General features: G+C 36.6%; 2 protein-coding genes and 1 long non-coding RNA gene across 3 annotated transcripts; 2 read left to right on the top strand and 1 right to left on the bottom strand.

Moving 5' to 3' along the window:
* The first annotated feature begins 28,959 nt into the window (after positions 1-28,959).
* LOC104115638 (uncharacterized) lies at positions 28,960-41,120 on the top strand. Its single transcript, XM_009626316.4, has 16 exons — positions 28,960-29,251; positions 30,030-30,451; positions 30,548-30,633; positions 32,390-32,544; positions 32,799-32,863; positions 33,012-33,206; positions 33,350-33,404; positions 35,046-35,261; positions 35,532-35,644; positions 35,908-36,097; positions 36,264-36,323; positions 36,405-36,659; positions 37,371-37,629; positions 37,705-37,910; positions 38,355-38,405; positions 40,309-41,120. Exons 2-16 carry the CDS (start codon positions 30,189-30,191, stop codon positions 40,597-40,599), a joined length of 2,460 nt encoding a protein of 819 aa, XP_009624611.1. The 5' UTR covers positions 28,960-29,251; positions 30,030-30,188; the 3' UTR covers positions 40,600-41,120.
* Positions 39,392-39,624, bottom strand: LOC108948370 (uncharacterized). The gene is made up of 2 exons (XR_001973088.3): positions 39,507-39,624; positions 39,392-39,474 (listed from the first exon to the last, which is right to left on the bottom strand). It is a non-coding gene; the product is annotated as an uncharacterized lncRNA (long non-coding RNA).
* Positions 41,121-41,532: 412 nt separating the features above from the next.
* Positions 41,533-47,478, top strand: LOC104115650 (pentatricopeptide repeat-containing protein At1g74850, chloroplastic). The gene is made up of 4 exons (XM_009626325.4): positions 41,533-43,641; positions 44,343-44,657; positions 44,836-44,943; positions 46,724-47,478. The coding sequence occupies exons 1-4, from the start codon at positions 41,822-41,824 to the stop codon at positions 47,058-47,060; spliced, it is 2,580 nt and encodes an 859-aa protein (XP_009624620.1). The 5' UTR covers positions 41,533-41,821; the 3' UTR covers positions 47,061-47,478.
* The last annotated feature ends 24,611 nt before the right edge of the window (positions 47,479-72,089 follow it).

Below are 72,089 nucleotides of genomic sequence, written 5' to 3'. Positions count from 1 at the left end.
TCCAAAGTAGGATTCCCCTACTATATTAAGAGTGGTTAACATATGTAAAAAGGGACATTGATTCATTCACACGTTCATATCTATTGAGATTTACATAAAGCAAATATTATCCTTTTTGGGCTTTGATATTAATTTATCTTGTTCTCTTATCAATCACTCTTTACTCAATTTGGGTTTGTATTCATTCTTTTTACAGTTAATATTCGATATAACTTTACTTATTTTTTCAATTTGTACCAAGTTATACCACATATCCTTAGAACTACGTATAAATTCTAACTCTATTCATTTTTCAGGTAAATAACTATAATCTAACAACTTCATTTTCATAAACTGATTTTAGTTTTCAGTTGTGAAAAAATAGTCAAGAACTACTCTGCAAGATTGTGACTTGTTTGCAATTTCAGTGAATAGGTCCTTTCAACAATTAACTAACATTTGTACTTAAAGAAATTGATAACACAAACTGACAAACATATTGTTTGTTGACAATTGGTTGGTTTGACCATTAATAACACGGCTTGGATAAATGTATTGACCTGCTATTGGAACTTGTTGAACTTTCTCCATATATCTCGCCAAACCCAAAAAGAGGTTATAGTCCTCGGCGAATTGAGGATAGACTCTGAAATGTTAGTCAATAAAATGATGATTTAAGCAACATATATGAGCAGAACTAAATAAAAACATAGCAGTGATTAACTTAAAAGAGAATACTCACAGAGAATTTTGCTTTTCCAAAAATAATGACGGCACCAGCAATTTAAATGTTGACATGTACAAGAGAAGTTCTTAAAAAAGGATCTCAACGGCTCGAGCTTACATCGACCTTGTGAGCTCATCCGAGCACATGAGATACATGTGCGCATAAGCTATGTATAAATAAAAAGAGTCTAATTTAACTTTCGTGTTATAAATATAATTATATTTAAGTTGAATGTTTATATTTTTAAAAAAATTTAGGATTAAATACTTTGTGGCTAAGTCATTTTTTCCCAATAAATAGAGAGTTCTATTTCATTATTATTTTATAACACGTTATCAACACGAAACTCAAGCCAATTAAGTAGAGGTGGTTGTTTTAATTTGTAGATATACTATTAATTAGTTGTCTAATGTTTGAGAAATTAAATCACCCGTGAAGAGAAGATATAGGAATTTGCATTAGGCTCTTCGGTGAATACATTGATATTCCTATACTAGGCATCTGCTTTGGTTGTCGGGTTTTGGGATATGTGCATGGTGTTCAACTTGTACGTAATATTGAGCATAATGATTGTCGATTGATCCATGAACTTCCTTCAGGAATAAATTCTAGATCTAAGGTAAGTATTTTACCTTATTTTTCTCGTTCAAATTTTTTCTATAATTTAATTTTAAATACAAGCAAAGACAATAAATTTTGATTATAACTCTAATGGGGTTTGTAAGAAATTATAACCACCCGAAGTGGTAAAATTTCTATGTCTTGCCGTGATCAAATTTATGTATGATTATGAGTACGAGAAGTAGAAAACCGTCCCATTAAATTTGATTCATTCTCGTTCCTTTAAGAGAATGTGGTAGCAATACGTAATAAGTCCAAAAGAAGACAAAATAATTACCGTAAAGAACAATAAGGATTTACAAAATAATCCTTCACTATGTGAAAGTAATATTTATCTTCGATTTAATACGAGATTTTGTAAAGCACATATAGATGATTATGGTCCATTCATAATGTGAATGTGACAACATGTCATTTATGAATAAATATTCATTCTTGAAAGAATATAAATATGCTAGTGGTAGTGAATATATCACACTGAACTTTAGAAGGAGGTTTGAGAGGAAATAAGAAAATAATGTCATTATTATCGCATGAATGATCATTGGTCACGTACCTATTGTACGCTAAAATATTCTAGCAATGTGATTATTAAAGGACAATAGTAATGCAAGAAACAAATCTTGCATATAATTTTGACGATGACCCTAATGGTATAACTTTCTCTTTGAAAGAGATATTCATCATATGGATGTTGATGAATATGTAGTAGTACAAAATTAATTAAGAGCTCTGGAAGAGCCAATTATTACTATTTTGAATAAATAAAATTGACTATCAATAAGATATTGTATTGTAGTAAGTCTCAAAAAAATTATTTAGTTTCTAAAGTATTCGAAAAAGCGGTTGGTTATATTGAGAGTATAAGTAAAGGAAAGATTTAATATTTTCTATTACTACACAAATAAAAGAATCCTACAATAAAGTATAAGTTTATTGATATAAAAAACCATATCATAATGAACTTGGAGTCTATTGATAATTGCACACATCATGTTGTAAACTTGAAGTTTATCAATATTAATAATTTATCTAGTTGGCATAAATTGGCTTAGCCATTTTACTTTAAGTATGATGTGCTAAAATAAAAGATAATTCACATGGGTAAATATTAAAGAACTAGAAAGTTCTTTACGAATTCTCTTATGTTGTTTGTTCTCATTAATTAATAGACCAACTTAAAATGAAATTGAATAACATGAATGCTGAAAATATCAAATGTGGATATGAGGTCATTCACCTGCCATGTATACCACATTAGATGCTTCTATGATATGGTTACATGTGCGATTATTATTAACCCGCAACATGGTATTTGCTAGATAACTTACTCAATAATTTAATTTAGAGCATATTCCAGGTGTTTTATTCAAGATAGTTCATCTTAATAAGTTAATTTATATCACTGTTAGTTGTTACACCCCATGTTTTCGTACGTGAAAGTGCGCCATAAATAAATCAATGGAAGCTCGAAAATGAGATATTATATCCCGCATTTTCATACGATAAAATTTCGTCGTAAGTTAATCGACGTAAGTTCGGGAATGAGATTATTGTAAGATTATAAGTATTATGTTATTTCAAACAAGTGATAAGTAAATTATTGAAGGTGAGAATATAAGCAAATCGAAGAAAACGAATTTCGTCGAAATTTGACATTTTGGGGTAAAATATGGTCTAAGCTATAATACATCGTATTTATGGACTAGTGTCATACAAGTTACCACATGGCCATGATAGTAAAGTGTATAAAGTGTATTAAAAGTGAGTAGCATTTTATGATAATTCTTAATTATGTGGATAATTGATTAATTATTGGACTAGTGGGGATTAATAAATTAATTAAAGAATTAAGTGGATGACTTTTGGATTAGTCTTATAACCACTTGTGTGGCAGCCATATAAGAGCCACTAGGTGACTCTTAATTAAATGTGCAAGATAGCAAAAATTTAAAGAGTTAGGCACTTCATCTCAATTGGTTAAAGAAAGTTATCAAGAAATGCCAAGAGATGCTACGGCCTAATCATTCCTTGCTTGAAGTAAGCAAATATTCCATTTCAATTTCACAATATTATGATCAAATTCAAAGGAAAGATTCAGCAACTTATTCAAAATATTGGCAATGTGATTTTGCTACAAAAATCATACGAGACTACGTAATATTATAGCAACGGGATTTCGCGATTCTAAGGGAGTACAGTGCAATATTTCTCAAGAATATTATATGGCTTTTCCCCTACTTCGATCCGATGTTACGTGAGTTGTCGCAAAAGACGTGTGTTGTAAGGATTGTCAAGAGAATCGGCTCAGGTATTAAGGCTATCCCTTCTTTCTTTTGGCATGATCTATACGACACGAACGAAATGAGCAAATGCAAAACTTCCATAAATGACTCTATTCATAGAAATATTAGGGGTGTCTATATTCTTGATTCCCCGCGTGAATTATTATTGTATATTCTGTTCATAGGTCTCAGAAAAATATGTATTTGATAAAATTTATCCGACAGGCATATTATTTTTATGACATTCTGAGAAAATCTTATTAACGTATTTCTTATGTATTTCATGCATTTATACATATACATTGACCCATGACCAGATGGATATATATATATATATATATATATATATATATATATATATATATATATATATATATGAGATATGGGAAAAGGTTACGATGTTATATACGCACCACCACCTAATCAGTTGGTATACATTGATGATTTGCCTACAGTGGCCGAAATGATCTGATGGGATGCCCTCAGAGGCTTGATGATGTTATGAACGCATATACCTATGCATGGTATGACATTTACACGCATATGCATCGCATTATAAAAAATGAAATGATTCATAGAGCTATACAGATGTACATGTCGAGTCTTTTACTCAATGTTTCTCTCATGTCTATTATTTACTGATTTTCATTCCTTACATACTCGGTACATTATTTGTATTGACGTCCCTTTTGCCTGGGGATGCTGCATTTCATGCCCGTAGGTCTCGATAGATAGGTCGAGAGTCCTCCAAGTAGGCTATCAGCTCAGCGGAAGGTGTTGGTATGCTCCATTTGTTCCGGAGTTGCTTGTTTGTTCAGTATGAATTAGACGTGTATTGTTTAGTATGGCGGGGCTCTGTCCCGACCTTTATGATAATTATGTATTCTTAGAGGCTTGTAGACAGATGTTATGTACGTAAAAGATTGTATGGCCTTGTCGGCCTATGTTCAGTGTATTAGTGGTTATTTTGGTCTTATAGAACTGTATGTCTTATGTATATGTTGGTATTACATGTTGTATTCTACTTATCTCACGACAGCCTTTCTGGCTCAATTATCTATAATAGTATGATATGAAAAGATACGTTATGTTGGTACTCGGTTGAGTAAGGTATCGAGGCCCGTCGCGGCCCATCAATTTGGGTCGTGACAAAAGTGGTATCAAAGCAGTTCTGTCATAGGGAGTCTACAAGCCGTGTCTAGTAGAGTCTTTGTGATGACCCAAAATATCGTCTTTAAATTTAATAAGTAATTTTGTGTTCTAAGACCTCGAAAAGCACCATTTATTATTTCTCGACTTGCGTGCGCAGTCCGTAAAATTTTTCGGAAAGTTTTCATGTGAAAAATGGATTAATATGCGAAATAGAATTTTAAAACTCAACTGAGTTGACTTTGGTCAAAAATTTTAGCAAATAGATCCGGATCAGTATTTTGATAGTTTCAGTAGCTCCGTATCGTGATTTGGGACTTGGGCGTATGCCCAGAATTTAATTTGGAGGTCTCTAACTCAAGTTATGACCATTTAACGGAACTAGTAATATAAAGGCTAAAGATTTCAAGTCTGACTAGGGGGTTGACTTTTTGATATCGGAACTGGAATCCGATTCTGAAAATTTGAACAGCTCCGTTATGTCATTTATGACTTGTGTGCCAAATTTAGAGTCATTCCGGATTCATTTAATATGTTTTGGCATAAGATTTGCAAATGAAAAAGTTTAAAACTCAAAGTTCGAATCGGGGTGTGAATTGTGATTTTGATGTTGTTTGACATGAAGTGAAATCCCAAGTAAGTCCGTATTATATTTATGGACATGTTGGAATATTCGGACGAGGTCCCGAGTGGCTCGGATGAGTTTCGGACGAGCCACGGAACAATTGGAACCTACTGCCCAATACTGGTTCTGGTGTGTCGCACCTGCGACATTTTGTGCGCAGGTGCGTGGTCACTCCTGCGGAATTCCAGTCACTTCTGCAACTTTGGTCAGCCTTGCCGAGCTCCGCTTCTGCAGAGAAATGAGCGCAGGTGCGAGACCGCATCCGCGATGGACAAGCCACTCCTGCGAGGACGACCACTTCTGCGGTCACTTGTGCGCTTCTGCGATGTCACAAGTGCGACATTTTTGGGTGCAGATGCGGCCACTGGACAAGCTGCCATGTTCCACAAATGCGAGCTTTGTCTCGCAAATGCGAGGCCGCATGTGCGAAAATATAGCCCGCAGATGCGAAAATGCTCGGCAGAATACATAAAATCGGGTCTTAGCCATTTTTACTCATTTTTTAGTTTCAAGTCTCGGATTTGGGCGATTTCAAGGGGGATTTTTACGACTTTGAATTGGGTAAGTATCGTGGTTAATCTTGACTTGAGGGAATAGAACCCTTAAATTATTTGCTATGTGAAACGCATGTGAACGACGTATAGGCGAGGTGACGAGTGTCTATACGTCGTCAACTTAATTGTTTGCGTATTTACTTGAAAAATAATAAATTGTTTTAAATTATGAATTAATTGTGATAATAATTATTTCTCTCCTATTCTTTGCCAAATATTAATTTTTGAATTTCTGCATTAATTATTACATGTTATTTGAATTATGTGCCTTAATTGTTATTTGACATTTAGCATATTAAATATTAAACTGCATATTTTCTCTATGATTTCTATAATAATTTGCAATTTGTATTTGTTTGTTTTGTAATTAAATCATAATTATTGTATGCTTGTTGTCTTATAATTTTTATTAATTGTTGCATTTATTGGGAAAATTCTTCTATAAGAATTGGTAAATGAATATGTTGGAGGATCGGGTTGCACGCCGCAACAGGATTGATTATAATAAAAATATTGGAGGATCGGGTTGTATGCCGCAATAAAATTAATTATAATGAATATTTTGGAGGATCGGGTTGCACGCCGCAACAGACTTATTAAAAGTCCATATTGGAGTATCGGATTGCACGCCGCAATAGATTTATTAAAAGTCCATATTGGAGGATCGAGTTGCACGCCGCAACAGACTTGTTAAAAGTCCATATTGGAGGATCGGTTGCACGCCGCAACAGACTTATTTAAAAGTCGACATTATATATATAATATATATATATATATATATATATATCTGCAATAGACTTATTAAAAGTCCATATTGGAGGATCGGGTTGCACGCCGCAACAGACTTGATTAAAATGAATATATTGTGAGAGCGGGTTGCACGCTGCAACAGAATTGAATGTGAATATATTGTGAGAGCGGGTTGCACGTTGCAACAGAATTGAATGTGAATATTTTGTGAGAGCGGGTTGCACGCTGCAACATAATTGATGGAAATGATAATTGGTTATGACTGCTGAGTTGGCTTCAATTATTATAAATGAGTTACCCGATTTATTTCTATTATTGTTGTTGTTACTAATATTGCATACAGGAAATGTAAGTGACCCACCTTAGCCTCGTCACTAATTCGTCGAGGTTAGGCTCAGCACTTACCAGTACATGGGGTCGATTGTACTAATACTACACTCTGCACTTCTTGTACAGATTTCGGAGTTGGTCCCAGCGGCGTGCCATAGACTTGCTCGGATTTCAGCTACTCGGAGGAGACTTAAGGTATAACTGCATGGCGTCTGCAGTTCTGAAGTCCCTGTCTATTTTACTTTAGTTGTGTGTTTATTTTCAGACAGCTTTATTTTATTCAGACCTTTATTTGTATTATTCTAGAAGCTCGTGCACTTGTGACACCAATTTTGGGATGGTATTTAGACACCGTTGTTTTTATGGATTATTTCACTATATTTCAGACTTTACTTCCGCATTTGTTCTTTGATTATTAATAAATTTAAAAATTATTTTAAAAATAAATAATATTATTCTAACGTTGGCTTGCCTAGCAAGTGAAATATTAGGCGCCATCACGGTCCGAAGGTGGAAATTTCGGGTCGTGACTATTGGTATCAGAGCACTAGGTTACATAGGGCTCACGAGTCATGAGCAAGCTTAGTAGAGTCTGAAGGATCGGTACGGAGATGCCTGTACTTATATCTCAGAGGCTATGGAGTTTAGGAACAATTTCATTTCTTTCATTCCTTATCGTGCGACATTGACTTATCTTGAAACATATATCTCAAATTCCTTTGTATCCACTCGTGTATGATATTGCGCACTCGGTATCAGTTGTGCGTCGATGGTTCGGGATGCCGCAGATGGATTACGAGAGAGCCATAGACGCTCAACATGTGGTTCTGACTGAAGATGCAGACATATTGAGAGATCAACCAGTGAATCATGTGAGGGATGCAACAGACCTTGGCATCTGGTTGATTTATACAAGCTGTGAAGGTTAATATTGTGGACCATCGGACGTGGTAAACTATGACTTCGCGTCGAGTGGGGGAAGTCCACTATCAATGGATGAATTACGGGGTAATGTGTTATATTAGGTTTGGCATGACATGTATATATGTGGTACTGAAAGGTTCCCTAAAAATCTACACATGTTTAAGTCATGAGATTTTGTAGAGGATAAAGTTGGGACGTGCGGTATGTCCGCCTACTTAATAATCCTATACTTCAGTGCCAAAGGAGTTAGAGAAACAACTTTAAATCTATAGAATGTCTACTTAGTGTGGACGTCATGGTTGCGGATTTCAGAGTGCTTCGGAGGAAGTAGAGTGGTTGACGAGATTCTGGACTATGTGGTTCGTGCCAAGATTAGTCTGTATGGAGCTCTACTTGTATAATCGTTGTGTATAAATGGGGGCAAGGGTTACCTTAAAGAAGAATCGAAGAGTATGTTAAGAAATGGGTCAGCTCAACAGTGTTGAGTCGGCATAACAAAAGAAGAAATTGGCCTTGGGAGAGATAATTCTCCATAGGTGTCTGTGGCAAGCCTATGAAGAGGGCAGACCAGCCAATACAACATCACCCACTTGGCTCGATTCTCAGAAATACTTTTGAAAGAGTTTGTTTCCCGAACTCTCTGTAATGCATGGCACATAAGGTTTGAACAATTGCGTCAGGTCACCATGACGGTGTCATAATATGCCATCGAGTTCAATAAGTTAGCACGTCATATTCCTATTTGCTTCCTACAGCCAGAGAGCGAGTCCACTGACTCATGAAAGGACTTAGTTATGATCATAAATTTTGTATGACTCGGGAGCTACAGGTTGATACTTCATTTCCACTAGTGGTAGAAATTACCAAGATATTAGAACGTGTTCGGGGTGAGGAAAAAGGAAACTAAGGAGACCAAGACGTCTCGCAGTTTTTGGGGATTCAGTGGATTCTACTCCGCGAGTATAAATCATTATGGCGGGGGCTCAGGTAGTCGGCCAGCCCAGTTCGCACATCGAATTAATTGAGGTGCTCTAGTAAGTTCTTTTAATACACCACTGACATAAGTGTCCTACAATGGTTATTCTAGTTATCTGGCACAGACTCAGTATGAGCAGCCAAACCCGCAAATGGGTTGTTATGAATTCGGTGATACTAGGCACATCATGAGAAAATTGTCCCAAACTTGGAAGAGGCATATTTCATCAAAGCATTCAGGCTACGTGCCCCATTGCAATTACTACACCACCCATACGACCAGTTAACGGTGGAGGACATGCGGGTAGAAGGCGTCCTAGAGGTGGAGACCCAACCATTATTATATTTATTTTATGGTATAGTGGAGGTCGTTACATCAGATGGTGTCGTTATAGGTACGACCTCGATTTAAAATAAAGGAATAGTTTCCTAAACTTGATTTGGTTCTGAGTATCAAGACGATTCCTCCTATTGTGCTCCACTTATGAGTGAGCTTCGTAATTCTATAATCTACTTAAGTGTTTACTTCTGTTGGGAGGTTTTATGGAGATAACTACACCTATCATTCCATGATGGACTCTAATAAGATCTGTGAGGCTAAAGGTGCCTTTCTGGTACTTATTTCGGTATGTTTTAATGTATTTTCGGATAATTAATTACAAATTATAAATTATATGCCCTACATGTGCGGGGTTCATTATGTGTTGTGATTTTGTTTAACGAAAGTTATTTAAAAGGAGAGAATGGAAAGTTTCGATTAGCAAGATGTGCATATTACTTGTGATTCAGAACTGAGGCCGAGGTCCTCGTATTTTAAAATAAATTGATATGTTTAAACCGGGCTATGAGTTGCGGTGGAAGTTATATAAGAACTAGATCCTTGTGAAAAAAAAATTCTTGTGTTTAAATTCTCCCTTGTGAAATTAAATTTGTACGATAGTACTAATAGGGAGTCATGCCTGCTAGGCTTATTTAAAAAATTTTGTATGAAATTCTCTATGTATATTTGCCAAATTCATGTTATAATATTGAGTTATAACCTACGAGGTAGGTGCCCGCCCAGGTGGCGTTAAACGTGACTCGTTAATTCGGGTAAATAATTATGAGGTTTTCATGCCTCGCATCTCGTTATTAGTATTGTGAAGGTTTTAAACGAGATTTTTGTTAACATGAAGTTAATTGACGATTCTGTAATTGATTATAAACAACTATTAAGACCACAGTGACTCACAAGGGCACCCCATTTAGATGATCAGAGAGTGTGAGTAGAGCTTTCAGAAGCTCAAGACCACTTTGACTACAACGCTAGTGTTGGTATTACCCACAGGTTCAGAATCGTATACGGTATATTGTGACGCCTCTCACATTGGGCTTGGTGCTGTATTAATGCAAGATGGCAAGGTAATTGCATATGCGTCGCGGCAATTGAAAGTTCACGAGAATAATTATCATGTTCATGACTTAGAATTGGCAGTCATTGTTCATGCGCTTAAGATTTGGAGGCATTACCTCTACGGTGTCTCGTGTGAGGTATTTACTGATCATTGTAGCCTTCGGTATCTGTTCAAACAAAAAGATCTTAATTTGAGGCAGAGAAGATGGTTGGAGTTGTTGAAAGACTATGATATCACTATTTTGTATCACCCCGGAAAGGCTAATGTGGTGGCCGATGCTTTGAGTAGAAAGACTGTGAGTATGGACAATCTTGCGTATATTCCAGTTGGTGATAGGCCATTAGCTGCAGATGTTCAGACTTTGGCTAATCAGTTAGTGAGGTTAGATGTTTAGAACCCAGTCGGGTTCTAGCTTACACAGTCGCTCGGTCTTCTTTATATGAGCACATCAGAGAGAAACAGTATGATGATCCTCATTTACTTATCCTTAAGGACACGCTGCGGCACGGTGATGCCAAACAGGTTGTTGTGGGGGAAGATGGGGTTCTGTGAATGCAGGTTTGTATTTGTGTGCTTAATGTGGATGGGCTTCGTGAATTAATTCTTGAAGAAGCACACAGTTCCAGGCATTTTATTCATCCAGGTACCGTCAAAATGTATCAAGATTTGCGGCAACATTATTGGTGGAGGAGAATGAAAAAGGATATAGTTGCATATGTAGCTCGGTGTCTGAATTGTCAGCAAGTTAAGTACAAGCATCAGAGACCTGGTGGTTTGCTTCAGAAGTTAGAAATTCCTGAGTGGAAGTGGGAGCGTATCACTATGGATTTTGTTGTTGGGCTCCTACGGACTCAGAGAAAATTTGACATAGTTTGGGTCATTGTGGACAGGTTAACCAAGTCAGCACATTTTATTCCAGTGGTAGTTACCTATTTTTCGGAGAGGTTAGCTGAAATTTACATTCGTGAGATTGTCCGCCTTCATGGGGTGCCCGTGTACGCAGTTTACCTCACATTTCTGGAGGGCTGTACAACGTGAGTTAGGCACGCGGGTGGAGTTGAGTACAACATTTCATCCACAGACAGACGGACAGTCAGAGCGCACTATTCAGATATTGGAAGATATGCTTCGCGCTTGTGTTATAGACTTTGGAGGTTCTTGGGATCATTTCTTGCCACTTGCGGAGTTTGCTTATAATAATAGCTACCAGTCGAGCATTCAGATGGCTCCATATGAGGCATTATACGGAAGGCGATGCCGATCGCCAGTTGATTGGTTTGAACCGGGAGCGGCTCGGTTGTTGGGTATTGATTTGGTACAGGATGCCTTGGATAATGTCAAGATTATTCAGGATCGATTTCGCACAGCTCAGTCTAGGCAAAAGAGTTATGCCGACCGTAAAGTTTGTGATATTGCATTCATGGTTGGAGAAAGAATATTGCTCTGGGTTTCACCTATGAAAGGTGTAATGAGGTTCGGAAAGAAGGGTAATTTGATCCCTAGGTATATCAGACCCTTTGAAATTCTTAAAAGGGTGGATGAAGTAGCCTACAGGCTTGCATTACCACCTAGTTTATCAGCGGTTCATCCAGTGTTCCATGTGTATATGCTCCGGAAATATCATGATGATCCGTCTAATGTGTTAGATTTCAGCTCAGTCCAATTGGACAAAGATTTGACTTACGAGGAGGAGCCGGTGGCTATTCTAGCCCGGCAAGTCCGACAGTTAAGGTCTAAGAGTTATCCTTCAGTTCAGGTGCAATAGAGAGGTCAGCCGGTAGAGGCATCTACCTGGGAGTCCGAGTCGGACATGCGGAGTAAATATCCACACCTTTTCTCCAGCTCAGGTACTTTTTCTAACTCCGTTCGAGGACGAACATTTGTTTTAGAGGTGGAGAATGTGATGACCCAAAATGTCATCTTTAAATTTAATAAGTAATTATGTATTCTAAGACCTCAAAAAGCACCATTTATTATTCCTCGACTTGCATGTGCAGTCCGTAAAATTTTCTAGAAAGTTTTCAAGTGAAAAATGAATTAAAATATGAAATAGAGCTTTAAAACTTAACTAAGTTGACTTTGGTAAATATTTTTAGAAAACGGATACGGATCAGTATTTTGACAGTTCCGGTAGCTCCATATTGTGATTTGAGAATTGGGCGTATGCCCGAAATTTAATTTGGAGGTCCCTAGCTCAAGTTATGACCATTTAACGGAACTAGCAATCTAAAGGCTAAAGATTTCAAGTTTGACCACGGGGTTGACTTTTTGATATCGGAACCAGAATTCGATTCTGGAAATTTGAACAGTTCCGTTATGTCATTTATGACTTGTGTGCAAAATTTGGAGTCATTCCGGATTCATTTAATATGTTTTGACACAAGATTTGCAAATGGAAAAGTTTAAAACTCAAAGTTCGAATCGGGGTGTGAATTATGATTTTGATGTTGTTTGACATGAAGTGAAACCCCGAGTAAGTCCGTATTATGTTTATGGACTTGTTGGAATATTCGGACGAGGTCCCGAGTGGCTCGGATGAGTTTCGGACGAGCCACGGAACAATTGGAACTTGCTGCCCATTGTTGGTTCTGGAGTGTCGCACCTGCGACATTTTGTGCGCAGGTGCGTGGTCGCTTCTGCGGAATTCCAGTCGCTTCTGCGACTTTGGTCAGCCTTGCCGAGCTCCGCTTCTACAGAGAAATGAGCGCAGGTGCGAAACCGCATCCGCGATGGACAAGCCGCTCATGTGAGGACGACCGCTTTTGCGGTCACATATGCTCTTCTGCGATGTCGTAGGTGTGACATTTTTGGGCGCAGATGCGGCCACTAGACAAGCTGCCCTGTTCCGCAAATGCGAGGCCGCAGGTGCGAAAATGCTGGGCAGAATACATAAAATCGGGTCTTAGCCATTTTTACTCATTTTTGAGTTTCAAGTCTCGGATTTGGGCGATTTCAAGGGGGATTTTCACGACTTTGAATTGGGTAAGTGTTGTGGTTAACCTTGACTTGAGGGAATAGAACCCTTAAATTATTTGATATGTGAAACGCATGTGAACGACGTATAGGCTAGGTGACGAGTGTTTATACGTCGTCAAATTAATTGTTTGTGTATTTACTTGAAAAATCATAAATTGTTTTAAATTATGAATTAATTGTGATAATAATTATCTCTCTCTTATTCTTTGCCAAATATTAATTCTTGAATTCCTGCATTAATTGTTACATACTATTTGAATTATGTACCTTAATTGTTATTTGACATTTAGCATATTAAATATTAAACTGCATATTTTCTCTCTTATTTCTATAATAATTTGCTATTTGTCTTTGTTTGTTTCGTAATTAAATCATAATTATTGTATGCTTGTTGTCTTATAATCTTTATTAATTATTGTATTTATTGGAAAAATTCTTCTATAAGAATTGATAAATAAATATGTTGGAGGAGCGGGTAGCACGCCGCAACAGGATTGATTATAATGAAAATATTGGAGGATCGGGTTGCACGCCGCAACAAAATTAATTATAATGAATATTTTAGAGGATCGGGTTGCACGCCGCAACAGACTTATTAAAAGTCCATATTGGAGGATCGGGTTGCACGCCGCAACAGACTTATTAAAAGTCCATATTGGAGGATCGGGTTGCACGCCGCAATAGACTTATTAAAAGTCCATATTGGAGGATCGGGTTGCACGCCGCAACAGACTTGTTAAAAGTCCATATTGGAGGATCGGGTTGCACGCCGCAACAGACTTGTTAAAAGTCCATATTGGAGGATCGGGTTGCACGCCGCAACAGACTTATTTAAAATTCGACATACATACATACATACATACATACATACATACATACATATATATATATATATATATATATATTGAGGGATCGGGTTGCACGCCACAATAGACTTGATTAAAATGAATATATTGTGAGAGCGGTTTGCACGCTGTAACAGAATTGAATGTGAATATATTGTGAGAGCGGGTTGCACGCTGCAACAGAATTGAATGTGAATATATTGTGAGAACGGGTTGCACGTTGCAACAGAATTGAATATGAATATATTGTGAGAGCGGGTTGCACGCTTCAACAGAATTGAATGTGAATATATTGTGAGAACGGGTTGCACGCTGCAACAGAATTGAATTTGAATATATTGTGAGAGCGGATTGCACGCTGCAACAGAATTGATGGAAATGATAATTGGTTATGACTGCTGAGTTGGCTTCAATTATTATAAATGAGTTACCTGATTTATTTCTATTATTGTTGTTGTTACTAATATTGCGTACAGGAAATGTAAATGACCCGTCTTAGCCTCGTCACTACTTCGTCGAGGTTAGGCTCAGCACTTACCAGTACATGGTATCGGTTGTACTAATACTACACTCTGCACTTCTTGTGCAGATTTCGGAGTTGGTCCCAGCGGCGTGCCCTAGACTTGCTCCGATTTCAGCTACTCGGAGGAGACTTGAGGTATAACTGCATGGCGTCCGCAGTTCTAAAGTCCCCGTCTATTTTACTTTAGTTGTGTGTTTATTTCCAGACATCTTTATTTTATTCAGACCTTTATTTATATTATTCTAGAAGCTCGTGCACTTGTGACACTAATTCTGGGATGGTATTTAGACACCGTTGTTTTTATGGATTATTTGCCTATATTTCAGATTTTACTTCCGCATTTGTTCTTTGATTATTAATAAATTTAAAAATTATTTTAAAAATAGATAATATTATTCTAACGTTGGCTTGCCTAGCAAGTGAAATGTTAGGCGCCATCACGCTCCGAAGGTGAGAATTTCGGGTCGTGACAGTTTTGTTTATGGGTGTGTTGTGCACCACACTTATAAGTAGGAGGCTACATGGCATTTAGGACTGTCACTCTTTCTTCTTACTATAGATCGTGTGGTAGAGCTTAGTTGTAAGAACTCAATTTTCTAAACTCTATCTTATTCATAATACGACGATGCCTACATCTAGAAAGATGGTTGGTAAGAGATGTAGCTGTGAAAGAGTTGAGTAAGAGGAACTCGATTTTTCATGATTCTTATGATGAGTAAATGTGAGGTTTTCAGTAGATCATGTGTGTACTAAGACATGAAAGCCTCATGATAAGGAGCCTTAAGGCAAGAATATCTATTCGCCTCTATGGTGAAAAGGCAATGAGAGATTCAAAAGATAGATACAGGTTTTAACAAGTAAAAGAAGCAAAATGAAGAAGGATACGAGGCGCCCAGTTAATGAAGATTATCAGTATTCACAATTCAGGCAGAGGAATATAAGCTTTTTGACTTACCTTCAACAATAACCGAGGTATGTACAATTGGCCAAACCGATCTCAGTTATGCCCTATGGGAGCTAGCAGATGTAGTATAAGAGAAGGCAGGATATCAGGGTCCGGCTGGGGTTGGAGTGACCTAAAATAGTGGATGGATTGTTTGCGTCAGTTGACATTTCCGAAGGATATTACAAATGTGCTAATAGATCTCGTTGTGAGACACCTAAATGGTGTACTCTAGAATATTTCAATTAGATGTGAATGCTGAAAGCCTGAAAGGGATAAATATTACCTTAGTTTGACTCGCGTCCCTAGTAAAGTGAGAATGTTAAGCAACCCGAAGAGCCACTGGATGGAGCAAAGGCGAGCTAAAAGCAAAAGAATGTCTTGTTCGAGTTTTCAGAATAAAGTGATAGACATAAATGTTAGCAGGAAATAAGAAGAGAGTAAATGAGTAAGATGTAATATATGGATGACAACAATAGATCAAAAAGATGACAGTATTACAGAGTCTATAGTCAATTGAAGGAAAAGGCGAGAGGTGACAGGCCTTGAGACAACAAAAGAGTATAGGCCATAAAGTCATATCCTCATTTCAAGAAATAATTCGTGACTCCAACGCGACTATCGGAAGGAAAAGTTAGACCCCAGAGTAATAGAAATCAGTATGGATTGGTAAACTATATAAACTAAACATGAATTAGGGATTAAGTGATTTGATAATGGTCGGCATCATGAGAATTTTAGATTGCGCTTCGGCGATAATAGAATGGACGACAGAAGAATACCCTTTAAAGGTCATTCAGGAAGACGCTTCCCTAAAGTAAGCAAGGTGAGTAAAGTTAAGCTTAAGGGACTGTATGTGCTAGTTACACTAGGTGTTTCCCTCGTGAGTAAGAAAATTTGTTACCCTTGGTACATAAGGATTACCGCAAGGCGAATGAGGGATATCGATGATGTGAAAAGACGCCAAAGATGAAGAGGTAAAACATTTATACGTAGATTATCGTAACACTAAATGTTAGTACTCCCTTAAAGGGGAGAATATGGAGTGATGTGGTATTAAGTCAGAATTAAGGGGTTCTAGTAATTGTGGAATGGTAAAGGAAGAATACGATAAAAAAGGGACTAGATTGCACTTATTCAAAGCCTACAAATATGCTACGATTCCAGAACATTATGCAAACACGACGTCAAGGAAAGGAAGTAAGGGTCTCTGCCCAAGATATTATTGATAGATAAGGAATCAGTGCGAGACGTAAGTTAAGACAAAGGAAATAACCCAAGAAAGATTACGCGGAATATTGATATGAGAATGGGCCAACGAGTAGTCAGTAATTGATTCAGAAAGAACCTAGTTATGGCTAAACAAGAGGTTACAGATGAGTTAGCAGATCATGCAAGATAAACATAGTAAAATCCAATATGGTGAATTCAGTCTCACAGATACGACATCGTGACCATTAAGAAATATTCAGATAAGAGTTGGGGTAGTTAAAGGTTCCGTATGAATGTTATGGAAATAAAAGATAGTATCACTGGGAAGACAGTCAAAATATCAGTTCAGAACAACCCTACAAGCACAAGGGCGTGGAAGTAAGTAACTACGGATAATTATAGGCAAGGAAGGACATCAAAAGGTCCGTCGAGTATACAATGTAATAAGCCTACAGATTTACAAGAGTTAGAGGGTCCTCCCTAAGTACTACAATGAAAGACTAGCTAAGGGAATAAACAAGAAGGCTTCAACCTAAGCACAGTGACCTAAAGAGGAAATGGTCTTATAAAAACAGTCTCACTACAATATTGTATGCACTCCATAAGGAAATGGCACCTACCGTGGCTAATGAACGAAAAGTAATATCAAAAGTAATATTCGAAATCATATGAGTTACACGAAAATTTCGGCATGCGTGGGAACTAAGATAAGTTAAGTATGTACGCAACAAGGGGACAGAAAGACCAGGAAAAGTAATAGGCGCTTAAAGAAAGTTGAGAAAGAACAAAAGGAATTATTCGATCAATGATCCAGAGTTAGTTACGTTATGAACGCACTTAAGATTTCGGAGCATTATCCATGCGGTATATATGTTGATAATCATACAGCCGTAGAAGACTCTGGTATAAGTTAAAAGAAAGAATTGAGTTCAGGTCATAGACAAAGGATTGAATTGTTAAAAGATTGTATCATGGATATTCCATAGCGCCCATGAAAGGCTTAAGTAATAACTAATACCAGGAGCCACAGATTGTAAGATAGCTTAAGCCTACATAAAGGCTGGTCAGAAGAAAGAGCAAACTAAAGAGTTACATCAACTAAGTAAATCAGGAGTCGGATTATTGGACCCAAAAAATTTTAGACATCGTGATTGAGAAAAATTACAGAATTACTCTTAATATTAGAGGTACAAGAGAGATAGTACAACAACCATATTTTATGACGGCTCTATGATAAAGCTAGTTAGAAGAATACCCGCCTCGTAAGAAGTCAGTATGAAGCTCCCACAGGAGGTGCAAGTATTATAATAGATCTTCAAGTTGTAGATGTGAATCATACCTATGTGGAAGATAACGACCTGACTTGTCGTTTTAAGAATTAACACCCCGTTCAGTAGATTAAGGTCTCGAGCAGCTTCGTGATATGTATTAAGACCCGCGGGTGTGGTCGAGTTTGATTTTTACGGAAGATTCGAAATTAATTAAAAGAAACAATCCTTAATTAGAAGCTTAAATGGAAAGAGTTGACCAGAGAGTTGACTTTTGAGCAAACGACTCTAGAATGGAATTTTGATGGTGTCAATAGCTCCGTATGGTGATTTTGGACTTAGGAGCGTGTCCGAAAACTCATTTGGAGGTCCGTAATGGAATTAGGCTTAAAATGCCGAAAGTTGAATTTTTAGAAAGTTTGACCGGGGTTGACTTTTTGATATCAGGTCCGAAATCCGATTCTGGAAATTTAAATAGTTTCGTTATATCAATTATGACTTGTGTGCAAAATTTGAAGTCATTCTGAATTGATTTGATGTGTTTCGGCACAAGATATAGAATTTGAAAGTTCAAAATTCATAGATTTTGATTTGAGGTCTGATTCATCGTTTTGATGTTATTTGATGTGATTTAAGAATTTGACTAAATTCGTATGATGTTTTAGGACTTGATGGTATATTTAGTTGAGGTCCCGAGGGGCCTCGGGGGAGTTCAAATGCCTAACGGATCGAATTTGGATTTGGAGGAAGAACTGAAGCAGCTGGGCATCTAGTATGATCGCACCTGCGTGAAAAAGGGTCGCAGGTGCGAGCTCGTGGATGCGAGGAATTAGTCGCGGAAGCGAAACATGCATGGGCTGGCCAGGCATCGCGGGTGCAAAAAATTTTGCCGCGGGTGCGAAGCCGCAGATGCAAAGTATTTTACCCCGGGTGCTAAGTCGCATGTGCGAAGAATTTTATCGCGGGTGCGAAGAATTTTACCGTGGGTGCGAAAACCCCTAGGCAATACAAAAACATAGGGATTTCGAGCTTTTGTCATTTTTGGGCATTTCAAGCTCGGGTTAGGCGATTTTTGAGCAAGGTTTTCACGGGAAAACTTAAGGTAGGTCCCTTGTGATCATTTCTACTTCATAATATTGAATTATCATGGAATAATACGATTATATTACATGTGTTTGAGGTGTAAATCGGGGGTTTGAACTTAGGGATTTGAAAACGAAAATTTAAGATTTGGAGGTCGCGTTGTTATTGGAATTCGATAAAATTGGTATGGTTGAACTCGTATCGAAATGAGTGTTCGAATTTCGTGAAAATTTTGTCGGGTTCCGTGGGACGGGCCCCGCTTTGACTTTTGTTGACTTTTTTGGAATAAATTCTTAAGTCGACGTATTATTATCCGGAATTATTTTCGATGAATTTTAATAAAGTTATACAATTAATTTGGTTAGATTTGAGTGGTCCGGAGGTCAATTCAAGCAAGAAGACGATTTTGGAATATCGGCATAACTTCAAAAAGGTAAGTGTCTTGCTTAACCTCGAGTGGGGGAATTATCCCTTAGGCATCGAGTCTTATGTGCCATTTGTGAAATATGAAAAGCCGTGTACGCGAGGTGACGGGTACGTACTCGGGCTTATATGTACAAATTTTTATTGGATTAAAGTCTTAGGCATTATTGTGTAGTAAATTGGGTAATCGTGGATAATTATTAAATCATCTGTTTGGCATGCCTAAATCGTTGTTGTTGAATTTGTTTTTCTATGACAATTTGATGAAATTATTACTTGTATATTTATGTGAATTCCGTGAGTTTGATGGTTAATATTTCTTGGAATTTAATTTCATTATGAATTTTTCTTCTGTAAATAATTAATTAAGCAAGGTTAAGAATAAGTGTTAATATAATTATCTAAATTTGTATTAATGAAGGCTTTGATTTATAATGAGTAATTTCTATCTCTATTGATTATTTTTGGGTGTTATATACATTGTGTGGAGCCTTGGGCTATTTGTTGTAAAATTAATTGATTTTTTTATATCTATGAAATTTGGTTGTGGCCATTGGAAAAATTGTGATATGAATTGATTTTATTATATTACCGTGATAATTTCCCGCGTAAATTATTGTGTTGTGTGAGTTATTATTTTTGGGAGATAAGGGTGGAATTTCACCGTTGATATTATGTGGGTATAAGGGTGACATTTTATTGTAGTTGTGTTTGTTGGAATACTGTCTGGGCGGAGCTATAAGGGCGGCTATAGGAGCGATAATGGTGGCTATAGGAGCGATAAAGGTGGCTATTGATATTGTCAGAATGGAGGGATAAGGGTGGCTATAGGAGAGATAAGGGTGGCTATTGTCAGGGATGATATGTGATGATGTAGGGTTGTGGTGTTGATGATTTTTATGTGATGTTGTGATTTTCTTATGTTTATTTTTATACCTTGTGCAATTTGTCTTGTTGTTGGTAAATTGATAACAATCTGATTTATGTTGAAACTGAGAGCCTGTGGTTATTGCTAGGCAGATTACAAAATAAAATGTGGCATGAGGTGCTGTGATGGAATGATAATGATATTTGGCACGTGAATTATCTGTGCAGTTATGATATGAAATGAGGGCACGAGGTGCCGGAGAAATATGATGATTTAATTATGGGTACGAGGTGATGTTGAAATATGAAAATGGGCTGGGACCCGTATTTTTATGATTTTGAAACGAGGTGTCACATGGTGACTCTTTAATCGAAAGAATTATATTCAAAATATTTATTTGAAATAATTTTTATTTAAGAAGAATTATATGAAAGAATTGTATTTGAAAGATATTTATTCGACGAAATTATATTAGAAAAAGAGTTTTATTCGTAAGAATTATATGTGAAAGATATTTAATTGAAGAACTTGATTTAAATGGGTGTAATTGTATTTATTAATTGTTGAGCGATATTAAATGGTAATTTTATTGTCTTACTGTGCATATCATTGGTTGTTTTAAGTTGCCTTGATGTTATTTATTTCTTATTATTTTGTATATTATATTGCACGTGTTATTAGACTAGTGAGTGTCTTGACTGTACCTCGTCTCTACTTCATTGAGGTTAGTCTTGATACTTACTGGGTACCGACCGTGGTGTACTCATACTACACTTCTGTACATTTTTGTGCAGAGCCAAGTATTGGAGATATCGGAATTGAGCAGAGTTAAAGCGGGATCGTAAGGATTCAAGGTAGAGCTGCTTGGTCGTCGCAGCCCCTTGGGGTCTTTTCATTTCATTGTACTGTTAATTTGTAATCAAACAGTATTGCATATTCGGTCATCATGATCATTCCATATATTCAGTTAGAGTTCGTGACTCAGTACTACCAGTCTTGGGAGGTTGTATTTTTTTTATATTTGTTCCGCTATTAGTTTTGATTACTTAAAAAAAAATGGCTTCAAAAACGTAACTGAAATCGGCTTACCTAGCCTTAGAGACTAGGTGCCATCACGATACCTGTGGTGAGATTTTTGGGTCGTGACAGGTCATGAGAGAGATAGAAGACGTGATGTGAGATTTTAAGGTAAGTAAGGTTAAGGTGAATAACGTACGAGATACTCAGGTGCAGAAGGTTATGAATAATCTATACTTCAGATAGAGGGCTAGAAGCGCTGGGATTTAATATCCAGGAATGATAGCGGCATCGTTAGTGGCATATCTTCCAGCCTATGGTTTCTACGTATCGAGAGGTCTAGTTAAGAGAGTAAATAAAAGTTAGAAACTATGTGATATCTCGCTTGATGTTCCAGAATGACATAAGGAAATTTATGGTGCAAGCAAGTTGAAGGAAGGTTGCGAGCAGTATAAATAGATACGTATAGGTTGCAAGCTAAAGTATAGTAAAGCGACAAGGATTTATGACATGAATAAGGATAAGAAGGGGCGAGTGAGAAGGTGACGAGAATGGATAAGTCCTCAGGATTAAGCCCATGAAAACAAAAGAGTTGATGATTTCTCTAAGTTATAGAAATTCAGTATAGCCTGAATGAACTCAAAGGAGTCTACGACTAATAATATCTAGAAAAAAATGGAATGTTGCCCTGGTAGTGGAGTGAGGGTGTGATTGTGATAGATAAAGGATGACGTTTGGGCCTTCGACTGAGTAATGATTTGAAGAGGATTTCATCGATTGTATGGAATTAAAAATGTAGGGTGAATCTCATTGGGATGCTATAAAATACGATTATTGAAGTACAGTATCTCCCCTAAGTGGATCAGGAAAATCACTTCAAATATTCCTCGATACAGCACAAGCCCGAGTGGCAATGTATTACGTAAGAAGTTTCAAGTTATCAATGGAAGATTGTAGATCAACATTGAGGTAAATCGACAATGAATGGATAAAAGATACAAAGTACGAGATGAGATTAGACCATCATTCTCAAGATGAACAATAATGAAGAAGCATTAAAAGACTTAGCTTTATGCATATAGGATAAGCAACAAGAGTAACTTGGAGTTTGGTCGCAGACCTGAGTAACAATAAATCGAAGTAAGAGTTATGGTATAGTATGGCCTACTTAGATGTAGTAAAGCTAATTACGCCCAGAGGGACATCTTGACATAATTTTGTATATATTCACAAAGTGAGGCCTAGAGATTGGCTAAGAGCTGGAGGAAAGGGGGGAGAAGCGTCGCATAGGCGCACATACAAAATTAGAGTCGTTCAAGCTGCATGATAGAAGGTAGAAACAATTATGAGATTAGAAAGATTCCGACTACAAGTCATGGTGTAAGAAAGAGGCTTAAAGGGGGGAATGCCCTGGCCTTCGAATTTATTCAAAGAATAGTTGTCTAAATGGAAAGGAGAATATTGAAGTATTCGCAAGAGCTATGGGTTATGAAAATAATAAGTGCATCAGTCAATATTCGAGGACAAATGTTCCAAAAGGGGGAATGATATTGCACCCCATATTTTTGTACGTGAAAGTGCGCTATGAATAAATTAATGGAAGCTCGGAAATGAGATGTTACATCCCGCATTTTCGTACGATAAAGTTTCGTCGTAAGTTAATCGACGTAAGTTCGGGAGTAAGATTATTGTAAGATTATAAGTATTATGCTATTTCAAACAAGTGATGAGTAAATTCGTGAAGGTGAGAGGATAAGCAAATCGAAGAAAATGAATTTCATCGAAATTTGACATTTTGGGGTAAAATACAGTCTAAGCTATAATACCCCATATTTATGGACTAGTGTCATACAAGGTACCACATGATCATGATAGTAAAGTGTATAAAGTGTATTATAAGTGAGTAGCATTTTATGATAATTCTTAATTATGTGAATAATTGATTAATTATTAGACTAGTGGGGATTAATGAATTGATTAAGGAATTAAGTGGATGACTTTTGAATAAGTCTTATAACCACTTACGTGACAGCCATATAAGAGCCACTAGGTGACTCTTAATTAAATATGCAAGATGGCAAAAATTTAATGAGTTAGGCTCTTCATCTCATTTGGTTAAAGAAAGTTATCAAGAAATGCCAAGAGATGTTACAGCCTAATCATTCCTTGCTTGAAGTAAGCAAATATTCCATTTTAATTTCACAATATTATAATCAAATTCAAAGAAAAGATTCAGCAACTTATTCAAAATATTGTTAACGTGATTTTGCTACAAAATTATACAAGACTACGTAATGTTATAGCAATGGGATTTCGCGATTTTAAGGGAGTACGGTGCAACCTTTCTCAAGAATATCATATGGATTTTCCCCTACTTCGATCCGCCGTTACGTGAGTTGTCACAAAAGATGTGTGTTGGAAGGATTGTCAAGAGAATCGGCTCAGGTATGTTAAGGCTATCCCTTATTTCTTTTGGCATGATCTATACGACACGAACGAAATGAGCAAATGCACAACTTGCATAAATGACTCTATTCATAGAAATATTAGAGGTATCTATATTCTTGATTTCCCACGTGAATTATTATTATATCTTCTGTTCATGGGTCTCAGAAAAATATGTATTTGATGAAATTTATCCGACATGCATATTATTTTTATGACATTCCGAGAAAATCTTATTAACGTATTTCTTATGCATTTCATGCATTTATTCATGTACATTGACCCATGACCAGATGACGTTATACACGTGCACACACACACACACACACACACACACACACACACACACACACACACACACATATATATATATATATATATATATGTATGTATATAGGATATGAGAAAAGGTTACGGCGTTATATACGCACCACCACCTAATTAGCTGGTATACGTTGATGATTTGTCCATAATGGCCGAAATGATATGATAGGATACCCTCAGAGGCTTGATGATGTTATGAACGTATATACCTATGCATGGTATGACATTTATACGCATATGCATGACATTATAGAAAAATGAAATGATTCACAGAGCTATGCAGACGTACATGTCGAGTCTTTTACTCAATGTTTCTCTCATGTCTATTATTTATTGATTTTCATTCCTTGCATACTCAGTACATTATTTGTATTGACGTCCCTTTTGCTTGGGGACGCTGCGTTTCATGCCCGCATGTCCCGATAGACAGGTCGAGAGTCCTCCAAGTAGGCTATCAGCTCAGCGGAAGGTGTTAGTGCGCTCTATTTACTCCGAAGTTGCTTGTTTGGTCAGTATAATTTAGACATATATTGTTTGGTATGGCGGGGCTCTGTCCTGACTTTTATGACAATTATGAATTCTTAGAGGCTTGTAGACAGATGTCATGTATGTAAAAGATTATATGGCCTTGTCGGCCTATGTTCAGTGTACGAGTGGTTATTTTGGTCTTATAGGACCGTATGTCTTATGTATAAGTTAGTATTACATGTTGTATTCTACTTATCTCACGGCAGCCTTTCCGGCTCAGTAATCTATGATAGTATAATATAAAAAGACACGTTATGTTGGTACTCGATTGAGTAAGGTATCGGGTGCCCGTCGCGGCACATCAGTTTAGGTCATGACATTAGTTTAGCAAAATGATTTATTGAGCGCCTCAACTTAATAGCTAAACTATTGCTTATGTGAACAAAAGTTATCTATATCAGTTTGATATACGTTATATACGAAAGTATATTACATTCTCTCCTCGCAAGTGGTTCAGGGTCGGGAACCAAATAATTTTATCTTATTATTATTGATGTGCGGTATATATTTTGATCAACACTATAACGCACAAAGGTGGGGAAGCAAGTTAGTTTTTCTAACATGATGGGGAGACATGATAAACAATTGAGAAAAAGTTACGGAATGAATTATTATTTGTACATCTAGATCATCGAATAAGATAATATGAACTTGAAGTTCATAAAAAGATAATTCATTTACAATATATTGCAAAGCATGCCAGGCGCATTTGCTGATCCAAATAAAGTAACTATATTCTCACTGCAAATGCTCATATTAGAATAAGTCATGGAAAGACAAAGTCTATGGTACGCTTAAAGCGTATGGACAAACTGGTTTCAAATAAAATTATTGATAAAGAAATGATCAAAATGATCATAATAAGGAGGTAAGTGATCTAGAAGATCACATGACATAATACTTCAGAAAATTTCAGGAGAGGTTCAGGTACCTGAAAATATGAATGAAGAGATTTCTATGTTATGTATTTATAAAAAAATATTGGAATCAATATAAAATGTTCGCCGGCGACATTTATGATAGTGCTAAGTATAGATGATGATCTTAAGTCTGTCGAATACAAACACAAAAATATTGGCCAAATAGAAGAGACAAGATTCGAATAGAATTGGTTTCATATGAAAGACATGTAGTTCAAATACTCGAAAGTATAAAGTCAATAGTGTGTGCAATCACTTTCATGTATCTTATATGTTTGACATGACATGAAAACTTGATGTAAATCTAAAGTCTATTTATATGGCTTATTTGACTATACTTATATGATAATCCATGGACAATTTAAAATGCTAATAACATATACAATTTTGGAGAATTTTTTGGTCCTGATCAATTACCACATCCTAAGTGTAATTTGTGCACATATGTAGCTTGTTATAACTATAAGCATGATAATGTGATATCGAGAATTTTTACCTCCATGGAGATATTGAAAATGTCATTCAACGACATTTTACAAAGACATTACATATCAATCAAGAATGATGATTTCAAGGTGCAACATATTCATTCAAGTTAATATGATAGATTTGTTTATCAAATCTCTACCAACGATCTTTTGAAGATGGTGCACAAGATTGGAATGCAAAGGCTCAAAGATGCGAATTAATTGTCTCGTCAGGGGGAATTAATATGCGTTGTACTCTTTTTTCCTTACAAGATTTTTGTCCCACTGGGTTTTCCTTGCAAGGTTTTTAACGAAGCAACCAAAAGGTGTATTGTTAGATATGTGTACTATTTTTCCTTCACTAGAATTTTTCTCACTGGGTTTTATTTTAGTTAAGATTTTAATGAGACACATTATCTGTTGAATAGATATTCAAGGGGGAGTGTTATAAATAGAATTGTATTTAAGGTGAATGTCTATATTTTAGAGAATTTTTAGGGTTAGTTACTTTGTGACTAAGTCACTTTTCCCCTTTAAAAAGAGGGTTCTATTCCATTATAATCCATCCCAAATCAATAAGAATTCTCTCATCTTCTTTGATTACAATATCTATATTTTAGAGAATTTTTAGGGTTAGTTACTTTGTGGCTAAGTCACTTTTTCCCTATATATAGAGGGTTTTATTCCATTGTAATTCATCCCAAATCAATAAAAAAATTCACTTTTTTTCGAAATCAATGTTTGGGCATAAAAATTCTAATTTTCACTTAAGATGAATTTTGAAATTTTTCGAAAATTTGAAAAGCTCCAAAAAGCTATTTTTCAAAATTTTCACTCAGATCACTCACAAAACTTTAAAAACAACCCAAAATTATATTCATATCCAAGCACAACTCTAAGTTTCAAATACCATTTTCACTTGAATTGTTTTTCACTTTTTTTTTTGAAATTTTATAATTTTTATGTCCAAACGCCCACTAAATATGAACATATTTTACCCTATACAATCATTCTAGATAATAAAATTAAAATAGAAAAAAAAACATCATAACAAAACGATATAAAAGGTCAAATTTGAAAAGGAAATAACAGACATAACACGGTAAGATTTATCTAAAAATATTAAATTCTCATTCACACGGGATAACCTAAGGAATTTGGGATTGTAAAATAGTTCATCGAAGTAGCATCAGAATACGATTTACTAATCAAAGCTTACACATTACATAAAATTTTGCATACACTTTTGCTGCGCAAGAGCCATTTTATTGCTGTCTTGAAAGTAAGATGCAGCTGGAAACTACTCATTTAAAAAAATTGTAACTAAACCTCCGTTTGTTATGAGTATCATATCATACAATACAACATTAAAAGTTGAAAATGGAACATATGAGAGTACGAGATGAACAATCTAAGAAAAATAGTTCTGTAAAAAAAATCAATGCTTGGTGATTGAATACATTTTTTTTTGGACGGTAATGTAAAACTACCAGAAAATACAAACTATTAAATGGTCTAGCTATATGTCCTTGTGGATCAAAATCACATACACTTTATATCATTCGAACGTGGATAAGTAAAACTAATATTTTACACTATCAAATGAATGGTTTTTTAAATAATCATATGATGTATGTTTGCGACTTCAACTCTTCAACTCGGTTGAAAAGTGAAAGGAAGAAAGAATTCAAAACACATTTACATGATTTTATTCATACTCGTTTACTTATTCGTTTAAAAACATTTCATTAATCATATGAAAAATCTCATTCGAATTAAGTATATTCATCTTATAAATCTGTTAACACGTAAAGTCTATATTTATTTTCATGTGCGATTACAATTTTATTTAATTAATTATAAATATTGAAATCAAGTGACCTCTTTCCTCATCTAATCTAATGACTTGAGAGGTGTTCTGACGTATTATTTAATTCCAAATTTCATTATTAGTTTTGCTTTATTTAAAACAAATATTTACCGACATCGTGATAGTTATAACATAGTATAATGGTTTGTGTGAATTTGTCATGAACAAACTAAGAGCCTGTTTGGACATAAAAAATCTTTCTCTTTTTTTTTTTTCAAAAAAATTTTACTTTTTTTCGAAATCAGCGTTTGTTCATGAAATTTTTAATTTTCACTTAAAAATGCATTTTGGAAATTTTCGAAAATTTAAAAAACTCCAAAAAGCTGTTTTCAAAATTTTCACTCAAATCACTCACAAAACTTCAAAAACAACCCAAAATTATATTCATGTCCAAACACAACTCTAAATTTCAAATATTATTTTCACTTGAATTTTTTTTCTCCCTATTTTAAAATTTTACAATTTTTATGTCCAAATGCCCACTAATTATCAACCTGTTGCTACATTCTTCATTTATACTAGCAATAATTTAAGTTCATAATGGGAGAGTACATAAAAATGTTCATTAGAATCATGGCAAACAAAAGAATCATTACGAATAAATACGAATGTCTAGTCTTGACAAAAGACAAGAAACAAAGAGTTACTGTCTTTAATGAAGTGGTTTGATGGTAAATCTTAAATGCTTCATCCTGTTTTATTTAATCTAAGTAGTAAAGACATCGTTGATTGTGGGGTTTGAACACTGCAAATGAGGGTTCAGATGTTGCGCCGCTATGATATTTAACGCATTATTGAAAAGCTTTGAAATTACTATTTGGAACAAAAGAGCCTATTGATTAGGGTCATTTAACAGGGATAGAACTGTCATTTTAGAAAAGTTACAGGTGTCATTGGAAACTAGCTGTTTTTCAGGTTGGAGTCTAGGAAAAACGAGGTCTCTGTCCCCCTATTACGTTTCTCAGGTATTGATTTCCTCGTTCACATCTGTTCCTTAGTTCCACGCCCTCTGACTCCGATAGCCATCGCCGCCGTAAGTAACCACCGTCGCCGCCGCGTCCCAACGCGTTGTCGTTGCTAATCTCTGACAAAGTATAATTTTTCCAGCTCAAACACCGTTGACTTGCTAATTCCCCTTTGCTTGCTGAAGAAAGAGGAAATAGGAAACTGCATTTTAGGTGTTTTTTCCACGCCTATCAAAACCTTAATTCGATCAGTGCCTTCAGGTTGGTTTTTCTTGTTTTTTTTCATACGCATTGTTAAGTTACTCCGGACCTCTGCATTGAAAAGTTTTTATGCGGTAATTTTGATACGGTAAATTTTGATATGATTAACTCGGACATTTTCGATTTTGCTAATAGAACCTGCAAAATTGTGGGTCCCTATGAGTTGAATCGAGAGACATTCTGGTTTTTGCTAATGTTGTTGAATCTTTTTTTTTTGGGTGATTGATCAAAGTGATTTTTAGTTACTTGCTACGTAATTGCTATCTTACTCTCGTATGTCGTTCTTGTTTCTTGTACCAATAGAGAGACATTGCATCAGAATAAGATGAGGTTCAAAGGGGTTTTAGTGGGGTTTTGAGAAATTCTTTGTGCTGCATTAGGTTGTTATAGAAGTACATTTTCTGAGTGCATGATATATTTGCCCCTTTTGAATTTCTTCAACATAACATCTAGCAGTAAACATTTGATGTATGGTGGTAGTACACTTGAATTGAGTTTTATTATCCTGGGGTTGTACATGTGGATATCTATGCCCAGTAATGAATGTCTTTGTTTGATCCCTGGTGATCTCTAACCTATAATAACGTCCTGAAGGACCTAGACTATTATGAAATAGTTTTGTGAAGCTTTTAACATCTTGAACTCTTTATTCTCTGATGTCGGATATTATGAACTTGCTGCTAATCTTTCTGCCTGCTGTTTGCTTATCAAAACTTTTTCGCCAGTAGGTTTTATTGTTTGATGAAGGAGTTCTGAAACAAATCTTTATAATACACAGGGATTCCGTACTAAGGTCTTTATTCTTAGACAAGCTGGAGCAGAATAGTCGTTTTTGAGATCGCGACTCATTATAATCTTGTTTCTGAGAGGAAATATATTGGGCTAATACTTGGGTGGAGGGAATTGGAGGGATGCAAATTTTTAGAGACATCAATAGATGTCTGTTATATTACGGCGCTTTCGATGGATGATAGCTGGTCTAAATAAAGGAACACCAGGAACCCCTAAGAGGTTGCACAGTGCTGATGTGCGGCCTGTGCCTCTTTTACCACTGTCACAGCAGCAACAATTGCAACTGCTCAAGTCCTATTACGAGTCAAAGTCTGAGCACAGAAAGCCTAAACAACCAATGTTGGAGGCTGTGCATGAGATTTCCATCTACATTCACCGGTTTCACAATCTTGATTTGTTCCAGCAAGGGTATGTGGATATCATGTTCAATAGTTCTTTATCTTACTCCTTTGGTAATTTGACTATTGTTCTTCTGATGCCTTACAATTTTTGCCAAATATGTAGATGGTACCAGATTAAAATTACAATGAGATGGGAAGATGGTGACTATGGGTTATTAGGAACTCCATCTAGAGTCATCCAGTATGAAGGTAAATTCTAGCATATGACAAAATGGCCAAAGTATACAGCAGGCTACTATAAGCAGGAGACTTGCACCTATTGCAGTCAGTTACAGTGGGATATAGAATTGAGAAAAATTTCAGTCTTTGAGGAAAAACTGGAGAAATCAATATGCTGAAATGCTTAATTTCTATGAGTCTGAGACTGATGTGGTAGTTTTATTGGCAAAGATAACTTTCTGATGTTATGTGCATTTGATTGTAATTTTCTTGCTTCCTTGCTGAGAATTTGTAATTTTACAAGTAGAGAGCAGTTTTGGTCATCACATTATTTCAGCGGATATAATATGAAAAGAAAAACTAATTAATAGGAAGGTAGATGTCATAGATTCTCTAGTGCACTGGTTTTTCATAATTGAATATGCTATAATTTTTTCGATAACGGTGGTTCTGGGCCAGCTTGCACGAACCTTGACTATTTCATCGGGTACCTACTACCTCACACCAGCAAAGGTACCGCGTAACTCTGCCCACATGGCTTAGACAGATAGGAAGAAATCACCATGTGTTTTTTGTCTTTGCTGGGATTTGAACCCTGGTCTCCAAGGCTTGCACTCACTTCATTGACCACTAAAATTGATCATAAATTGAATATGCTATATTGCAGTTCACCAAAATTAGATGAATTTTGCAGTTCACCAAAATTAGATGAATTTTGCAGTTCACCAAGATAATATACACAAGTCCTTTCTCCTTTTTGGAACCCTGTTCCCCTTTCAGTAGTTCATGACATTGATATCCGTCTTGGTTATGATTTATCTATCCTTTTTAATTTCATAAAAAATGATTTATTCTTTTTAAGCATGTGCGCCTCGGGTGCCAAAGGCATGAAAGGAATACTTGCTCTATCTTTAGAAAGTATGCTTACACTTGTGGTTAGTCTAACCTTTGGCCCTTTACAAGGTTCTACTTTCTAGAGACAACAATTAGTGAATGCTGTTAAATTACTCTCCTAGATCTAGTTTCTCTTTCTTGGACTCTTATATATGTTTCTCGGTTCTATTGGCATTGATATTTATTCTGAAAATTTGATGGCTACTATTATTTTCACACTGCAATTAAGTATCCTAGAATCTGCGCAACCTTAAGCCAATCACTGCACTGCTTAATCAGTTCCTGTTGTCTGGACTAGTACAAATTCTCTTCAGTTTTGACCAGGGTTAGTGGCCAGAATGTGACCTTTGGCGGTATCTCATGTATATGCTCATGGTTGATTGATAGTTTGAAAAAATTCACCACTGTTTTTGCACTTGTCTTTTTTAATTCATTTCCTCTTGCTGTTTTTTCCAGAAACACGTAAAGTAAATACTTAATGGACCTAATTTTGTCTTCAACTTCTTTGGGAACTAGGTTTGCTAATATCTTAAGCAGAAAGGAAACAGTCAGATGAGCTCTCTGAAAAGAGATCTTAATTTGAAAAGGGACGAATATGAGTTAGAATAAACTAGGTTATGTTATCCTTCCTTTTTTGTCTTTCTTTTCCCCCTTTCTTTTTGATGGGTAATAAACTAGGTTTCTGTTTTGACTGGGTAGGGCCTTTTAATGTAATTGAGGATAGTTTGTCCTCATTTATAGTTAATTCTTGGGTTAAAAAGAGGAAAGCAAGAAAAGTATATGTTCGCAAATGCCTCTGCATGGGCACACACATAGAAAGCATACCATTGATATAGCTTTGCAGTATGGGTGAACTTGGGTTTGATGAGTAATACCTTTCTTTGGGTTGCAGCCCCTGATTTGGGTTCCGAAGATGTATATGGAGTATGGAGAATTGATGATACAGATCATAGTTTCTCCACACAGCCTTTCCGTATCAAGTATGCAAGGCAGGATATTCTTCTCTCCATGATGGTCTCATTCAACTTATCTCTGAGCAAACATGAGGTGATTTCTCTTGGCCTTAGCCCCCTTACATAATTTCTCCCCTCCCCCTTCTCCCCCACGTGCACACATCAAAGGTATATTGATGTGGGCTTTGTTCTTGTGCCCAATAGTGAAGCAACAAGGTGAGTTGGTTCAATTGAAGTATGTGTACACATTGTTCAAACATTTTGGGCATATAGGTTCTCCAGAGATCCATTATATCTTTCGTATTCTTTAATAATCTTATCAACTAATATGTGCTTTGAAACTAGCAGGGTCCACCGGCATCTGCTGTTATTCTGAAATTTGAGCTTTTCTATGCTCCTATATTGGAGAACGGGTTAGTTGTTCTTTTTGAATTGTGTTTTTCTGCAGATGCATCAAGAAAATTATTGACAAACAATTATTAATTCTAGTATTCTCTAATAAAAATAAAATGTGAATATACTTTGAGTTCCTGTGAAGTACTTGTATAATTTTCTCTGCAGGATTAGTCTGCAGTCTTCCTTGGATGCTTGTCCTGCTGCAGTCCATGAATTTCGTCTTCCATCCAAAGCTCTTCTAGGGTTGCACTCTTATTGTCCTGTACATTTTGATGCTTTTCATGCAGTACTAGTCGATGTGAGCGTCCACATCAGCCTTTTAAAAGGTGGTGTTTACACCTCCTCACAGAAGGTACCAAGGTTTGTCAAAGATTCCAATCCTTTACTGTTAAAATGAGGATGTAAATGAGCTTATATCCGTTTCATGTGGTTGCTATTTATTTGTGTGCCACATTTTATTTTTAGAAGATGGTAGATAACTAAATTTTACCGGACCTTTTCAGCGAGTCTCGTGTGGACGAAGATAGCAATACTGAAGATTATGATCAGGCTAAACAAGTACGTGCTCTTCCTGACTTTCGATTTTTGAGCTCAGACTCCTACACCTGGCTTTTATAATGGATTATGTATAACTTTTAAGGAAAGGCCGACATACCAATTTATAGGTGAAAATGTGAAGGAGGAATGGAGGATGCTATTTAATAGACTTCCTTGGTTTTGTGATCATGGATCATTTAAGCGTCAAGGATCATTATTTATTAGTTTTTTCAAGCACATGACATTCTCGTGCTTACGCTTCAATTGTTCTGCTTTACATTTGGATTTTATTAATAATTCACCATGATAGTCAGATGGAAGATATTCACTGGTTCCTTGAATTCTCTGTTGTTTCTGCTGCTTGCTTTTCAATGAATTTTAGTAAGTAAACACAGCCTTAGTGATGGCACATTCGGCCTATTAATATGTTTCAAGATAAAATCGAACTATAGGAACTTGATGATGCAGAGAACTCTGTAGGGAAAAGAATTAGTCGAGAGAATTTCACATATAAATTAAGTTTAGCATCTTAGTTAAATTCGAAGGTAGTACGAGTTTTTGACATCACGTAAGAGTCTTTCTGCTGCACATTGCTAAAGAACTCGATAACAGCATAAGATTCTTTCAGCTGCACTTACTAAGAACTTTGAAAGAGATTGCAAGGATTAATTTGGAGAGTTTTTTCCCAAGAGATTCTGTGAGGTTAACTGGTTTTAGTCAGGGAGCTGAACTGTTAGGGCATGTAAGGCTGATATCATTCAGGAACTTAGAGAGCTTTGTTAGTTTAGTGCAAATATTTTAGCTAGCAAATAAATACATATGTGTTTAAGGCTATGATGTTGCTATGTTTACCTTAAAAAATTCCATTCATTCTGGATTTCCTACATAGCTGGAGAAGAGATGGTCTGAATAGGAAGACACACAAGCTATGGAACACTATTCATTTAGTGGACAATTTGGAATGAAAGAAACAATAGAATTTTTGAAGGCAAACATAGTAACATACATAGCCTTAAACACAAATGTATTTCTGTGATAGCTTTTTGGTGTAACATGGCCTTTGTAAATGATGAAGTTTCCATGTTAGATATGATCGGGGCTTTGCAAACTTTGAAATTTCTTAACTGCTGTTATACCATTTATAAAATATCATTAGCTATCAGGAAAATAAATTAAATATATATATATATATATATATATATATATATATATATATATGTTCAAAGGGTACTAGAGCATGTTTGGATTAGAAAATTGTTTTGCTTTGTTTGTGGAAAAGAAATGTGTGGATTTTACTTTGAAAAAACTCCTCCAGTGACGGTCCAATAATTGCATTATTTTCTAAGTTTTGGTCTCATATTAATTATATAGATCAGATGTTAGACTTCATTAGTTCCCTGCTAAGCAGGGATGCTTTTGCTCAGTTGTACGTAACTTTTGTAATTCAGTACTCACTTGGTGCTGTCAAGTAATTAAAATTATCTTACCTTTCTCTCAAAATAAAATAAAAAAGGCTGATTTGTTTGTTTCCTAAGACAAAGAGGACGAATCCGTGACAGAATCACAAATCTTTTTTCGGGCATGTGTGACATATAAGATTCATTGGCCTTATAATATTTATTATGTGGTTTTCCAGCATTTCTTATCATATTCTTGGAACAGGAAATGCTTGTTAAAGCCTTTTCAGGTGCACGTGATATACTTTTCGAGGAGCTACAAAAAATTAGCAAGGCTATAAATCAATCTATTGATTTTACTGATTTTACTTCCAAGTTCGATGATGAACAAGGATCCAAATTTCCTCCAAGTGCAGACACAGACTTGATGAATGGTAAGGCTTCAGGAGAAGTGCCAAGCAAGATATCGAATGGCTTCAAGGTCTTATCCTGTTATCCTCATACTGCAGCAATTTATTCTGATTATGCTTACGTTAATATTGAACTTGGTGCGTCTTAATATTTAATTTCTCACTTTGACTGTCCTTACTATGAAGATTCAGTTGTACATATGTTTTAATAACTTTCCTTTTCACAAAAGTGCATTTATCTTTTGCGGATGTTCCTACGTAATAAGTAGATATTAACTTAGGACTGAGGGAGGACTGCCTTCTATACCTTGCTAATTCTTACTCTTTATGTTCTTAAGCAGAAACTAAACGATGGGGTTTTCCAGTCTCAATCTAAGGATGACTTAAGCCAGTTGTATCATTCCCTTGGCAACCAAGTACTTTACTTATGGAGTTTGTTTATGAGGTTCCACAGGTTTGTTTCCATTTACATTTACCTTGTACTCAGTGAGCTTATATTATATAGCCCCTCAGTCTTTGCGGATAAGTAATATTTAGTGAACTGAGAGAGAGACAAAAACCTCATTTTATGCCTTAGATACCAGTTAATGCATCATGCACCTCAATTTGTCTATCATGGACGAGATCACACTTAAAAAGTTTTTTATATCTAGGGTTCATCATCTATTGTTAGTGCTGTTTCTTGAGATCTTAAACTGGTTCTTTACTTCCCTTTAGGACTCATAAGACGTTGATTATGGACTTTCTGCGTGAGCAATGGGCTATTGATAGAAGATCTGAATGGTCAATATGGATGGTTCATTCTAAAGTTGAGATGCCTCACCAATACATAAGTAGTGACATTGATAGTTCTTCTTACCATGGTTCCAGTGGGAGAGCACCTGTTATGCGGAAGACAACTGAGGACGTAAGCATATCAATTCTTCTGATTTTCTATAATCGTTATCGTTTCTTCTCCTTGTTTTCCCTCAAATGCTATATATAGTGCAAAGAAGTCTGAGTTGTTAAGGATAAGAATATTCTATACTTTTCAATGTAGTATTTAACTTGAACTGTAATTGTGCTTTATGCAGCCTGCACAGATTGCAGCTATGCGAGCCGAGCTTCATAGAAGAAGTATTGCACAAATGAGGGTTAGTACAATCTAATATATTATGCTGGGTATGGTTCTCTTCACTGTGATGGGTTGATGGTTTAGCATTGGTTCATTGCAGATCAACAGTCGATCTATTCAAGACATGCATATATTTGGAGACCCATCGCGCATCCCAATTGTAATTGTAGAGCGTGTTGTTAATGCACCTTTGCGGTCAACAAGTGGAAATTCATACTTCAACCACCGGGAGCCAAAAAATGCAAAGAGCTTACTAGCTGATACAAATTCTAAAGGCACCAAAAAGATTCCTGGCGGAAGCCCTTGTCAAAATGGCCGTGTTTTGAAGATTGTGGTTTTTGTCCATGGATTCCAGGCATGTTAATCATCCTGAGCATTGAATATATTAATAATTATTGTTTGTTTTCTGCATGCGTCCATGTGATTCTCTTTCTATTGAAGGTTCTCTGTCAGAATGCACCTCTAGTTCCTGGTCTGAAAACATGGCATGCTTGGTTTTTCAACATCGTTTTTTTCATTCAGCACTATGTTTTTGATGAATTTTCATTCAACTCTATGTTACAATTCGATCATAGTATTGTTCATCAATTGCATTTTTGAAATAAGAAAAATGACGGTTGTTGAAATAACTCATTTAAGTTTGGAAGAAGCATCTGCAAACAAACTATTGAAGTGAATAAGAGCACCCTATTCCTTGTCAACCTGAAAATAGTTGTCTTTTGGAAATCCTGATGTTTATGCTCGAACCAAATGCCTGTAATTTAAATTGGATGGCTGATGTTCTTGAAATCTTCTTGTAACTAGATTCTCTCCTCATGAATGGCAATGCAAGAGGAAGGGTTGGCATGCTGAATAAACTCTACCAGATATACAAAGCATTCTGAGACTAAATCTTTATCTTTACTGTGCCATTTTTATGATACATGGATGAGGGACTTCAGGGTTTGCTAGGATCACATAAATGTATCTCATTTTGGTTTGACTGCAACTATGATCTGATAGGCTGCTTTTTCATTAACTATTTTGTCGATAATCCTTTCTAACTCTAAGAGACCATTTATTGCAGGGACATCATTTAGACTTGCGCCTTGTTCGGAACCAGTGGCTTTTAATAGATCCCAAGATAGAATTTCTTATGTCAGAAGTTAATGAAGAAAAAACGGCTGGAGACTTTAGAGAAATGGGCTTAAGGTTGGCACAAGAAGTAACTTCTTTCATAAAAAAAAAGATGGACAAAGCCTCAAGATCTGGAAATTTAAAGAGTATTAAGCTAAGCTTCGTTGGACATTCCATTGGGAACATCATATTAAGAACTGCTTTAACAGGTTAGTTCCCTGTAATCTCAGCAGTGTTCTTCAACTATCGCTCACCATTTCTTAGGTTTTGCGCTTCTTTTGCAGAGAGCATCATGGAACCATATCTCAGATTCCTTCACACATATGTTTCTGTATCTGGTCCACATCTAGGTTACCTGTACAGTTCAAATTCTTTGTTCAATTCTGGGTTGTGGCTCTTGAAGAAGCTCAAGGGCACACCGTGTATACATCAGCTGACATTCACAGATGATCCTGATCTCCGGAACACTTTCTTATACAAACTTTGCAAGGTACTACATGGTACAGTAGTAACTTATCAACAACAAAATAAAACAAACTATATGGTGTAATAGTACTAATTTTGGGTGAGGGTATTGGTGCAGCGGTCAAATTTACTGCTTCACCAATTCATTCCTTTTCTTTTGTTGGAACTCATGGCTAGGTTACGGATGGGAAGTAGATCAAGCACTCTTAGTCATGAATTTCAGATGGAATATCTGCTATCCTTTATTTTCATGACATGCTTGAGTGCAGTTGTGTTTTTTTATTCAATCAATTAACTCTCCTCCATCCCAAAGTTATTTTTGTTATTGGTTCTTGTAAATTCAGTACCTCGAAAAAAGATTTCAAATATTTCTGTCGGGCCTAATTTAATCTTGTTAATCTGTAAGAAAAGGCAGCGGTAGCTGTGTCTATTGACAAAGTACTGACACTCTTATTTGTGTCTTTTCCAGCAAAAAACCTTGGAGAATTTCAGTAATATTATTTTGTTATCTTCACCTCAGGTATTTAATCATCTTCTTTTTCTGGCTTATGTTTTCTACTTTCTGGCGATGGTTCCTTCTGATTATAGTAAATAAACTCAATATGAATTTTTTGATCTTGAGCATTTTATACTTGTGGACCAGAATATGATAGAACTGAAATTGGGTGTACTCATCTTGAGACAATTTGGTTTGAGAGATGACCTCTCTGTTTCCTTTTATTCGTAGATGATTTCTCTGTATCTTTTCTTCATTGTGAGAATTGATGTCCTTTACCAAAAAATTGTGAGAACTGATGTTCAGCAAGTCTGTCTGGGATGTTCAACTTGTTAAATGAATAGAAATGTGGCCCGCCCCCGACCATTACCCCCAAAAGAAGGAAAAAAGAAGAATATAAATCAGATGGTACACAAGTTAATGAAGGTATTTGATTTGCATCATATGAAGTGTCTGCAAAAGGAAAGGAATTATGCCAAGAAAGTTTTTAGCCAGATGTTGAACAATGGTTTTTAGGCTCAAAAGTAAGAGAAGTTGAAATGCATGTCGGCTATGATCAGTAGTAGAAACTTTCTAAAAGTCACTTGTCCGAGTCTTTTAAGCAACATATATAGTAAACTTAATTTTCTGTGTAAAATATTAGCCATTGGTTACTAGAGATAGAAAGTACCAATGATATTTTCTACAGATTCCATGGCCTTTATATTCGTAAGGCATTCTAGACTAAGTTTAACAAGCTTTCCTTCTGGTATTATATCCTAAATAAATTATATCACTAATTTTAATTGCTTGAACCAATAGTAAAGCACATGTTGCTCGTATGGCAGATTTTATGCAGAGAATAATTTTCTGAAGTATCATAATGCGCATTCGTTCTTTCTATAATATTAACCTGCAACTTTAAACACACAGCACAAAATCAATTGATTGGAGCATAAAGACCTTGAAGGGCATAAAACTATTAAATATTTGGGTGTATACATACTCAAATAGCTTCCGGAACTGCTTTATTTTATTTCGCTTTTTCGTATAGTGTGGATCAAGAATTGCTTGTAATTTGATTGGTAACCGAGTTTCAGTTGCCACCGCATACCTCACTGGCTCACTCCCCTCTCCACCGCATACCTCACTGGCTCACTCCCCTCTCCACCTCTGTATGGAAGCACCTCAACACCTTGACCCTCTCCACCTGCCTCATCATGGTGTCCACCTCCCATTCCAATTAGAGTTTGTGACTTCCATAAAGATAATATCTGTGTGGAAAAGGAAAATCACCCTTCTATGCTGTTTATCGTTACTTCTCAGATAGCTTTCTTTTCCAACACTTCTATGTCGGACGATCCGGAATGGATTGGTTAAATATTCCATTAGGGAGCCTGGTCTTGACTCTTCTATGTGGTATTATGGAAACTGCTTTTTCAATGATATCGAAGCATTTTTGCCTCATGGAGTGGTTTATGATATCAGGAATAGTGGTATATTCACATCTCATCAGGAGGACAGGCTAGTTGCAGTTTTAAACACCAATCTCGTTACTGCAACATTTTTCTTACCTAACTCTCACTGTTTCAACTGTACACCTTGTTTTAGTTAGGCTACCACTATGTATTCTGTTTTCACTGAGACTTGTACATTCTCATTCATTAGGAAAATGTTTTAAGTAACATGTATAGTTGTCATTTGTGCCATTATACGTAAAAAAATAAATAAATAAAACTAATTGAGAAAAGTAATGTCAAGTGAAAAGCAGTTTGGTGATTCTAAGAATTTTATGATCAGGTGTCCAGTTGGTCAATAGAACTGCTCAAATGAACTGTCTCAAAAGGGACATGCTGTTCTTTGAGATTATTATTATTATCTTTGCTGTCGTCCAGGTCTTTTTTCCCCCTTCAATCTCATTCCATGATTGCTGATTCTGTCTTTTCAGGATGGTTATGTTCCATACCATTCTGCAAGAATCGAAATGTGCCAAGCATCTTCAGGGGACAACTCTAAAAAGGGAAAAGTATTCCTGGAGATGCTGAATAATTGCTTGGACCAGATACGTGCTCCGTCATCCGAGCATCGAGTGTTCATGAGGTGTGACGTAAACTTTGACACAACATTGCAAGGAAGAAACTTGAATACTATAATTGGAAGGGCTGCTCATATAGAGTTCTTGGAGTCGGACACTTTTGCTAAGTTCATAATGTGGTCATTTCCGGAGTTGTTTACATGACTCTTTGCACGAGGTCACTTGTTTCATCACAACTGGACTCCATATCGTGGAGCCTGCCTACAGTGTTGAGCGAACCTCAATTTTTGTGTATAAGTGGCTATAGTTCTTGGATGTCAGGGCCCCGGTGCACTCCGTGACTATGTAGCTCCAGGAATATGCCTGCTGTGTTAAGTCATTTGCTGCAAGCTGATTTTGGTGAAGTTGCTCAGCCTAGATGTGTTATAACTCTATGGTCGAGCTACAATGACTGGAGTACCATATACTTGATAGCAAATGACGGAGAGGGTAACAACTAATATGCCCTTTGGTGGAGATGGTAACGTTGTCGGACTATGAACTCCTAGTCTGAATATGTTGTGCAATAGTAGAAATCAGGTTTAACGAAGACCAACATTAGTCGAGTTAGACAAGTTATTTTTAGTGTTATCGATGTTCCAGTAGAAATTATATTCTTATCGGGCACTCATGTAATAGAGAAGTGGAGTTACAGTGTACACATGGTGATAGCTGATTATGGCTTATTCTGGGGGTCTTTTCTTTTGTTTTGCAATTTGGGGTTGGGGTTGATCATTCGTTTGTTTTGGTTCTTTGTCTGAACTTCGAGGATAACTGACTAAGCCGTGCCCTAAGGGGTCATTCTCCAAACAGGACGGTCGTAGCCTTTAGGTTGTTTAAGTAGGTTGGGTGACAGATCGACCATAGGACTACTCCAGGATATTAATGAAGGCAACAAAACTCCGACACAGGTTTGACTGGACCGGTGTACATAGATAGCATTCGCTGGCCTTTCAAATCTTATTGATGCTTTACACACTCGTAATCATAGTTTGGACCAAACCGTTCAAGGTAACTGCCGACTTCCTAAAAACCGTTCAAGTGACAACACAAAGTAAAGTAAAAGAAAAAAGAACCCAAATATGAGAAATAATTCAAAAGAAGAAAAGTGCAAAATGCACACGGGGCTGAAACCTTCTCAAGGAAAATACTAGTAATAAATTTTCAGTTATTTTACGCCATTATTATCCACAGCCACCATTATCCACGTGTCCTTCAACTACTTCTTCTTCTCCTCCTTGAAACCCCAGCTTAAACCTTAGCTCATTCTCTGCCATTCTCCGAGCTCAGCTCCACCGTGCTCCGCCACTTCACCGCTCGCTCTCCATCTTCCGGCGTCGGTTAACTTCTTGATTATTAGACGGCGACACATGTTAGATTGACCAAAATGTCCCTATCGTACAACTCTTTCTCCCCAGTCCTCACTCCAGTCCCTCCCTCTCATCGTTTCCTATTCCCGGCCAAAATCCCAAACTACGGCAAGCTCTCCCCCGTCCACCGCCGCCTTCTTCTAACAGTCGCTGTCAGAGCCAAGCCGAAAGAGCTCATCTTAGGCAACCCAACGGTCACTGTTGAGAAAGGCAAGTACAGTTACGATGTCGAAACACTAATAAACAAGCTCTCGAGCCTCCCACCACGTGGAAGCATCGCCCGGTGCTTGGATACTTTCAAAAACAAGCTCTCTCTCACTGACTTCTCCCACGTGTTCAAGGAATTCGCGGCGCGTGGCGATTGGCAGCGGTCCCTGCGACTCTTTAAGTACATGCAGCGCCAAATATGGTGCAAGCCCAATGAGCACATTTACACTCTCATGATTGGAATATTAGGCCGTGAAAGCCTTCTTGATAAAGCCTTCGAGATATTCGACGAAATGCCAAGTCATAGTGTGGCACGAACGGTATTCTCTTACACTGCTATTATTAATGCTTGTGGCCGTAATGGACAATACGAAACTTCTCTTCAACTACTTGAAAAAATGAAGCAAGAAAAGATAATTCCTAGTATTTTGACTTATAACACAGTTATTAACTCTTGTGCTCGAGGTGGACATGAATGGGAAGGGTTATTGAGTCTATTTGCCGAGATGCGACATGAGGGTATTCAACCGGATTTAGTTACCTACAATACTTTGCTAAGTGCTTGTTCAAGTAGAGGGTTAGGAGATGAGGCAGAGATGGTTTTTAGGACGATGAACGAGGCTGGGGTTTTGCCTGATGTAACTACTTACAGTTATTTGGTGGATACTTTTGGCAAACTGGGGAAGTTGGAACAGGTGTCAGAATTACTCATGGAAATGGAGGCTGGGGGTACCTCGCCGGAGGTCACCTCCTATAATGTCTTATTGGAGGCTTATGCGCATTCGGGATCTATGAAAGAGGCTATGGATGTGTTTAGGCAAATGCAGACAGCTGGATGTGTGGCTAATGCAGAAACTTATAGTGTTCTGTTGAATTTATATGGCAAAAATGGGAGGTATGATCAGGTTAGGGACCTTTTCCTTGAGATGAAAATGAGTAATACGGAGCCTGATGCGGATACATACAATATTCTCATCCAGGTCTTTGGTGAAGGTGGTTATTTTAAGGAGGTGGTGACATTGTTCCATGACATGGTTGAGGAGAAGGTAGAACCAAATATGGAGACTTATGAAGGGTTGATATATGCCTGTGGAAAGGGAGGCCTTCACAATGATGCGAAGAGGATCCTGCTGCATATGAATGGACAAGGTTTGGTGCCTAGTTCTAAAGTGTATACTGGCGTAATTGAAGCTTATGGACAGGCTGCGCTGTATGAGGAGGCAGTTGTCGCCTTTAATACTATGAATGAGGTAGGAAGCAGACCGATGGTGGAGACTTTCAATTCTCTGATCCATGCATTTGCTAAAGGGGGACTTTACAAAGAATCTGAAGCAATATGGTTTAGAATGGGTGAGGTTGGAGTTCCACGGAACAGGGATTCTTTCAACGGGATGATTGAAGGGTATAGACAAGGAGGTCAGTTCGAAGAAGCTATAAAAGCCTATGTTGAGATGGAAAAGGCAAGATGTGATCCAGATGAGCGGACGCTTGAGGCAGTTTTGAGTGTTTACTGCTTTGCAGGCCTAGTTGACGAAAGTGAGGAGCAGTTTCAGGAAATTAAATCATTGGGCATTCAGCCTAGCATCATTTGCTGCTGTATGATGTTGGCAATTTACGCAAAAAGTGAGAGGTTAGAATTTAATTTCCTATCAACCGATTCCTCAAATTTTAAAACTTGATATGGTTCTATTAATCTAACATTGGTGCCTCAGAAATGGTTCTTTAGACCCATTTTTATGCTGTCTTTCTACTTGCTGGGATATAGCTTCTTATAAGACTGTGCTTCTAAAGGTACTAAGTGGAAATACAATTATTTGAATTTTCAATTTCTACCATTCGCTTACTCGAAAAATGCACAGTGAAGTTAAACTGTTTGACTAGTTGTGTGCATCGTCTGATCTAGTCTATTACATTTTGAACTTCTTTTCCATATATTTCATATAGTTTCTTCTTCTACCTTATTCTTTAACTTTTTCATACTGCTTCAGGATTTGTGCATTTGTACTTCCTTGTGTTGCTCATTATTTGCAGAAACTTCTGTTATTGGCAAGATTTAGGCATTGGGGTGTAAGTGGAGCTTAGCCTATGTCCGAAAGCTTCTAGCATAGATTATGCCATGAAAATTGAGCTGGTCCTAGTCTAATATAGTAGTTGATGCTTGGATGCTCTTAGAGCTCGTGGATGAATTACCAATCATAAAAAAAAAAAAAAAGAGTTGGTGGATGAATTCCTGTAAATTTTTGCATCACTGGAGTAACAGAGAAGACCTTTCTCCTTTTCTTTTGCTTCCAATATTCTTATATGTTTTATTTCTTGAAATTCTTTTACTAGGTGGAATATGGCCCGTGAATTGTTGAACGACGTGATGACAAATAAGACTTCTGATATGCACCAAGTTATTGGACAAATGATTCATGGAGATTTTGATGATGAGAATAATTGGCAGATGGTTGAGTATGTCTTTGACAAACTCAACTCAGAAGGCTGTGGTTTGAGCATGAGGTTCTACAACACTCTTATAGAAGCACTTTGGTGGTTAGGCCAGAAAGAAAGGGCTGCAAGAGTGCTCAATGAAGCAACAAAAAGGGGGCTATTCTCTGAACTGTTTCGAAGAAACAAACTTGTGTGGTCTGTGGATGTTCATAGGTACTCGTTTTCTTAGGGATATGGTGTTACTATGTTTAAATTAAATTCCCCTCCCCTTCAACCTGCTCCAACTCTGTAAATAGTGCTAGCATAATTGTTCCTTGGTAGGAAATATTGAAAATGGGTGTATATTACAATAGTTATGTGGTGTTTCTCTAATTATTTTCTATTGTTTTAGGATGTGGCCTGGTGGTGCATGCACTGCAATTTCAGTTTGGCTCAACGATATGGAAGAGTTGTTCCATAAAGGCGAAGAGCTTCCTCAATTGGCTTCTGTTGTTGTAGTGTAAGTGCTTTTGCTTCGTGCTTTTTGTCAGTGATCATCTCCTTTATGTGATGCTTTCTTCCTATTTACTTTCTGTGGGGTTGGAGGGCATGGGTGTAGATTGATCAAGCAATGTAATTGCTGGAACCTACTTTTTGGGCGTGTACTCCTTTTAGTTTCGCCAGTTATTTGCTTCTTACTATAAAGCTAAAGGGAAAGAAGAGCAATGACCATCACCTAGCAGCATGAACACATGCTTATCCCAAAACACATCCAATATTACCGCAGACAGGAAGGAAATTTGACCCAGTCAGTTGTCTAGGATTTGTGCACGATATCTTTTAAGTATCAATGGAGTTGCCTATATCATGTGGCTAATCACCCTTTTTGTCTTCATGCTTCTCGTATGCCTGGTGTTTTTCTTTTTCTTTTTTTTTTGATAAGTATGATTGGTGTACTTTTACGCCAGAATACCAAATCACTTATATCTTACACTAATATAACTTTCTCTTGAAGAAATGCTAGCCAGCATCTAAAGGGCACTTGAAGAAGGCTAAGAATTAGGAACTAGGGGAATTTTAATGAAATTTGGGGAAAAGATAACAAAAAACCTGACTAATAAAGGAATACCATAAGTTGACCATTTTCATAGAAGTACTGGATTAAGTTGAAAATTTAAGTTTTAGAATGAGGAAAGGTTGCTAATAGGCAATCTGTTAGCATGCTTTCCTTGATCTAACTTTTGAATAACCCAATCTTTTTATGTAAGTACTGGGCTGAAGTAATAATTCGACCCTTGAAAATTTATGAAACTGAAGTGTAAATGCTGCTTTTGAAATTCAAAATGCATGTGTATAAATACTTTTTTTATATATAAGTAATTCATGCACCGATATACTTTTTTAGGTTGTGGAAGCTGAATTAGGAGGTTTCCTCCGTAATTTTGCTAATTGGTTCGATCAATGCTGGGTTACTTCTGTGTTAGCTACTCCTTGGATCAAGATCAGAATTGAAAGCTATATATAAATTGTTTAAAAACTTGAAAAATTGAAACTGAACTATGAAATATAACACCAACTATATGGTCATGTACTGGTTCATTGGGGTATCTGGCACTACCACACTTCAGTTTGTGTCTCCTTTTTTCATTGTCGGACTTTGGTCAGAGAAAAGGAGACTAAACGTGTCAATTGATCCCAACTAATAATTTGAGGGCCATAATATTTCTTGGAAATATTAAAAGGAAAAAGTCTAATGACTTGTCAAAAGGAAAAAAGTTCTTTAGGATGATATTACTCATTGAGATATTACATGGCTTCTCTCTTGATAATTATCGTGTTTAATGGTTATGTTAACCATACATGATATTTTTGAATTTTAAAAGTTTTATACTTGTAGTACTTTTACGTAGTTTCTTATTATGTAGATTATATTGTATTTACTGAAGTAACTTCATCATCATTTGGTTAGGATCAACTAAACCAACCTCATATCATGTATTCCTTTCAACATCACACTACTAATTTTTTTTGTTTAGAAGCCAATGTCCAAACTTACATTTTTTGACCCTCATACTATGACTCATTCTTTTTAGGAGAGAGGAAAGATAAATATCTCCTAATATATCATGTCTCCATAATTTTCGAAGTGTTTGTATCTTCGTGTCTAACTTGTTTCTCGTCTGACAGTGGTATCTACGTCAGATAGGAATAGTTAACTGTATTGTTAATTTATTTGGTTGTCTTTTTCATTTTTTCCCCTTCTTTCAATTAAGTTTATATGATTGCTTTCTCTGAATCAGACGAGGTCAGACAGAGAAGAGTTCAATAACTAGGGATTTCCCGGTTGCTAAGGCTGCATATTCTTTTCTAAAGGATACTGTTTCGTCATCATTTTGTTTCCCTGGGTGGAATAAGGGGCGGATAGTCTGTCAAAAGACTCAGCTCAAACGTACTTTTTCAAGTGCCGAACCAAAAAAATCCTCGGGAGGTGACAGACTAATTCCTTTAAGTAACTCTCCCATTTCCCTTTTGGGAACACAGACATCCGTGAGTGATGCAAAAAGATCAGAAAGTGCGAATGCTGATAGCAAGAGAAGCACGAAATCAGATTCACAACTTATGGCGAGCAGTGTCTAAGCGGATGATTGAGATATTTTGCAGAATCTGCTTGACTAGTTTATCGAGCTTGCATGGGCCTTTTGACCTATGAAACGAAGAACACAAAATTACCTGGCCCATGCTCTAATTTTGATCTATCTTATAGAAATGCTTTGGCATCACATCATTCGGTCTCAAACTGTCAAACAAGTGCAATGCCCTTGTGACACTGCATAGTGAATGCCAAAAGTTCATGGTGTTTTCAAAATTCTGGCACCCCGCTTGCGGGACGGGTAACTGAAGAATTGGAAAGCGTTTCCTATCACGGCTTGCTCATGCATACATGTATATTGAGAGTGTTTCATTGCTAAAATCAAAATGATTGATTCTTTTGGGAGCTGGCTCCAATTCATGTTGCTAATAGTAGATATAACGTGTGTCCGTTAATTTTGTTTGAGTTGGCACGGTCAATAACTTTGTCAAAGCGAGTGATACGTTATCTCAGTTAGGCATTAGCATTCTTCCTTTCAGAGGTAGCCTTATATGCTCGCATTTATCAGTAAAATACTAGTGAATGCAATGTGCAAGTAACTAACTTTTGAACCACTTTTGCCACTAAAATGCAATTGTTTGTTTGAACAATACAACCTGTTGCCTGTTGGGCTGTTGGCAATGAATGAATTTAGAACGAGAGATATTATCTGGTCAACAAACTAAAACTTCATTAGTTATTGCTACTTGTAGAGAGTTATAGTGGCAGACAAGCCTTATAAAAAGATAAAGATAAAAGGACATTCAATCTTTAATAAAATAACTTAACAATTGCGCCGTAGATTACCTTATTGAGATACGGTACATACTTTAGGATATTTTACCCACTTTTACAGGGTCTGGATTATAGCTTTTCACACAACACGCATGGTATAGGCCTGGTGGTGGGCTTTTGGGCTATCCACTTCTGAAAAGTGAAAAGGTTAACTTTTCATCCAGTTTTCGAAAGCTCTAAAGAGAACCTTATAAGACGAACATGTGGAGATTAAATCGGCTTTATTCTTCGAGCTTGGTTAAACCAATCTGATTAATTTATGCAAAAGAAAAGAAAAGTACAGTTGATTACAACAAGCACCTATAAAGTTATCACTTTAATTTCAGTTCTCAACAATTGATTAAACTCAGTTTCTTTCAAATGCATGGCTCTCCTTTTGACATGTTTTGCACAAGTTGCGTGAGTTAACTATTAAGGCTAGTAGAATAACTAAGTAGGTTTATTCAATTGATAACATCCACCCAAAATGGTCCAAATTAACTCCAAAGGAAAAACAAGGTGCTGACAAACAAAAAAGTACGGTGAGAAAGCCATGCTTTGTGAGTGCAGCACTTAATTTCTTCTTTACCTAATTTAGAGAGGATGGAGGGCACTGAAGGTTCCCCTAGCCATCACCTTTTACTTTCCAAAAATATTATCGCTCCCGTATCGAATCATTCAAAAATATACTGTTTATAGAGGATCCAACACAAACACTACGACATTTTTGGAGAGTTCGAACTGCCGATACTTTCTTTTGGCATTTGCTCCAAAACAGAAAAAGACGCATATTTGTATTGTCAAAAAGTTTGAAAGTTTAATTTGTTTTGAAAAGTCTGATTTGTATGAAGTTTGGTTTGAAGATGAAATGTGTTTGGACATCAGTTTTCAAAACATATTTCACTTTTTTTTTTGAAAAAACATGAAACATGTTTTATACCCACAAGTTCTAAAAACTATCACAAATATCCAACAGTACCTTCATCAATAAAATTTATTATATTATCGCAAACCATAATCCTGAACATAAATAAATTTGGTACAAAATTATTATTTTTATAATGAACTACATAATAGACTATCAGATAACAAAAAAGACAAAACAACATTATTACAAAATAATAAATGGTGATCTCTTTTATAAAATATAAAAGTTTGAGGTAATTTTAAAAGAATATAATAGTAGTAATAATTTGGGCCAAAACCAGCTCTTTTTGGAATTTGGGTTTTGGGTTTAGGGAATTTACCAAAATATGAATAAAATTTATGAACAAATATGTATTTGCCAAAACAAACCCAATTATATTTTGGCCGAAAGCATAAACCAGACTTCACTCGTGGAAATGTAACTTACTAAAATAATCTAACAAAGACCAAAAAGAGATAGAGGGAACGAAAATTGTTCAGCTTTCATATTCACTGTTCAAAAGTCTTAATTAGTCACCTACTGCAGGATTTGTGATCTTAGCAAGAATTAAAATGCATTTTTAGGCAATTTGATTAAAATTATCTTTGAGCCTATGCAAGTTGGACTTCTAAAATTAGATCAAGTAATACAATAATTAATAAAGTTATTATTGATAAAAGTAAAGTATTAGGGCGAGGTTGCTTATGATACAAGAGTGTATACGTTACAAAATTATTTTTATTTTTAAAAAATAATTGACGAATTTATATTTTGTGTAATGGGTATCGTATGAGATTACACGCAATTAAAAGAGAAGACATAAAACCTCGTAAAAGAGAAAAGATACGTGTCGCAATATTAAAATAAAAATTTCAGTTGGAGAGTTCCTCCTTTTTCTACACTTTTGATATCACTTAGTGGGCGTTTGGACATAAGAATTGTAAAATTTTGGAAGAAAATAAATTTTTTTTTTAAGTGAAAATGATATTTGATAATTAATGTTGTGTTTGAATATGAATAAAATTTTGGATGGTTGTTGAATTTTTGTAAGTAATATGAATAAATATTTTGAAAAATAGTTTTTTGGAATTTTTTAAATTTTCGAAAAATAGAAAAATTCATCTTTTTTAATAATAAAAGTTAGTGGGAATTCTGAAATCACTCACTTAAATGGAATCATACATTTAGAAGTATACTTTTTCGTGAAATTTTATAGGACTATGATATTTTTTTCTACTTTGAAGTATCAACAACAATAACAATTCAGTAAAATTTCACATGTGCGGAGTTTGGGGAGGATAGTGTGTACGTATATCTTACACCTACTCCGATGGAGTAAAGATGTTATTTCCGATAGGCCATCGCCTCAAGAAAACGAAAAAGAGAAAAAGAGACAACATATCAGTACCATCAACAAATAGAAATAATAACAGTATCATAAGAAACAAAAAATAGATGAAACGCAATAACAATAACCAGTAAAGAAGCCTCGGTGCTATGAAAAATAGAAAAATAGTGTGAACACAACATTAACCGCTGGCAGTCTAAGACAAACGCTATCAGACTAGTCCCACACCCGGTACGAAGTAGAAAAATGCTCAACTATTTTCTAACCTACTACCCTAATGCTCGACCCCCACATCTTCATATCAGGGCCATATCCTCGGATAAAAAAAAATATATGACAGTATTTCACTCCTACCCATTTTTTTATAACATAGCTTTAACAACTTTTAATAATATACAACGAGCCTTAGTGCCATTTTCTCTTCAATAAGCTAAAGTCATCATTGGGTTTAGAGAATAGTTCCAATGACTAAAATACGCGATAATAATCCAGGAAATCACGCACTGTTGTCTGTTGCCTCCTTACTTGCTTTTACCTCTCTTTACGTTTTTTTGAGAAATTTCCGAGAGAATTAGATTACAAGAACAAAGTCGTCGAATTTACCTCTTTGAATATATTCATAAGAAATTATGTACAAGTGCTCAATTCATGAAAAACACGATCAATTCTAAAATATGTTCATTGCTTATTTTTCTCAATTTATTTCGCTTGAAAGTTTTCCTTATAATCTGTTTAAAATATTCATAAAATGTTTTCCACAATCTTTCATTTTGAATTATCTGGTTCGCCATTGAATGATATTTCTTTTTCTTCTTATTCATTTTATGAAATAAAATCATAAAACGAATAAAAAATAGTCTCTTAGTCCAATATTTTTATTGACTAGTAAAATAGTAGTAGTAATAGTACTGATTAACATCGAGATCACAAAAGTCCAAAGTACGGATTTTAAAGATGAAATAATGGGTGATAATTGATTAATTAGTTATTGAAGTGGTCCCTAATATATTGTAGTGCGTAATTTTTTATTTAAAGATTGTTAGTTGAAGATAATGTTTGTTTCATGAAGACAAAAGCATCATGAGCGGATCGCGAGTTTATGGTTAATTAAAAACTTGATTATCATAGAAAACATATGACAACTTGATTATAGTTAAATAATTTACCTCGTTAATGATAATTTAAACCTCGTATTCTTGATTCTTGTTTGTTTGATTGTGACCTTTAGAGCTCTTAAAAGATTTATTAAATAAAAAAATTATAGTACATGATAATTTTTATGTCTGCAAAAAACGAAATTAGAAAATTTTGACGATCTATGCACGTTAACAGCGCATGTTTCCATAAAACCGAAATTAGTGAGATGATTAATACGAAATATAATCAGCAGAAAAGAAAATATAAAGGAGTAGTTGCCTGTGTTGATTAGATCTTTGCAAAAGTACCCTGTACATCTTCGTAATAAAGCATGGTCGATAGGGGAGCGCTTTCCTTCTAATGAGTTTATGGGTTAATCCAGACTTCAAAGTGCAGCTATTAATAAGTTCCAAATCTCAACTACTTTTTTTTAAAAATCTTTTTGTCATATCGAAATTAAATCACACTTGATTTCTTATATTAACAATAAAAGTCTAACAAAAATATATAATCTAAACCGAAATTTTAAACATTTATTATGTTCTTTTGGAGAATATGCTGTTATATTACACGCGTTTAATCCATCAACATTCTTGAATTGCTAGTTCAGTTGTTTCAATTGTCTCATTCTTTCAAAAAGAATTTCACAGTTGACTTCCAACAAATTAAATAGGGGAAAATATGCTACTTACCATTTTACGTTTCATACCATTTTACGTTTCATTCACCTCAAAATACTTTTTCTAAAAAGAAAAGACGATTCTGTTAGTAATGTGTATTCCAAAATATATTCAAAAATATAAACAAAGTAAAATCAGAAATGTAGAAGAATAGAAATTAATTCGCACAATATTTTCTTAAGGAACTTAATCCCCTCCTGGTACCCGAGGTTTAAGATTATTTCCTCTCAGGATATAACGAATTACCCTCACTGGTGTAGCGGTACTTCAAACCCCAGTGACCAACGAACTCAAAGATGAGTAGCAAACCACACTTGCTGCTTTCTTCCTGTTAAAAACAATACATAAGGAAGAAGGAGAAATAAGAATTTTCGTAAGAAAAATCTGTGAGAAATATCAATGTTTTTATAGCCAAAAAGTTGGGTAATACCAAAGAGTTGCAACTCTTTATGTAAAGGTTGCAACTCAAAAGAAGATTTAAAATGCCAACCATTTTCACAAACCGCCAAATTTAAATTCGAACGGGAAATTCAAAACGGAAGAAAAACAATTTACCGTTACAAAAAGGTTATTTTGGATTAAAATAATATTATATTAATATTAATATTAATAAATAAATTTGATCCAAAAAATTAATCAATCAACGAGATCATCTGATCAAATCCAAATCCAAAAAAAGAAACACACACACATACACACTTATACGGGGTGATGAACGTCCTCTTTTCGCGCTGTGGGGCGAAAAAAATCGAAAAGAAAAAAGTAAATTTAAGCTACATGTTCTTTATTTTAGTAATTTAGTAATTTTTGAAACGACAAAGCCTTGAATTAAAATTATAGTTTTTCTGCCATAGATTATTATCTCAAAATGAAACATAACTTTTTAAATGACAGTGAGATGATATTTTCCTTGGTAACTGTCGTTGTCAAAACCAGACCAAGAACAAAAAACGCTCACAAGGAAATCCTCCAGGAGCTTTGGAGTTTTATTAAATTATATAAAAGGAGATTAGAATAATTATAAAACCATATAGTTCAATCTGGAATTAGTTTCGGAAGTTGCTAAAGTTATGCAGCCATTAATTATTTATGGTCTACTTGGAGCTTACTCTAATTTAATATTGGCAGCATTAGAACCTTTCCTTTAATCCCATCTGAGTCTCACTTAGAAAGATTCTCTATGCTAATTATAGTGGGGCTTGTTGACTTTGTTCCCATTAATAGAGTTCGTCTAATTGCAATTTACAATATGGCATTAATTATCATCTAGCGGAAAAGAATAATAATTTCACTATACTAGTCCTTTTAGCACTAGACATTCAACTCAAAAGTTAAAACTAATGCAACTTTAATCAATTCATCCTCGAGTTAAGTATCCAAAATCATCGCAACTATCTTGTTTCTTTTGTTAAAAAATCATATCACTACAAATAACACATAAGATGATAGATTGATAGGGTTTCTTGTGGGGGATTGCCTTGTATTGTTGTGTTGGTGTAGGGCCTTGCAATTATAAATCTTTTATCATTCAGTGGACTGCCCCATAATGATTTAAAGATGCTTGTCAACCGGATAGATAAGGATAATTATTCTTCTACTTTACACACGTCAAATTGAAGGCCTACAACATAAAGAGTCAATTTTGTTAAATCCTGGCATGGGCATACGATTATCGGAGTTCTGAGTTACTAACCATTTTTGGCCAAAAATTCGCCTTCGAAATATTTAGCGTAATTTGGCATTAAAGTTATCGTTCGAGCTCATCCAAGGCATAGCCAGGTCAATGACCGAGGTGTCGATATGAGTCGAGGTCGAGATCGACTATAAATGATAAGACTTGTAACGGTTAATTTATTGGGATAGGGTATTAAAAGAGAATATTCTAGTGGATATTCCTGGGGTTTGAACTATTAGGGTTCCCAAAGAAAAATGCCTCATATATATATATATATATATATATATATATATATATAGAAAGAAAAGACAATGATAGGAGCATGTAATATTCATTTATGATAAGAACACTTTTGAGACGAAGACTTTCTCTCTAGCAAAAATACAAAGATTACCTTTTTGCAAAGATTTTTGTTCATATTATTCCACACTTTTCCATCAGATCCGATGACCGTTCATGCGAATCTTGGATCTATCTGTCATTCATCACTGTCAAGCAGAATATCCACCCAACCCTTTCATTATTGGGTGAACCATTCTCTGTATTTACTTAAATGCGATTTATTGACATTTATTACTAGTTAAATCTCCATTAACGCTCATATTTTAAGAATATTCTATATTTATTGCTACCAACCATATACAAATTCAGTCCTATCCACTATACGTCTATGTGCTCAATATCTGGAGTGATTATCTTTAACTAGATTTAACCCCCATTATATAAATTTAATAGTTTAACCGAGAATTATATTTTTTAGTCAAACAATATGGCGCCGTCTGTGGGGATCTTCTATCTAAGTCTTTTAATTTCTTCTAGATCTACCACTGGCACTGGTTGCTGACGTAAAAAAAAGAAGAAGAAAACAACACACCTTTTTCTCTTTGCTTGCATATATCTAACATGGCAGGTAACAGAGAAGAAAGAACGAGAATTATGATTGATCTCCCAACCAACCTCATGGACATCATTCACGAGAGCTCAGAAGCAGTGGATGAAGACACAATGCCCAATGTCTCTCCTAGGCGAGGTGGATCACCCCCTCCCTACTGCAGTATCACAAAATCTCTTGGCAAGACAGCCTCCATATCCGTAGGAGAGGAGGCACCACCAACGATAAAGAAGCTCCTTGAGGCGTGGCTAACTGATACACTGACCAACGTCCTCCATAAGCCCATTCAGGACGCGACCGCAGCAAATGCGAGAACCTGTGCTGCACCACCAATGAACGAGCAACATGATCAACTTCGCCATCTACCCGCGACGACAGGTATCACTCACAATGTTGTTAAAAATGCAGGCGATGACACTCTCACAACCATTCTGAAAAGGATCGAGGAAATGGAAAATGAGAACAACGCGCTTCGGGACCAAATGAAAGAGCACCAGGAAAGGGTCGATAAAATATCGGGCGCTCCCATGTTATTGACGAAGAGAGATGTCAGTCGGTTCGTCGAGTAGCCGTACAACGATAGCGCTGCCCCACATGCCATACCGAAAACTTTTAAAATCCCATCTTACCTAAAAATATACGATGGCACGACCGACCCCAAGGACCATGTGACCCACTACGTCACCGCCGTGAAAGGCAATGACCTCATGAAGGAACAAGTGTCCTTCGTTTTGCTAAAGAAATTCGGCGAAACCCTCACGGGAGGAGCACTAACCTGGTACTCGCAACTACCAACCTGTTACATCGAAACCTTTGAGAAAATGGCCGATAAGTTCGTGACGGCCCATGCCGGAGCCAAGAAGGTCGAGGCGAGAGTGAATGATATCTTTACTATCAAACAGTCCCCGGGAGAAGGGCTTAGGGACTTCCTCGCCCGTTTCAACCGAGTGAGAATGACTTTGCCCAATGTATAAGAAGGAATGGCGGTGGCCGCTTTTCAAAACAGGTTGCACAAAAATGGTTCGAGAGCGACAAGAAAATTATTAAGTCGGTTTATGAAATACCCCCCCAACAACTTGGGAAGAAATACATAATGCATACTGTGCTGAAGTTTGAGCAGATGAAGACGACCTCAATGGGCCGACTCATCGACTGACCTCAGTACAAGCAGACTCGACAAAAGATCAGAGAAGTGATATCAGAAAAGATTCGGCAACCTCACGACCAAACCAGGAACGACATCTTCTATATGTCAGGACTACCGTTGTACCCTCACCCCTCCATGAAGAAGGCCCACCCCGGTCAAGAACAAGGACTCACCGGAATGAAAGAGGTATGCCCCCTTTATTATCCGCTCACAATTTTTGCGTGTCACCTACAGAGTTCGTCTATGCCTTAGAGAAGCTCGAATCAAAGGTAAAGTGGCCACAAAAGATGAGGCCAGACCCGAATACCAGAAAATCAGATGCCCTATGCGAGTTCCATCAAGAGCAAGGACACAAAAACGAAGATTGCATCGCCCTAAGACAGGAGGTCGTAAATATGTTGCGACAGGGATACCTTAAAGAATTGCTGAGCAATCGGGGAAGAACCAACTTTGCCAGGGGGCGCGAACAACATCAATGGCCGCCGAAGCCGCCCTAGCCAGCCTGCACCATCCACATGACCGCCGGCGTGGAGATGATGCTTCCATCAATAGCGTGAAGTTCACCACGACCCACAAGCTCAAACAGTGAGTCACCCACGAACGGTATGATGAACTCAAAGAAAGTATCATCTTCGATAAGTCAGATACTAATGGTTTGGCATTCCCTCACTATGATGCTCTTGTTATTACTTTACAAATTTTAGATACCGACGTAAGACGAATTATGGTAGATGAGGGGAGCGGCGTGTGTATTATCCATCCCCGAGTACTCACACAAATGAAACTCTAGGACAAGATAGTAACACGCTGCATCATACTAACATGCTTTAACAATGCAGTTGAATGAATATCTGGCGAGATCACACTCCCCGTCCTGGAGGGTGGCTTTACTCTGGAGACCACATTCCACATCATGGATCATGACACGACATACAACGCCATAATAGGGTGACCGTGGATACACACCATGAGAGCTATACCCTCCAGCTTCTACCAAGTCATCAAATTTCCAACTTCTTGGGGCATATTCAACATACGCGGGGAACAACGCACATCCCAAGAATGCTACCGCATCGCCCTAGACTGCACGACCACTTAACAAATGAGGGATAAAGAGAAGGAAGCATAGCAATCAATAGGGTCGAGGTTGGTAGGCGACGACATCGAAGACTTCATCAGAGACCCCGATGTGGCCGAGTCCGCAGGATCGACCATAGAGGACCTTGACCCCGTTCAGCTAGTGTTACACCCAATGCTTTTGTACGTGAAAGTACGCCATAAGTAAATTGATGGAAGCTCGAAAATGAGATGTTACATCCCGCATTTTCGAATATTAAAGTTTCGTCGTAAGTTAATCGACGTAAGTTCGGGAATGAGATTATTTTGAGATTATAAACATTATGCTATTTCAAATAAGTGATGAGTAAATTTGTGAAGGTGAGAGGATAAGCAAATCGAAGAAAATGAGTTTTGTTGAAATTTGATATTTTGGGATAAAATAAGGTCCGAGCTATAATACCCGATATTTGTGGACTAATGCCATACAAGATACCACATGACCATGATAGTAAGGTGTATAAAATATATTAAAAGTGAGTAGTATTTTAAGTCATTTGAGATAATTCTTAATTATGTGGGTAATTAATTAATTATTAAATTAGTGGGGGCTTAACAAGTTAATTAAGGAAATGAGTGGATAATTTTGGATAAGCCTACCCTCCAGCATGGCAGTAAATCAAAGCCCTATTTGGTGACTCTTAATTCATGAAACAAGGTGGCATAATTAGGAGATTTGGCCAAAAATTCATTCTTGCCAAGTGGGCCCCATACCACTATAATAAGGAACATTTCTAATTCATTCATTCATTTAAGATATCACACAAGATTATTATCAACTCACATAAGAGAGATATATCTATCTTCATAGCAACGTAAATAACTTCAGCAGGAGATTCATACGAGACTTCTTAGAAAATAGCAACGAGATTTTGCGATTCTAAAAGAGTACGGTGCAATCTTTTTCAAGAATATCATACAGATTTTTTCCCTACTTTGATCCGCCGTTACGTGTTTTATCATAAAAGACGTGTGTTAGAGGGATTATCAAGAGAATCGGCTCAGGTATGTTAAGGCTATCCCTTCTTTCTTTTTGGCATGATCCCTACGATACAAACAAAACGAGTAAATGCACAACTTCCATAACTGACTCTATTCATAAAAATACTAGAAATGCTTGTATTCTTGATTCTCCATGTGTTCTATTATTCTATCATCTGTTCATGGGTCTCAGAAAATACGTAAGTTGAAAGAGTTTACTTTATGACATTAATTAAAGGCATAATGGTCTTATGACATTCCGAGAGGTTTTATTGACGTACTTCTCATGCATTGCATTTATTTATATATGTACATTGATCCATGACCAGATGACGTTATATATATATATATATATATATATATATATATATATATATATATATATATATATATATATATGAGAAAAGGTTACGGCGTTATATACGCACCACCACCTCATCAGCTGGTATACATTGATGATATGATGGGATGCCCTCAGAGGCTTGATGATGTTATGAACGCATATACCTATGCATGGTATGGCATTTATACGCATATGCATGACATTATAATATTAAATGATTCACAGAGCTATTCAGACATACATGTTGAGTCTTTTACTCCATGTTTCTCTAATGTCTATTATTTACTGATTTTCATTCCTTACATACTCGGTACATTATTTGTATTGACGTCCCTTTTGCCTGGAGATGATGCGTTTCATGCCCGTAGATCCCGATAGACAGTTCGAGAGTCCTCCAAGTAGGCTATCAGCTCAACAGAAGATGTTGGTGCGCTCAATTTCCTCCGGAGTTGCTTATTTGGTCAGTATGATTAGGACATGTATTGATTGGTATGGAGGATCCCTATTCTGACCTTTATGATATATATGTACTCTTAGAAACTTGTAGATAGATGCTATATATACAGATACTTGTATGGCCTTGTCGATCTATGTTTTAAGTATATAAAGGATCACGTTGGCCTTATAGGCCCGTATGTTACAGGTATGAGTTTCTATATCAGGTTGGGTCGTCCTATGACGAGTATTCCCTCATGTTTACTCTGGTTATCTCATGACACCCCTTCTGACCCACTTACCTATGATGATGTAATAGGAAAGATATGTTACGTTGGTACTCGATTGAGTAAGGTACCGGATGCCCATCGCGGCCCATCGGTTTGGGTCGTGACAAAAGTGGTATCAGAGCAGTTCTATCCTAGGGAGTCTACAAGCCGTGTCTAGTATAGTCTTGTTTATAGGTGTGTTGTGCACCACACTTATAAGCAGGCGGCTATAGGGCATTTAGGACTGTCACTCTTTCTTCTTACTCTAGATCGTGTGGTAGAGCTCAGTTGTAAGAACTCAATTTTCTAAACTTTATCTTATTCATAATATGACGATGTTTACATCCAGAGAGACAGTTGGTAAGAAATTGAATGTAGCTGTGGAAGAATTGAGTTAGAGGAACTCGATTTCATCATTCTTATGATGGATAAATGTGAGGTCTTCAGCAGAACATGTGTGTACTAAGAGGCGTAAGCTTCTTGATAAGGAGCCTTAAGGCAAGAAAATCTAGCCATATGATGAAAAGTAATGAGAGATTCAGAAGGTAGATACAAGTTTCAACAAGTAAAAGAAGCAACGTGAAGAAGGGTACGAGGCGCTCAGTTAATGAAGATTATCAGTATTTACATTTCAGGCAGAGAAATATAAGCATTTTGAGTTACCTTCAACAATAACAGATGTATGTACAATCGGCCACACCCATCTCAGTTATGCCCTATGGGAGCGAATAGATATGGTTTAAGAGAAGGACGGGATATCAGGATCCGGCTAGGATTAGAGAAACCCAAAATGGTGATGATTTGAGTTAGTTAACATTTCCGAAGGATATTACAAATGTGCTAATATATCTCTTTGTGAGACACCCAGATGGTTCACTCTAGAATACTACAGCTAGATATGAATACCAGAATGTTCTGGATGTTTTTTACAAAGATAGTCACTGGAAGCTTGGAAGGGATAAATATTCCTTAGTGTGGCTCCCGCCCCTAGTAGAGAAAGAATGTCAGGCAACCCGAAGAGCCTGTAGATGGAGCAAGGAGAGCTAAAAGTAAAAGAATGTCTTGTTCGAGTTTTCAGAATATAGTGATAGACATAAATGTTAGCGGGAAATAAGAAAAGAATTAATGAAGCATTATGAGTAAAATGTGATACATGGATGACAATGGTAGATCAAAAAGATGTCAGTGTTACAGAGTCTATAGTCAAGTGAAGGAAAAGACGAGAGGTGATAGGCCTTGAGACAACAAAAGAGTATATGCCATAAAGTCATATCCTCATTTCGAGAAATAAGTTCGTGACTCCAATGCGACTACCAGAAGAAAAGGTTAGACCCCAGAATAATAGAAATCAGTATGGGCTGGTGAATAAGATAAACTAAACATGAATTAGGGACTGAGTGATTTGATAATAGTCGACATCATGAGAATTTCAGATTTTGTTCCGGCGATAATAAAATAGACAACAGAAGAAGATTCATGAGAAATTCAGAGAATGGTCATTCAGAAAGACACTTTCCTAAAGCAAGCAATATGAGCAAAGTTAATCTTAAGGGACTGTATGTGCTAGTTATACTAAGTGTCACCCTCGCGAGTAAGGAAATTTGTTATCCTTGGTACAGAAGGATTATCGAGAGGAGAGTAAGGGTCATTGATGATGTGAAAAGACGCCAAAGATGAAGAGGTAAAACATTTATACGTAGATCATCATAGCACTAAATGTTAGTACTTCCCAAAAGGGCGGAATATGGAGTAATATGGCATTAAGTCAGAATTAAGTATTTTTAGTAAATATGGAATGGTAAAGGAAGAATGCGATAAGAATGAGAAAGGGATGAGATTATACTTATTCAAATCCTACAGATATGCTATAATTCTAGAACATTGTGCAAACACGATGTCAAGGAGAGGAAGTAAGGGTTCCTGCCCGAGATGTTATTGATAGATAAGGAGCCAGTGCGAGAGGTAAGTTATGACAAAGGAAATAACCCAAGAAAGATTATGCGGAATATTGATATGAGAATGGGCCAACAAGTAGTTAGTAGTTGATTCAGGAAGAGCCTAGTTATGGCTAGACAAAAGGATACAGACAAATCAATAGATCATGCAAGATAAACATAGTAAAACCTAATATAGTGAATTCAGCCTCGTAGTTTTGACATCGTGATCCTTGAGAAATATTAAGATAGGAGTTGGGGTAGTAAAAGGTATCGTATGAGTGTTACGGAAATAAAAGAGAGTGCAACTGGGAATATAGTCAAAATATCAGTTCAGAAGCAACCCTACAAGCACAAGGGCGTGGAGGTAAGTAACTACGGATAATTATAGGCCAGGAAGAACATCAAAAATTCCATCGACTATACGATGTAATAAGCTCACAGCTTTACAAGAGTCAGAGGGTCCTCCCTAAGTACTACAATGAAAGACTAGCTGAGGAGATAAGGAAGAAGGCTTCAACCTAAGCATAGTAACTTGAAGAGGAAATGGTCACGTAAAAATAGTCTCACTACAAAATTGTATGCACTCCAAAGGAAAGTGGCACATACTGTGGCTAATGAACGGGAAGTAAAAATCAAAAGTAATATTCGAGACCATATGAGTTGCATAAAAATATCAGCATGCGTGGGAACTAAGATAAGCTAAGTATGCACCCAACAAGGGGGCAGAAAGACCAGGAAAAGTAATAGCCTATGTTTAAAGAAAGCTGAGAAAGAACGAAAGGAATTATTCGATCAATGATCCAGAGTTAGTTACGTTATGAACACACTTAAGATTTCGGAATATTATCCATGCAGCATATATGTTGACAATCATACAGCCATAGAAGACTCTGGTATAAGTTAAAAAAAAAGAATTGAGCCCAGGCCATAGACAAAGGATTGAATTGTTAGAAGATTGTATCATGGATAATCCGTAGCGCCCATGAAAGGCTAAAGTAATAACTAATACCAGGAGCCGCAGATCAGAAGATAGCTTAAGCCTATATAAAGACTGATCAGGAGGAAGAGGAAACTAAAGAGTTACATCAATCTAGTAAATCAAGAGTTTGATTATTGGATCCAGAAAATTATAAAAATCGTGATTGAGAACGTTACAGGATCACTCTTAATATCAGAGGTACAAGAAAGATAGTACAGTAGCCATATTCTATAACGGCTCTACGATAAAACCAGTTAGAAGAGTACCAACCTTATAAGAAGTCAGTATGAAGCTCCCACCAGATTGTGTATGCACCAGAGGTGCAAATATTATAATAAAGTTTCAAGTTGTGGATATAAATTATACCTGTGTGGAAGGGAGTTCATGAAAGAGATAGAAGATGTGATGCGAGATTCTAAGGTAAGTAAGGTAAAGGTGAACAACGTACGAGATACTCAAGTGTAGAAGGTTATGAATAGTCTATACTTCGGATAAATAACTAGAAGTGCGGGGATTTAGTATCCAAGAATGATAGTGGCATCGTCAGTGGCATATCTTCCAGCATATGGTTTCTAGGTACCGAGAGATCTAGTCAAGAGAGCAAAGAAGAGTTGGAGACGATGTGATGTCTCGCTTGATATTCCAGAATAACATAAGAAAATCTATGGTGCAAGTAAGTTGAATGAAGGTGGCGAATAATATAAATAGATATGTGTAGGTCGCAAGCTAAAGTATGGTAAAGCGACAAGGTTTTAGGAAGACAGGAGTAAGGGTAAGAAAGGGAGAGTGAGAAGGTGACGAGAATGGATAAGTCCTCAGGATTAAGCCCATGAAAACAAGAGAGCTGATGGTTTCTCTAAGTTATAGAAAGTTCAGTATAGCCTGAATGAACTCAAAGGAGTTTAAGACTAATGGCATTTAGAAGAGATCGAATACTTCCCTGGTAGTAGAATAATAGTGTAATGTGGTAGATAAAGGATGACGTTTGGGCCTTCGATTGAGTTATGATTTGAAGAAAAAAAAGGGGATTTCATGAGTTGTACGGGATTAGAATAACCCCCATAGGATGAATCACGCTGGGATGCTATGAAATACGGTTATAGAAGCATGGTATCTCCCCCAGGTGGATCAGTCTAATCATTTTAGATGTTCCCCGATAAGACGTGAGCCCTAGCGGCAGTGTTACATAAGAGGTCAAGTTATAGGTATTAAGGTGAATCAATAATGGATGAATAAAAGTTACAAAGTATGAGATGAGATTAGACCATCATTCTTAAGATGAACAGTAATGAAGAAGCATTAAAGGACTTAGATTTATGCATATAAGATAAGCAACAAGAGTAACCTGGAGTTTGGTAGCAGACCTTAGTAACGATAAATCAAAGTAAGAGTTATGGCAGTAAAGTCATACAAATGGATAAACGGATCTATGAAATAAGGTATAATAATATTCGTAAGTTCAACAAAGTAACGAGCGAAGAACTAAAGTATACCCATGCTGCATGATAGAAAGTATACCCATAGTACGACTCTGAGATTATTTACAAAGTGAGGCCCAGAGATTGGCTAAAAGCTGGAGGAAAAAGGAGAGAAGAGTCGCATAGGCACATTTACAAGGTCAGAGTCGTACATGCTGCATGATAGAAGGTAGCAACAGTTACAAGATTGGAAGGATTCCGACCACAAGTCATGGTATGAGAAAGAGGCCTAAAGGGGGTAATGCCCTGGCCTTTGAAATTATTCACAGAACAGTTGCCTAGATGGAAAGGAGAGTACTAAAGTATTTGTAAGACATAAGTTATGGAAATGATAAGTGCATCAGTCAACATTCAAGGGTTGAATGTTCCAAAGGGGGGAATGATGTTACACCCTATGTTTTCATACGTGAAAGTACGCCATAAGTAAATTGATGGAAGGTCGGAAATGAGATGTTACATCCCGCATTTTCGTATGTTAAAGTTTCGTCGTAAGTTAATCGACGTAAGTTCGGGAATGAGATTATTTTGAGATTATAAGCATTATGCTATTTAAAACAAGTGATGAGTAAATTCGTGAAGGTAAGAGGGTAAGCGAATCGAGGAAAATGAGTTTTGTCGAAGTTTGATATTTTGGGATAAAATACGGTCCGAGTTAAAATACCCGATATTTATGGACTAATGCCATACAAGATACCACATGACCATGATAGTAAGGTGTATAAAATGTATTAAAAGTGAGTAGTATTTTAAGTAATTTGAGATAATTATTAATTATGTGAGTAATTAGTTAATTATTGAATTAGTGGGGGATTAACAAGTTAATTAAGAAAATAAGTGGATAATTTTGAATAAGCCTAACCCCCCCCCCCCCCAACGTGGCAGGAAATCAAAGCCTTATTTGGTGACTCTTAATTCATGAAAAAAGGTGGTATAATTAGGAGATTTGGCCAAAAATTCATTCTTGCCAAGTGGGGCCCACACCACTATAATAAGGAACATTTCTAATTCATTCATTCATTTAAGATATCATACAAGATTATGATCAACTCACATAAGAGAGATATATCTATCTTCATAGCAACGTAAATAGCTTCAGCAAGAGATTCATACGAGACTTCTTAGAAAATAGCAACGAGATTTTGCGATTCTAAAGGAGTACGATGCAATCTTTCTCAAGAATATCATACGGACTTTTCCCCTACTTTGATCCGCCGTTACGTGTTTTATCACAAAAGACGTATGTTAGAGGGATTGTTAATAGAATCGGCTCAGATATGTTAAGGCTATCCCTTCTTTCTTTTTGGCATGATCTATACGATACAAACAAAACGAGAAAATGCACAACTTCCATAACTGACTCTATTCATAAAAATACTAGAGATGCCTATATTCTTGATTCCCCATGTGTCCTATTATTCTATCATCTGTTCATGGGTCTCAGAAAATACATAAGTTGATAAAGTTTACTTTATGACATTAATCAAAGGCATAATGGTCTTATGACGTTCCGAGAGGTTTTATTGACGTACTTCTTATGCATTGCATTCATTTATATATGTACATTGACCCATGATCAGATGGCGTTATATACGCGTATATATATATATATATATATATATATATATATATATATATATATATATATATATATATATATATATATATATATATATGTATATGGGATATGGGAAAAGGTTACGACGTTATATACGCACCACCACCTCATCAGCTGGTATACATTGATGATATGATGGGATGCCCTCAGAGGCTTGATGATGTTATGAACGCATATACCTATGCATGTTATGACATTTATATGCATATGCATGACATTATAATATTAAATGATTCACAGAGCTATTTGATGACGTCCAAATCTACTACTAAAAAGTAAATGGACACGGTCGCATGCAATATAATTTACCCAACTATGAGTCGGGGTCGAATCTCACAGAGAACAATATATAGGTAATTAGGAATGTAAGAGAATTATCACTTATTATGCAATGCCAAACACTTAGAATGATTGTTGGGAAAATATTATAGCTAAATGCGAAAATGTAAACTAACCTAGAAAGCAAGTAAAATGATCAATGGCTACAAGCATGGGTGTATCGGGATTTACACTCAAGTAACGATCCAATATATTTCACAATTTTATAAATATGAACGAGTTTATTATTTATTAGTCTCGGATAATAAATTTTATATTAGCTTCTCTCGAAGACTAACAAGACTTTCTAATTGAATTATCCCTAAAACAATTAAGAGATTAAGCACACCCGAATATAGCTACAAGTAGTTCATTCCTATCCCTAGGTAGAATCTATAAAGTGAGGGTTAACGTCTCAAGTTCTTATTAATTAATCTTTTCTAACCCCGAATAATTTTTCCCAAAATTAATCTGAAGTAAATGGGCGAGTCCTAGGGTTAGCTAATCCCTTTGGAAACATTTAAGAACAAGAATAATTAAAGAAACAACAACTCGCTTCATAATAAATAAGAATCGTTCAATACATAAGCACAACAAGGTATTTAATCCACACTTTAAATATGAATATTTTCATAAACAAGATTCAAGTATTGAAAATAAATACTACATACTTAGATATATAATACAAAGCAAGGAAATGAAGAAATGAGCATAAAGAAGTAAGAAATTCTCAACCAAAAGCTTCAAATCTTCAAGACCCAAGTGTGTGTGCAAGAACCCTAGCTTCCAGGACTTGTTCTCTCTAGTATATGGACTGAAAAAATAAGCCAAAGATCTTCCAAGATGTGATATGATTCGTGTATTTGTGGGTTTGGAGTTGAGAAAATGTGAAATGTCAATACTGCCCAGGTCAGAAACCCGTTGACCGTACTTGCAGAAAGATCCTCGTAGGTACGGCTCCGCAAATGCGGGCCTTATATCGCAGATGCGTGAACTCAGTGGATTTTGTCTACTCTGCAGATGCGGACATTGTGGCGCAAGTGCGACTCCGCAGATGCGGATAAACCATCTCATGTGCGAGCCCATGTAGAATTCCCTTTCTCCGCACTTGCAGACAAAATAGTCGCACCAGCGATTCCACAGATATGGAGTTTTTGCCGCAGATGCGGCCCCAGTGAAGCTTAACTCCGCAGATGCGGCCTTCCAGCTCGCAGATGCGAGGTCGCATATGCGGACAGTGTTCCACAGATGCGGAATCACTGAAGGATTTTGCACTTTTGTACTCTTTTTTGCTCAATTCCGCTTCATTTGAATTCAAGTCTCTTCGTGGCATCATTTACCTAAAAATCTAACAATACATACCATAAACAACCTCACATTATAATTAAAGGACGCAAAATATAAAGAATAGAGACTAGAATGAGTGGTAAAATCACCACTCATCAACACCCCTAACTTAAAGCTTTTGCTTGTCATCAAGCAAATCAAATCTAAACAAATCAGTGAGGTTCTACCACTTAAAACACAAATGGCATTGCTATCCTAAACAACTCACATTCTCTAATTAAGTACAATACTTATGGATTTGGTTGGTACTAATAATTAGGTTCAGGCCTGTGAATCTCAACCAAACAACTCCCTCATTGAAAATCAACTTTAAGAAATGCAAAGGAGTTTCAAAATAATCAAGTGACAATAAAAAGCCTCAAGAAGTGACTCAAAAGCACTAGTCTACTACATATGCTCAATTTACTTATTTCGGGATACATCAATATCACCAATCCATCATAATTCATGTGCCCTCACAAGAAAGAAAGTCCCAAAATTACCATATTTACAATAACAATACAAGGGACAAATGCACAAAGACACTCACTCTCAACAAAGAATTTCAAGTGTTACAAAATATCATGCCATAAGCTTGCCCTTATTTTAATTCGCCGCCTATTCAAGAACATTCGGTTGGAGATCCCATAAGGACTTTTTAAGCTTGTAATGTAGGTTTAGAGAAGGGTAGGATAAGCATTTGGGATATAAGTGACTACACCCTCCTTGAACACTACTCACGTTTGTCTTTCTTTTTACACTTTGCTTCTTTTTTAAAACACATCGCCCTTATTGGCATCTAGTTACCAACATAGAACCACCTTAAAGTACTTATCTAATATTCTCAAGACTCCATATTTATATATATACATATTATTCTCTCCCCCTTTTTAAATATATATATATACTGCTTTCTCTTGGAGCTTGAGTAACTTCATATGAACAACTTTGAGGTATATGTTCCTACCCTCAATGTACAACCTTATCAATTTCTAACTTGACACCAACACCCCCAACTTAGGCTTTTAGCCTCATTCTCGATATTCAAGGAGGGACGGGTTCAAAAGAGGGGATTATTTCATAAAAGGGTAAAGGTTTTGTAATGAGGTGACCAAAAAAAAAGTTAAAGGCTCAAATGGGGTAAACTAGTGATCATATTTATGCAATGGTAGGCTTGAAAGGCTAAAGAGGCTTTTTCAAAGATTACAAAGAATGCCTAAAGTCATCTCTCCAACCAAACATAATTAACATTAGCATTGAAAGACCAACCGGGCAAGTTCAAGATGATAGAAGTAAACACAAAAATTATTTATAACAAAAACTAACACACATGGCACATGAACTAATCAAGACGAATCAATTTTACTTCTTAATAAGAGCATCTAGAGTAATATCATGCCAACTAGTGGGCAAAGAGTCACCAAATGAGCCAAAAGGTTGTCTCAAAAATTATTCTTTCCCATGCAACTTATTTTTTTTAAATTTAAAATCAAAAATCGGAGGAGTATTCTTAATTCACACTTCACATACAAGAGATTAATTTTTTTAGTACCAAATAATCCAAAAGTCTTCACATAACAAAACAAGACTAATTCCCTTAAGAAAGTTGTCACGCCATCCGTCATAGGGAAAAGTCACCCGGTTCAACAAATAAATATTCCTTGGGAAAGAAACGTAGCATAAAGAAAACCCCAGGACATTTATTGAAAAGTATATTACTATTAAAAGAGATAAAAGTAATATAAACTAAAACTACTGAATAAGATAAAATAAACACTACAGAAATAACTATAAAAGGACAAAACTATTAAAAGAAGCTAAAATAACAAAAGCAACTAATACTAAACAAATAAAAATAACATAAACTAAAAACTACTAAAGAAAACTACTAATGTGACTAATCTTGACTATATACAACCAATCACAACTACGCTCGACAATAGCACATGATAATCAATAACAAAACAAGCCCGGCAAGGGCACACAATATCCTTACCACAGCATAAACCCGGCAAGGGCAAATATATAACATCAATGTACGAATAAAGTATAATCCATAAATCCACCCTCAACTAAAAATATTGCAGTGTCCTCACTGCACAATATCAAAATAAAATAAGAATAGTTTGAGGGTCTCCCCGAGGTCTGCATCAGACTAGCTGACTGCGGGAGAAAGGCTAATCACTACTGCTAAGAACTCTCGGCCTTATCATCCTTAGTGTCATCAGCATCATCATCATCAGCACTCGACATGAAAGAGTACTCCTCACTATCCTCAGCATCAGCAACATGTATCTTCCTGTCCGGTTGCCCCCATTTGAAGATGGCTTTGATGCCTCTTCACATTTTGATCATAAACTTGCCCTTCTTCTTGTTGCTCCCTTTCTCCTTTTCAAAGTCTGACTGAAGATCTGCATGTGCCTTGGCCAAGTTGCCATAGGCAGCCTCAAGTGTGCTAACAGATATTGCTATTTTCTCCTGAGACTCTGCCTGCTTTTTCTGTGCATCTAAGTAGGTCTTCATGTCATCCCTGGTGAAGTACTCGGGCATAGGATGGGAGTGTGAGGGCCCACTAGGGACTGTGACACTAAGTCACGAATGAAAGCAAGCTGGGAATTTAGCATCCCAAATGGTCCCTCGACCTGAGCAGTCTGTGAGGAGGACCCCTCACCTACAGTAATCTCCACTTTCCTCTTCTTGCTCTTGAGTACACTGCATGCTCCTGTCACTCTCAATGGGTGTAATGGCTTGTCTGCCGGTATCAAATGATCTCCATTCCATTTCTTAACATGTGCACACCAGCACAACTCTGTAATCAATGATGGAAATATCAATAATGTGCCACATTGAAGCACATATTCCATTAACTCCTGAACAATGTAGTGACCGACACTCACAGGAATGCCATCAAGGATGCAAGCAATTATCAAGGCCCTGGTATATGGAACATCAGACTCGTTCCCATATAGAGACACTCTGCTCGCAATGATATACAACCACATTTTTGCTTCGGCTGTGAAATCACCATATTTGATGCTTTCTTCTTTGTAGCCCAAGTCACTCTATGACCTGGAAGACATAGCTTTGCGACTAGCCAATCACCATTGTCGCATGTATCTCTTTCTTGCACTGGCTCGAGCGGATGATTTGGGAGCCCATAGACATCATTTATCTCTTTAATTCTGAATCTCACAGTCTTCCCTCTTATAGTGATTTCATGGTTTTGGAAATGTGTATGCCTTAAATTGGCATAAAATTCCCTAACCCATTCCTCATTGGCATCGCATGGAGTGGGGATGAAGCAGGTCCAGCCGCTTGAAACTAGCCGGCCATGGAAATCCGGAAGACGTTCGGACACTTTGTCATCGATAATTCCCTTCTCAAGTTTGAGCTTTTTCGTAAGGAGATCATCATAATACCGGGCTTTGCACTGGGAAGACATGAATCTGGTATCATCATAGTTCGAATCCTCAACCACTTCTTCAATTTTGTGAGCAAGCAGAGCATTTTCTTACATGTTCGGGTCCATTTTAGCTCAAAGTACCTTCAAAAAATCAAAACAATATTAGTAGGGCAGTAGAATCATATTAGGAAATTTAAAACAAAGCAATTTGGCCAAAGAATTGAGTCGAATGGGCCCGGGAAGCTCCAGATGCAAAGCTACTGGAATTTGGAAATCTGCCTAGTTTCCGCACCTGCGGAAAAGCCATCGCAGGTGCGACCCCACTTCTGCGTTTTTGCCTATTTCCTCAGTGTTCCCAACTGCAGACAGTCTACGCAGGTGCGAGGCCGCATTTGCGGCATTTCATTCGCTTCTGCGAAGTTCATCAGTGGGTTCAAAACTTCAAATGCCCAGAATTTTTGACTCTTCAAACAAGATTTGTAGCACATAATTTATACTCAAGACTTCTAAATTAGTGCATTACATAAACCTAAGACTCTATTAAACTTGATTTTGTGGTACTTAGCAAACGATTTTCTTTTGGATAATTTGTCGAACACATTGAAAGCAGTGAGAATTTATGCTTCTACACAAAATTTTTGGGTATTCAGATTTCCCCCAACAATAATATTCAACACAACAGCACACAATACATACTCTCAACCAATATCCTTACCCTAATAACAACATTAATCAGAGGGAACTGTGGAGTCAGGGGACGGACATGGGAACCAGAAATGAGGAAGAAGAAGAAGGAAAGAGAAGAAGAAGAGAGGAGCAGATGAGAGATACCTGCCTTGTCTTGTGTGAGAACTCGCGTGAGCAGTGATGAAGAGCAGTAGCATGAGAGATGAGAGGAGTTTGAGTTTGGGGAATTTTTTTTTAGAGTTTACCTGATGAAATGAGGGGTTATTTCATTAAACCAGATCGATTTCCGCACCTGCGACTCCAAAAGCGCTTTTGCGAAGTCGCTTCTGCGAGTTTTACGTCGCACCTGCGAATGTTGCGCATCTGCGCCATAGTTTCCGCTTCTGTGTGAGCGCACCTACGTGATTATGTCCGCAGGTGCGATTATGCCAGGATTTGGCAGGCCAATTTTGGGCAGCTACTGCTTTGATTTGTTCCAACACCCCAAACTTCTTAATTCAACTCCAAAAAATCTGAAACTTGACAGATTAGTCAAAAATAATATACTAAGCTATCCTAAAAAAAAATAATTCAAAAATGACCGAAAATTTTGAAACGATGGGTTGCCTCCCACCAAGCGCCTCATTTAACGTCGTGGCACGACGCAGATCAACTTTACCACTTTTCTCGCCACTTGGACGATATGAATTGGTCACCTAACTTGGAATCAAGCTTGTGACCACGAGGGTGGTGGTGGTAAGTAAATGATCAAGCCAAACTTTAATTTCTTCATTTTGCGTTTCATGGCTTTCATGCGAGGAATGTCATTTCGCCTTTTTGAATATGCAAATTGCAAAATATATGGCTCTTGTTTTTCTTCTTTGCACTTCCATATAGATTCGTACGGCTCAATTCCCATATCACCATGCAATTCCAAGGTTGAAAAATGCTTGGAATGCAACCTCAAGCCTTCAAATTGCAAATCTTCCTGTATTTTGACATTCTCTTTTTCCCCCGAACTAGAGTCGACTTCAACCATATTTTCACTTATACCGGTTGACTCTAATTCCATCTTTTTCTTGGTATCATTAACATTCATGGAGTCGGTTGGCGGATGTTCAATTCTTGATTTCTCAAAATAAAACTCGCTTTCTTCCTCGAAGTCGGACTCTTCTTGATCTCTTTCTACACTCTCAAGTTGGTGGGCATAGTGAGCCTCAACCAATATTTTCATTTGATTTTCTAAGGTACGGATATTATCATCATTTTGAGTTAGTGCTTGTTTTATGTCCTCGAGTGCCAAGCTTTGCTTCTGCTCATTTTCAAGAATGGCCTCCAACATGAGCATCATCTTTCCATTTTAAGCATTTGAGAGTTCTTCTTGGTTTTGATCAAGTGCCAAGGAAGGATTTTCGGCTTCCACATCTAAGGAAGGTTCTTGGCTATCATCCACTTCCGATGCTTTTTGGACCTGTAAAGCTTCAAGCATTTCTCCCATTTGTAAGTTTACCCTTTTAAACACCAAATCATTTTGGAAACTATTTTCCAAAAGCTCCTCCAAGGCATTTTGCTCTTTGTTTCCTCCTTCAAGTAGGCATTCTAACATGAGCT

This window comes from Nicotiana tomentosiformis, chromosome 3 (assembly GCF_000390325.3).
Source record: "Nicotiana tomentosiformis chromosome 3, ASM39032v3, whole genome shotgun sequence".
NCBI lineage: Eukaryota > Viridiplantae > Streptophyta > Magnoliopsida > Solanales > Solanaceae > Nicotiana > Nicotiana tomentosiformis.
The sequence above is the reverse complement of the archived record's forward strand: the minus strand, read 5'-3'. Positions and strand labels throughout refer to the sequence as shown.

What these genes read in the sequence shown, in the direction of transcription:
- LOC104115638 (XM_009626316.4), top strand. Translation starts at nt 30,189, where the DNA reads ATGTCTGTTATATTACGGCGCTTTCGATGGATGATAGCTGGTCTAAAT. An exon ending in CTTGATTTGTTCCAGCAAGG is followed by an intron (nt 30,452 to 30,547) that starts GTATGTGGATAT and finishes CCAAATATGTAG; the next exon opens with ATGGTACCAGATTAAAATTA. An exon ending in TCTTATACAAACTTTGCAAG is followed by an intron (nt 37,911 to 38,354) that starts GTACTACATGGT and finishes TGTCTTTTCCAG; the next exon opens with CAAAAAACCTTGGAGAATTT.
- LOC104115650 (XM_009626325.4), top strand. Translation starts at nt 41,822, where the DNA reads ATGTCCCTATCGTACAACTCTTTCTCCCCAGTCCTCACTCCAGTCCCT. An exon ending in ATTTACGCAAAAAGTGAGAG is followed by an intron (nt 43,642 to 44,342) that starts GTTAGAATTTAA and finishes TTCTTTTACTAG; the next exon opens with GTGGAATATGGCCCGTGAAT. An exon ending in TGGTCTGTGGATGTTCATAG is followed by an intron (nt 44,658 to 44,835) that starts GTACTCGTTTTC and finishes CTATTGTTTTAG; the next exon opens with GATGTGGCCTGGTGGTGCAT.